The following is a 72,089-nucleotide window of genomic DNA, read 5'->3' on the forward strand; positions in this document are numbered from 1 at the left end:
TTTGGCAAGCACTGAACCTGGAGGGTAGGTTTTGTTGACTTACTTTGGCCTGTGTTAGCTATATTTGGTTGGAGAGCAGATTTTTCAGAAGGAGACGACCAAGGTCTGAAATAGTTATGAGCTTGGCAAACACTATGGAACAAGCAACAGCAGAAACTTAAGCTGCTCATTGCTGGTGGTAGTGCTTCAAATATATCAGTTACAGACATACACATCTGCTATGGAGCTCCATATATTTGCACATTTTTTCCCCTTATTTAAAATTATTAAAATAATATTACATTTGCCATCTCAGATAGTGTTATCTACAAAGAAGATACCTTAGCAGACCAAACACCCCTAATGCATCTGGAATATCTTGTTTCTGTCTGTTTTAACAGTGGAAATCCTGTCTTGGCATAGCAACTATATGTTACCCCTACACCTCTTAAATCACACAAAGACCTCCAAGGCAGAAATAACTTCATGGTGACTATGGGAAGAGGACTCTGCAGCTGTGTGGCTGCACCTGCTTTTTGTGATGTGACCTGCAGAGGATGCACTAAATTTGCTAGTGCTAAGAACCACTCCTCCAGGTTTCTTCTATGCTGGTGTGCCTCTGTTCTGTAGCCCTTTCACCTGACTAATTCATGCCAGGCAGAATAAAACACAAACTCACTAAAATGCCTGTAAGCCTGTGTGCTTTGATTATGTCTTCAAGTATAATCTGTATTAGAGAGTCATCACAACCCAAATAGCTCTTTATTAAGAGCAGTATAAAATTTATCAGTAGTATTTACAAAGTTTTCCATTGCCAACCACATTAATGTCTAGAGACAGAGCATTAGTTTCCCAGCTGCTGCAAATGGGAGTAATTTCTCAGTGGTTTAGTAGAGAAGTATTGATTTACACTGATTGTGGATCTGGCTCAACACATCTACCTGTTACTGTGCTAACAATATTTCATGAATAAAAATGTTGGCTGGCAGCAGATGATGAAATCCACAGGATTTATATTGGACTCTTTTCCTTTGAAATGGATTGCAGAACCTAAATATCTTGTGATTCGCATCCTAATCCTCAGCATTCTCTATATCATCACAAGGCTCCCAATGTACATTTTGTGAGGCAAATGCTTTACAAAGGAAGAGTGTACCTTTTCTTTATAATTTTATCTTAAAATATTAAACTTTTCCATTGCTGCAGCACAAAGACAACATCGAGGATGTTAAGCAGCCTTTGTTGTGCCAGTGTTTAAGTTGTGTCTAAGTTTGTCTGGATTTGAAACGATGTCTCGGAACAAAACCCTTCATGTTGGCTTTAGTAACACTCTTGTACAAGCAGTGTGCTTTGGACACATGTCAGAAAGTGAAACCCTATAGCAGCAACTTTAACACTGAATGTGGCTGCTCTTTTAGGAGCTGTTGGGAAGAATTATGGTCTCTGAGGGTTTAATTTTTGCAATGTTCTGAGTATCTCTTCATGCGGCTGAGTGCCATCCCTTCACATAGCATACAGTGAGAACAGAGGGTGCTGGTACTTCCAAGAGATGTAAATACCTTGGAGGATTTGAATCTAATCCTCACTCAAGACAAATCACCAATGGAATTTAATGTGAGTTTGGCCTAAGCAAAGTCATGGGGTGGGGTAGAGATGTATTAATCTAGCTGTGACTTAATAAATAGAGGGCATCAAGCCAGACATTTTCCTCGTTTGTTCTTCTTTGTACTTCTCAGGCACAGAAGAGTAGATTTTGAAATCAAGGACAAATTTACAGCTCTCATAAGTTTCCCACTGCATAGTATTGTGCAAAGCGTCATATCTAAAAAACCCAAGAGCCTGTGCCACTTTGCTGAGAGCGCTGGACAACACATACTGGGCTTATCAGTGAAAACATGTTGGTGCAGAATAATATCTGAGTGACAAGAGTATATCACAAATATTTTGTGAGAATTAAAGGAGATGGGAGCATTGTTGAAAATTTGGAAGTGGATTAAAAGTCATCTACCTGACTTGAAGAAAAGACTAGGATATGGTCAAGTCACAAGCAGCATACTCTGGTAGTTACACTGTATTTCAAGGTTGAAGAATAGATTACATGACTTTTACTTACTTTGAAACACATGTAGAATAAAGTCTGAGAATGTTATTTTCTACTATTTTTTCACTCTGCTTTGTGGGCTGGCACTGCATTGCAGACTGAAACATCTGGTGTTTGCTCTGTGGCATGTATGGGAGAAAAAGAGAAAGGAGGGACAGGGTATTAATATAATCCAAAGGTGTCATTCAGAGAGGTGGAAGAAGTTTCCCAGCCCTTTCTCTCCAGTAACTGCAGAATTTATCTGTTATCAGCAGCTTGGGATAGATCCTAACAGCCATGAGCAGCAATATCTAGCCCCAAAAGAAGGCCTTCATGGAGGTGTATCCAGTTTCTCAGTTTTGTATAATTCTCCATTGTAGATGAGATTTACAGACTGCAGTTTCACATAATTCTTCATTGTAGATAAGATTCAGCTCCTTAGCTTCCTAAGTAAAGGCGATGATGCATGAAAAGGTTTCTAAGTCATGACCTCAGAGTCGGTGGAGAGGTGTTCCATTGCCCAAGTGTAGGCATCAGGTTCCATTTGGGATTCCATAGAGTATCCTGCAGATATCCTAGGGTTATCAAGATATCTGCATTAGGCTAGTTGGTTTGATACATTTCTAACAACAATGACCAATGTCTTTCTGAAAAGCCATCTGAAAACCTGGCAGGGTGCTTTGAGGTTCTTAAAGTGACTTTTGATGATGTATTTATTCACCTGTATCCAGATATCAAACCTGGCTTCCAGCTGCTTCTTCAGAAAGCCAGATAGCCTTCAGAAAGTCTTCCCTGTCATGTCTGCCAGCCTTGTGAGCAAGTGCATGTCTGCAATGTGCAGCTGACTCCTGCTCCGTCGGTTCAGTGAGTTGCCCATGCATGGATGTATTTAGGAAATCTTAAGTTATATAAGACTCAGCACAAAATCAGTAGGCAGGACACAGGACCCATAGAAGAGCCACCTCCTTTTGCAGTGGCACTTTTGGGACCAGAAGAACACTAAGGAGTCAACTGCTATATTTGGTTGAGTTCAGCTCTGAAAACACTCTCCACAAGTAAATAAGAGGTAAGCTACTGTTATATTGAACAACTGGCATTTTGCTCTTTCTAGATCATCTAGGAAAGGCATTGCAACTGTTAACGCGCCTGAATCACTTCAAAAAGCTAAAAAGGCAGAGTAAAGAGAAGTCCTGGCTTTCCCCAAAGAAGTCTGCTGAAGTGCTAGAAAAGAGAGAGTCTGCAGGCCCAGATTTGTTAATGTCTGAAGCGCATCAGATTTTGTGGATATGTCTTTTTATCATAGCTGTCCATTTGTCCCATTTGGTCATATCAAGTCTTATATTGGGTAAAAAGTATGTTTATTAGGAGAGGAGTTAAAACATGGCTACGCAGCTTTTTCTCATACGCAGAGAATCAGAGCCAATAGTTAAGAGCATGTTATTCAGAACTGCACCAGTAACTGACTGAAGCCGTTTTGTTTTGTGGGGAAAATAGTGAAAGTGTCAGAGAATCAGGGTACTGCATAAAGGAAGGTGCAATGTTGCAATACTTTGGTTCATGAGAGAGAATAGTGACAAGTCTACACATATGTATTAAGTGAGAAATATGGGGTTACTTTTTGTTTCCTGTCCTGGATTTGACATTAAAGTCAGAAAACATAAAATCACTAGGTTTTGAGCAATCGGCATGTTGACTTGGCTGGAATGTTCATCATACAGAAACTGGTTGCCTTGAAGAAGCTGTAGGCACAGTGCTGATTGGGAAGCATGATAGTCGTGGACAGATAAATCTCACCTACAGAGTTCTGTGCATGCTTATTGAGTCTTGCTTTGTATGTGGGGCACTAAATCAGTCTATGTAGGCACAGGAGCCAGGGCATTTCAGGATTAGTGGCCACGGCAGATCAATGGCATTGCACAAGTACCATAAACATGACATCCTGCAGTGCTCCAATTGCATATCTGCAATTTATCAGCACTTGTTTAGGTGCTACTTCTTTCCCATTAGTACAGGGATCCTGGGGAAACAGCTGGCAGCTGAAAAATTATGGAAAAGCAAGAGTTCCACATATTTTTCTTCTTGATTTCCATAAAGAAGTCAGTTATGAATGGCAAATGAATGATTTTGGGGCATAACCTCAACAATCTTACCTACTTATGAACAAAGAGTATTTTATCTATTTACCTACTACATGCATGTTAGAATCAGTGTAGCATATAACAAAGAAAGTGAAAGCCATGCTCCCTGTATTATGAGATCTTCCTCAAAGTTAGGCTTGCTGGACATAGATTAATTAATAGCAAGTCATAAACACATAGAGATAACTCTCTTCAAAAGATACAAAGCCTTTTGTATCCAAATAGCGTCATTTTTCAATATAAGAGAACAGAAAATCTACTTTGATTTACTAAAACTAATTGCCAGTTCAGCTTCCTTGTGGTACAAGTCAACATGATCCCTAGCATAGTCCACTGTAATACACCTGCCATTTTTATTTAGGATTGACAAAAATTTTGGTCTTGCATTAGTTTGTAATGGTTTCTACTCTTCCATGTCCATGTAAAACCTTGTATTTTCGTATTTTTTAAACCCTACTCAATAATATTTGAGCACTGTGCATGTTTTTTGCCTTGGTTATTGTAACAAAATCTTTCCCACTCAGCAGTGTTTTGCATCTATTACAGTTACACCTGACTGAAGTGTTCCAAACCCATTAGACTGACAGGGGCCTGAGGCAGAGACAAACAGCCCTGGACACACCGAGTAGGCAGCAACAGGAAATGACAAACAGGATGGCTTTTCCCTATGTTTCTAGTTTTTGTAACAGCTGTGTACAGTATGGTAAATTTGAATAAGACAGGATGTATGAGAAATGAGAAAATAGGTCTAATAAAAGTGCTGGTCTTGCTGCTTGAAATCAAATCTAAGGTTATAGGCTATGCAACTTAACTTGAAATAAACTTGAATAAACTTGAATCCAAACATTAGGCTTCAAGTGAAAGAACCCTGCTAAAAGAAGGGTGATGTTACATCTAAACATTACCTAGTGCAGGCTAACCTTCAGATTCCTACTATATTTCAAAAATGTGAAGGGATGTGGTTAGAAAAACCAAAACCTATCTGACCTGAGTCTGCTGAGGGACCTCAGTGTCAGAAAATGTCAGAAGGAGGAAGTGCAGGGAAAATGTGGAGCTGATGCTGAATGGGACAGGGAATCTAGTGTCAAAGGATATTGAAAAGGCCAAAACCTTCTTTGCCTCAGTTTTTACTGTCAGCACTGACCTTCAGGAATCCCAAGCCCATGAGACAAGAGATAAAGTCTAGAGCAAGGAAGCCTTTCCCTCATTGTCTCCATTGATCAGGGATGGGAACACAGAAATTAATTAGGCATACACAAGTGATTTCATGGGAGGCATGTACTGACCAATGTCCCCATGAGGCCAGCCTCTACTGTATTGGAAAGGTCATGGTGACCATGGGCTTCTTGAGAAGTGGAAGAAAAAAAGCAGTTCTATTTGTTGCCCTAGAGGGCAAAAAGAAGAATCTGGAGAACTACAGGTTCTGAATTGGTGTTGAAACAACAATTCCAGGAAACTATTTCCAGGTACATGTAGGACAGGAAAGGCATAAGGAATAGTCAGCATGAATTTATGAAGGGAAAATCATGTTTGACCAATCCAGTTGCCTCCTATGATGAGATGACTGGCTTGGAGGACAAGGGGTGAGCAGTAAGCATTGTTTGTCTTGCACTTAGTAAGGCTTTCAAGACCACCACCCATCCTTACAGATAACACTGATGAAGTACATGCTGGGTAAGGGATGTTGAGTGAAAACTGCAGCAGCTGCACTGCTGGGCAAAAAGGGGTGTAATCAGCAGCACAAATTCCAGCTGGAGCTTGGTCAATATGAATAAACATCTTACTTAATGACCTAGGTGACAGGATAGAGTGGACCCTCAGGAATCAAAAGGACTAACTGATATGCCATGTGGTTGTGCTGCCATTCAGAGGAGCTTTTACAGGCTGGAGAAAGGGGCTGACAGAAGCCTCATGCAATCCAAGGATGAGGCTAAATGCAATCCAAGGAAGGAAAGTGTGAAGTCCTACATCTGGGTGGGAATAACCCCATGAGCTTGTATGTGCTGGGGGATTAACCATCTGGAAAGCAGCTTTGCAGTAAAAGCTCCAGGATTCTGGTGCCAGATTGCACACAAAGCAGAAATGGCCCTTCCTGGCAGAGAAAAACAGTAACTTGTCTATTTGCCCGAATCAAGCCTTACATCTCCATTGGTTACTGTAGAGCGTGGACACCTACATCACGTGAAGGGAGGGTTATTGTCACTGATGCCTGGAATGACTACCTAGAACAGAGGCTAGACAGAGTTAAAAGATAAAGAATAGGTATTTATTGAAAGGTCTTCACAGGGCACACCTTGGGCAGGAGTGTCTCAGAGTCTCAGAGACTACACTCAAGATGGGCTGTCACGTGTCTTTTAGACAGATACAAGCTTGGTCTGTTTGCATATCAGAGGTTAATTGTCCAATTATTCAGGTAGTGGACTCCCATTTCTCAGTTTGCCCCCTACTTCATTGTAGTTTACATTTTTCTGGGTCTGTGAAAATAAGGTGACACTGGGTTTCAGGCCTAGAGAGAAGTTGTTTTGTCTGAATAAAAAGAGAGAACAGTAGCTGACAAGCTATGGAGTTTTAGAATTACACACTAAAGCAGTACTGATCTGGAAAATATAAAAGCTAAAACTTAAGGCATCAACACAATGATCTAGCTCCATTTGAAATAGCACAGGATCTGTCAGTGGCCTGGTCAGCTGATGTTCCAAGAGGGTGCAAGCTTCCCACAGGTCATGTGTCTCATCTGCCATGCCCATGCAGCTGTACTGGTTATTCTAAGTGTTCTCAAATAGCAGTAGCTATTGAGAACTGAATCAACTGAACTCTGCAGTTGATTCCAAATATTAAAGTTTTGTAAATGGTTACAGTCTTTAGACAGTTAAACCTAGGACAGGTAAATCCAGATCTAAGTGCACACATTCACTGATTATTTCATAGAAACTGAAAAATAACTAGAAGCTTCTATGGACTAAGTATTTTCTGCCTACGAGCCAGTTTCTTACAACATCCTTGTGAGATGAAGTGGAGGGGTAGGCACTGAACTCCTCTCTCTGGTGCCCTCTGGCAAGAGAATGGCCTGAAGTTGTGTCAGGGAAGGTTTAGGTTAGCCATTAGAAAAAGGCTGTTGGGCACTGGAAGAGGCTCCCCAGGGAAGTGGTTGCAGCACCAAGCCTAACAAAGTTCAAGAAGCATTTGGACAACACTCTCAGGCGCATGGTGTGACTCTTGGGGATGTCTTGTGCAGGGCTAAGAGCTGGGCTTGATGATAGCTGTGGATCCTTTCCAGCTCAGAATATTCTGTGATTCTAATTCTGTAATTCTCTTCAGTGAATGCATACTGTGAATGTAGGCATCACTTTTAGACAGAGGCTTAAATTAAATGACTGCCTGAAAGTTCACTGCATTCTCCTTTCAGTTATGCACATACAGGCATGTAGAAGCAATTGAGATGCTCTAGGGTATGCCATCTGGCATCCAGGTCTCATTCCAGAACAGCACTTCGGTATTTCTCTATCCGATGATGTAGCTGCCAGCCCCATCTGAATGCCCCAGGTATCCTTGAGCATTTCAAATGGCACTAAATAGCATTTAGGCAAAGAAATTAGTCCCTACTGTTCTTCTAGTGCTTAATCACAGAGAGATTTAAAAACTACCAGTTTGATCAGAGTCGTACAAATAAAATACAAGGCAGTTTAATGTATATAAGTGAATGCAACAAAATATTACCTTGCAGACATACAGCAATTGAAATCATAATGTGGTTGTTGAAACTGTCTAATGTGATGCTGATGTCCTCTTGTCACTAAATATTTGGCATGCACATATGAGAATGCCATAGAAGCATACAAATCTCTAAGTATAGATAATGTTGGCATAAACCTCTCCCTTTTTTATCATTCAAAAAACAACAGTGAAGTCTCATTTCAACATGAAGGCTGAGAAAGCAGGCAGGCAAATGACTCCCACTGTTGTAATGAGCTGTAATTGTGTGCACGCTTACAAGTATTTGCCAGTATGGCGTACTGAAAACATTCCTCCAGGGGGTTTATCTCTGAACAGAAATATGCTGAGAAATTAAAAGCCAAAGGTAAAACAGCTTTTAGTCCTGCCTGGCTATTACAAGAACCTCTAAGTATTATAACAATTTATGTAACTTGCTGCAAATGAGGCAATATCTTAATGTAGCAAAGGTAGAAAGGTGGAAAGAGGATATAATTGTAGCTCTGAAGATGGTTTTTTTGGCTTTTGTTAGATCTTCTAGAATACTGCTGCTGAAAGAGGAGAATAAGACTAGTAGGTTGAGATGTCAGATGCTATAAAGCAGTGCCATTTTGAAATTAACTTGTAGAACACCTAGATATTTCAAAAGCTGCACATTTTAATGAGGCTATCAATGAATGTTTGTGACTTAGGAATGAAAGGCATTCTAATTTTACAAATTTCAAAAGTTGTCTGACAGTTACATACTTCACACAAATGTGGGAACAGTAATTTACGGTAGTTAGACGGGTTGCAAATCATCTGAAATGTAACTAAAATCTAAAAAAAAGCATAACCAAACCTACGAGCAACTATATAAGCCCTGTTCCCCCATTTCAGACCTCTCCAGTAGGTAGCTGAAGAGAAGTTCTAAACAAACTCATACAAACTAATCTATTTGTTGCATCCCAATGCTCTTTGCTGAGCCCAGGTCTCTTAGGGCAACATAGCCTGTGTAAAGGGCTACTGCTGAGCAAAGGAATAATCCCATATGATTCAATATGGAAGAGAAAAAAAAATACATATAACCCTCAGACAACACTGTTCTTTAGTTTCTGGATTAGAGGCAAAAGACTTTTGCAATCCTCAGTGACCAGAAAAGTTTGAAATATCAATCAACTTCCCTTTGCTCACTGTCTCACTGTCATATTTTCCTGCTCTCTTTGGATGATCCCTATTTCATTGCTGTACATCACAGCAGTTTCCAGCTGCTGGCTCTTACCCAGCTGACTAGCACTCAGGAAACAACCTGTTCACTTTCTTACAGTTTTGGGACATCTCTGAGGAGTAAGACACAGACATTTTTCCTGCTAGTTTGATTACCCATCTCGAGGGAAGAAAGTCAGCCTCATTATCAAAGGTAATTCCACAAAGAAAACCTACATCTTTCCAGAGTTTAAGTGGCTCCCAGAATCCTTGTGGAACCTCTGCAGGCTAGAAATTAAGTGCCTGGCTCCACTGATACATCTGAAACTGTTTAATGGAGACTTAAAGCAGGAGGTTTTAGAACCCCCTCCATCAGTTTGAAGAGAAACCAATCCAATTAATTCTCAGCTGCTCTTCTACTAGCAAAAATACAGGGAATAATCTTTGTTCCACTTAATTTATAATTTAAATGATTATTTGACTGTTTAAATAAAGCTTTATTTTATTTTTGATAGGGCTTTATTGCCAAGTTAATTGACATTTCAGTATCTGTGGCAAATCCTGGGGAAAATGCTATAAAAGAAATGGTTTATTAAAATTTAAATAAATCTTTTTTCATGGAAAATTCAACCAGACCATGTATGTCAGGGGAAAAATTCAAATCTGAGTAGTTTCAGACATGAAATAGGGATGGAGATCCTTAGCCCAGCCGCACGATCTCATAGGTCTAGAAAGACCATTTACAAAATCCAGGAACCTGCAGAACTCTGTTCCTGAAATACACCTATCTGCAGATGTTCCAGGACCTGGACAGCTTGTGAGGTTTATGTCAGAAGGCAGTCTCAGACACAGGCACACTGAGTGTAGGGCACAGCTTAGGTCAACAGGCAGCAAGTGACAGCAAACTGTAGTTTTCCTCTGTTTTGGTCTGAAAAGCTCATCCAAGCTCCTGCCTGCCCAGCCCTTGCCTCTTGCTATTTCTCTTACAGACCCATAACAGTGCATAAACACCTAGGGATGCAGGAGGGGACATTCTTTTGGAAGTGTTAGCAATGAGCTTTGCTGACTGCGTTATTTTCCTGTCTTTTCTTACCTGTTAGCTCAAGCAAGATCTGAAATGCACAGACTAGGAAGAGGGAGCAGAAAGGGAGGTAGGAGAATCTGTAGCACCTAGGGTAATGATTTCAGGGAGGTTTCAGGGAGAGGCAGAGAAATGACCCTAGGAAAGGGGAGAAAAGGGAAGTAGACTAGGAGAAAAAGAAAGTGAAAAGAGTGCTGCTACAGCAAATGCAAGTCAGAAATTATATTGAGATGTCTATGACTACCATTAGTATGGTTTCCTAGCAAAATCCACTTGATGCTCTCACAACAACTACTATATACTTATACAATCTAAGAAAAAGCTGTACTCCCCATTTTGTTCACACAGAAGGTGAAACGCACCAAGATGTTCACACTGATGCTGCTGATCGTGCTTGCAATGTTGCCGTATCTCACACACTCTTGCAGAGAAAGCTGCAAAAAAACCAAGTCTTGCACCTCTAAGGAACATGGATTTCCTCCTTACATGTCATAAAAGGGAAAAGGAAAATTCCTACCAAGTCAAGGAAGTTGTGCATCATGAAATCTTGTGAGAGTTCTTATTTCTAGGGAGCCCCCACTGTGGGAGCAGAGAATGTAAGAGAATACAGAGAGTACAGAAAGCAATCTCACCCCTGATAAGTTGCAGCTGTACTAATTACCAAAGAGTGGGAACAGCCTTGCCCCTAATAGGTCACAGCTGTATCCAACAAGGATGGGTGTTATAAAAGAGTGGGTAGCTGGCTGTGGGTTTGTTGGCTGTGCTGAGCTGATGGAGGCTTAGGTGGGTGTGTGAGGGAGAGGAATAAGTTGGTTGGTCCTGCAGAAGGAAGAAGTCAGTGCTGTGTGGAGCTGCCCATAGGAAACTCAGAGAGAGAAGGTATGGAATTTTTTTAAGATAATAAGCACTGCTTGTGTCAGTCTTAAGTCCACTGTCAACTGGTGCCCTGTGTGAGGACCAGGTGACAGTACCCCATCTCTTATAAATTCAATTTAAACCACATATCCTAGCCTGTTCTGTTCCCTGGTTGGAAGATATCATTACTTCTTGTTTTTTCTGCTAGCCAGTCACCAAAGCCACCCTTCTTTAAACCTTTTCAGCACTTAAATGTAATGTGAAGTGCAGGGTAAAGGAACTGCTAGTGCTGATTAAGTGTCTGATGCATCTGAGGAGCAGGAAAGTCACAAAGAAAACTTGACAACCTTTATTACCCTATGATTCTTGGTGGAGGCAATGGTCAGAAGTGTGTGCTTTCCTAGATACTGAAAGGAAACTGTAGTCTGTGTTTCTCTAGATTAAAGTATGGCTCTGCTGTCTCATTGAGGAAGTAAAGACTTTCTGTGACAGTTGAAAGCAGTTCACTTGATATTTTCTTAAAAAGATCAAGATACAAAAATATTAGGATCATGTGGCTAAATGGTTTCTGGGTGTTATCACATTGCAATAAGTAACTTTTCTTTCCTATGTGTAGGCATGATCTGAGAATAAAAGCATCTGTTTTCAGAAATGGAGACTGTTTTGTTTTATTAAGCTGTGGTAATTATCCTGTATAAGTCCACTGGTTCAAAGCTCCTGATGTAACCTCTGAGAGATAATAAAGGTAAGGTGTTAATTTTTCTTGTAATGAATTACATCATCTTATGTCTAAAAATATTGACAAAACCAGGATGTAATTTTTGCCTACCTGTTTCAGACTGCCTCAGTTTCACATACTTCAGCATATATATCTTGTATTCAGCACATAAAAAAATAAAAAGTAGACTTCAGGAACAACCTTGTGACACATACATTCAAAGAGGTACAGAACTCATTTTGTAAAGTTAGGGAAAAGGAGTACTCAGCCGATCTCTGAGAATACATGACTGCATCCAGCATTTTGTAAAGTGTCTGCTGGTTTGGAGAAAGATCAATTATCAAGCAGCAAACCAACAAATTTTAAAAGATAATTTTCAATACAGCATTGAGCATCCATCTTATTTATAGAAGGTCTTTTTAGGGAATTTGAAGTGAGATGTACAAGAACTTTTTTTTTGTAGACAATAAGTAGAGCTTTTGAAAGCAACAAATGATGACTTGAATGAGACCTATATGTGGCTCACTGAAATTGTTTGGCTACTGAATGCAAACTGTATTCCCAGATGCTTCATGGGACTAAAACTTGCTTTTTATACTTCACAATTACTTATGTTTCATACAAATAGCATGACAAAAGGTAAATGTCAGGTTACCAGGCATGCCCTGCCAGGCATATTGTGGATGTGACTCTGCATAGTCCGTCACCTCCATGTGCATGTTTGCTGCAGCTGATGAGGGGACCACAGGACAGCCTCTGGCAGCAAAGATATATTGCATGGTTTCTATTTCATTCAGCTGGCTAGGATGTGCATTTGTGCTTAATTCATTAAGGGCTGAAGTAAAATTACAGCACCTTGTGCAGAGGGTTTATTGCTTAAGACAGCTTTGAGCTGTGGGACAATGCGGGAAATATACACTTAGATTAGTCAGAAAAGTTGACAATTAAAGCACTGGTTTATTCATATGGAATAGATGGTTTTCTTGCTTTCCTTTACAGTAAGATGAAAGGCCCTGTCCCCTATTTTAGTCCATCCAAGACTCTGTTCCACTTATTTCCCAGTCCTTCAACATGCATTGTTTAAGAAACCAAGCCACTTCCTTGGCATCCATCTGTTTAACACATCTGTCTCACTTTGTCTGGCTAAATTCCTTGAGGCAGTGTTGTGGTGCTCTGCAGAGAAAATAACTTTTTCTGTTAGACAATACTTTACAAATAAATGAAATTGAAGGGGAGAAAAGGTAAAAAAAATCTTTGAGACATGAAATCACTGGAATTTAAATCTTTACCTAAAAGAACTCTTCTTGATGTTTTATTTTATACTCGGTGTTTGCACTAGTAATCAAAAATTTTGTAACCTTTCCAGCTCTTTAAATCAAATGGTTATTTTCAGGGCTATGAAAATGAGAACCACTTTCACAGCCTATAGAGTTATACTGTGCTGTATATTCCTTTTTTTTAAGTCACACACATAATCACATTTCTACTACTTCCAAAAAGAATCTCTTTTGGACTGTTTTAGATTTGCATGTTACATCACTTTTCTTTTTTTGCTTTTCTCTACCTTTATATGATTGCACCAACTTGTATTATTTCTCTGAATTATTTCTTTCACTTTATTTATTTTAAATTTATAGCAATAATTTAGCCAGTGTAGATATGTAAAAAGCCAAACCCACAGCTGAGGTGGGGCCACAGCTGTCTGTATATTTAAAGTATATGTCATTGCAGTTGGATACATTCTGCCATGGAGAAGCACAATGGGGTTATCAGAGAGCAAGAAGTTGCCCAACTGTGGCTCAGTGACTTAAGAGCTGGGATAAAAAGTTCCAGACCAGGTAAGGTGGGGAGACTGCCAGAGTGGTTAGGAGCCTCTTTAGCTGCAAGTAAAGTGCTTTGGGAATTTTCTGAGAAAAGCCTTAGGTGTGCTGGCTGGGAAAAGGCTGAAGAATAGAGTTTTTTTTAAGGCTGCTACTGTTTGTCACTGAAGGATATTTGATGTGGGCAGCAGGCCAGGAAGTTAGAGCTTTTGAAGGCTGAATACCCTTCCTTATTTCTGGAATAGGTTCAGGGTTTCAAACCATTTGGGTACTGCCTGTATTATTTTGTGGCTTAAAAAGGAAAGTACCAGACAGAGTAAAAATTTCAAGTAACTAGCAAACTACTAGGATATGTATCACTAGCAAGTAAAGGGGCTGCATTCAAGGAAAGTGAACTGATCTGAACTAAATAGGAAGGAAGAATCAACATCTAAGCAACCAGAATAATGCTAATTATATCAAATCAGGTTCACAGAAGGTAGATGTGGCAAATTGAGCTGACTTGGAAGAAAAGAGATTTTTATGGATGGAATGCAGAGCTTCTACATGACTGCAGCGAAGCAGGTGATGTGGAGATTGATGGATCCACTGAAAGATGGATAAAGTATGATTCAAGGAGAAACCTGTACTGATAGGAACCTATTGGTGTTCTGCGATGTTCATGTTATTTACTTTTGTCATTCAACAGGCTTGGCACACTGAAGTATGTTACAAGGTTAGGAGGCAAGACTAACATGCCAGACGTGCAAGTTATTGTTACAAGGGTTGTGCTGGAGTATCTGAAATAGATTCATTTTCTATACATTCCCAGTGCAAGGCTATAGCTAAGGGGATCTGTTCTGCTGAGGGTATTGGAAGAGAAACCAGGGGGAGCTGATCACCAGGAAATGAGCATGGAGAGAATTGATTATATAATATCTGAGTGTTGTCACAGGACACCTGACATACACTTGTGGAACATGTGTATGGTTCTGGTGAAGTTTTCCCAGCAAAAGACGTAGAAATATTTCTGCTGTTTAAAGGATGTGAATTACACCTTGTCTTGAATGCCACTTATAGTTCTGATTGTCCATCTTCAAAAGAAATTAAACCAGTAAAAGGATTGCAGTACACTGCCAGTACCTAAACGGGCCTGCAAGAGAGCTGGAGGACTTCATAGAAGGACCTGTAATGGCAGGACAAAGTAATAGTTGAAAGAGGGTAGATTTAGATTAGATATAAGGAAGGAATTCTTCTCTGTGAGGGTGGTGAGACACTGGCACAGGATGCCCAAAAAAGTTGTGGATGCCCCATTACTGGAAGTGTTCAAGGCCAGGTTGGATGGGTTTTTGAGCAACCTCGTCTAGAGAAAGGTGTCCCTGCCTGCGGCAGAAGGGTTGAAACTAGATGATCTTTCAGGTGTCTTCCAACCCAAACTACTCTGATTTTGTTATTGCTGGGATGACTGCGGAAATGGAAAGCATTCTTATCAGAAAATACTTAGAAAACTGTGTTTATTCCAGCAAAGTCAGTCTAATTTGAGGAGGGCTATAATTGCTCTTATAAATACATCAGGGAGATTCAAGAGCTGTTTCAGATGAAGTACAGTGCTGGTGCAAGAGGAAAGGGATATGAAATAGCCTTGAATAAATTCAGATTAGAATTAAACAGAGGCTTAAATTGTCTGAGAAAACAGCTTCTGAAACAGAATTTCTAAAGGAGTACTGGGAGTTAAATTTAATTGATTTAAAACAGAAACTAGTTTATTTTAAGAAGAGCTTATACTACATAATGCTTGTGATTGCTCAGGATTGGATTCCCTTTGATAATTAAGAAGATGCCTTGCTTGTGATACCTTGCCTTTCACAAGCTCCCTCCTGGTGTATGACTACATTCCCACATTGTGATTCTGCCATATCAGTAATTCTGATGGGGAGGAAGGAAGGAAAAGAGTGATTAGTAGCAAAACTTTCTATTAGTACCAGCCTCCAAACCTGAGTGTCAATAAGTAGTAACAGATTCTGGTTTTGGGGGAAGTCTTGAAATATGCCTTTGCCAGCATGTCCCAGAAATCTAATTTTAATGATTGACATACCTATAGCATTAGCACTTTATAACATGTTTCAATTATCTTGAATTACACTCAATTCCAAATTAAATGCTAATAAAAATAATATAAAAACCTTGTAAAACCTCAAATAGCTGACAAGGTCACAAAAGTTTCTGCATATGTGCTTTACAGTAGAAGTATCAAATAATTGGCTACCAGAATTTTCCTGCTTTCTACAGTGAGAACTACCCAGCTGATACAACTTTAGAATTTCTGGATCAAAGTTCCAGCACACCCATAGGCGATGAGTGCAAATTCCACACTTTCTCTCTGTTGCACTCTATCTTTCCAGCCATGTTTCTTAGGGTCTCCAGCCAAAGCAGACTTTTCCTTTGACGTTACTGTAAATGTCATGTTCATGGTCTTTACTCCTTTGGTTCTAAAAAAACTAAATGTCCTTTAGAACAGCTAAGCACAGTCTTCTACCTGCTTGGGAAACCCCAGGTTTCCCAATCTCCTCCTGTGTTGGATATTGCTAAATTAGGAGTGACTTGTTAATGTACAATAGCATACAAATCTGTTTGCTACCACAGGAGCTTATGTTCGTGCTTTGGCCCCAAAATACACAGAACACTGGTTTTTGCATAAATATCTTCACTGCCAACCATTTCGTGAACATGCAGCTGAATAAGATTTGAACACTGCTGTTTTGATGAAGACAACATAACACCTTTGAGCTAGTGATGTATTTGGGGGGGACTCCTGCCCCGAGAGTCTTAATGAAAAATAAAGTGGTATAACTTTTTATATTTAAGTTATTTATACATGTTAAAGATGTATTTGAACATTAAAGTCTCTGTCAGATAGATATGAATGGATATTTGTTATTTGTTTAAGGAAAACTTTGCAATAACTCTCAGACTCTGTAGGCACAAAGAAAATCAATGTCACTGTAAAAAATGTAAACCTCCTTTGGATTGAGTACTGGTTTAATACTACTTTTTCTATCTAATATGTTGCTTATCTATTCAAAACTGTGAAGAACTGGAGGTCTATCTACTACAAATACTACTGCGTATAGAAACTTTGAGAAATCAGTATTTTCACAGTACTGAAAACTAGAACATTGAGAGAGCTTGATTTTGTGCTGTTTGCTTTCTACCTTATGCTCTGAAGAGTCCAGCTGGAGTTACACGGTGTATCCATCCATCTGTCCATCAGGTACTTTCAAACTGCTTTGCTCCAGAGAAGCCTGGTTTCATTTGGCGTTTGTTTTACTTTCAAATTTGACTTCTTTGATGGTTGATAAAGCAGCAGGAATGCAATGATTTGCTGCTTTTTAAAAGCCTTTTAGAACAAATACAGCTACAGACTTTGTAAACCAAGAAAGTGTTTGGCCAGCCTCCCCATGGGGGTAGGTATGAATTTCTGATACACTGGTTGACAAACATCTGAATACATTATACCCTTTATTGCTGAGAGAAGAGTGTGATTTGTCCTGCTTCCCAGGCTCTCTGCCAAACTTACCAATGGCCAGAACTGTACAGAATATGGCATAGCTACAAAGGGGAAGATTCTGCCACTAGCACCTGGTCCCACAAATTTTGTGAAAAATAAGGATTCAAATTACACTATGGCACAGCCCTATCCTACCAGCAAAAGATGCTTCTGGTATTGAAAGTAGGGCAGGTGAGGCAGACTCTTCCTCAGGGCTGGTCCTCCTCCTCCAGTTTTCTCAAGGACTCAGAGCAAGGTCTTGTGAAATCACTCTGTATTTATGCTATCTGGAAAACCTTAAGCATGGTATATACTAAGATAAATGACACTGAATTACTGGGCAAAAAGTATCTCTGTAGTGTCTGGGGTTAGCATGATTACTTCAAGATTCATATTCCCCTTTGTGGTTTGTGTTTCTGGTGAATCAGACTAGGTATTTCCCTTAGCTATTTCTTCCTCGTCATAAAACACGTACTACTGATCTCCTTGGGATCATTAATAATGTAGATTGATGCAGACAGCCCATACTGCAAATGGAAAAGTCTTGATTAAGTTATCATATGATGCTTCTGTTAAGCAAGGATTATCCTCTTGAGCTATTCTAGAGCATTTTGTAATATCTCTTTAAATAGATATAGGACCAAGTGAAAAAAATTCACCTGAGGATCCAAAGCTTTTTTGCCTGAAGGTTGTAGCATTTAGATCCAGGTTTTCTTCAGGCTCACATTATTGCAGCCAAGGTCACTCATGACACCAGAGTATGAGGGCTTGATTAGGAGTCTTCTTATACAACTGTGCCCTTGTCTGACAAGGATCCTTCCTCTGCTACTAGGGAGAAAAATGTAGGACTGTAGTGATGGAAGGGGAAAAAAGAGCTCAGAAATATTGTGGCCACTTACCAGCAGCAGTGCCCATAGCAATTTCCACCACTTAATTTGGAAAGATATTACAAACATATATGAATTTTCCTTTTTTCACATTATGGACTGGGCATGGAACTTGCTGCTGTGGTTTAGTTTACATGGTGGTGTTCAGTCAAAGACTGGATAATCTTGGAATTCTTTAAGTTTAATGATTCTGTGGTTTTATATTCTGTATTATTTTTTCTGTATGTACTGTTTTATTTGGGGCAGTTTTCAGGCTGTTCTTGTGCATTAATTCTAACCCCTCCCAGCCTGAGCTTCTCAATCCAGTCTTATATACTGTAAAGGTACTTAAAAATGTAAGCATGTTGTCATAATAATGATTCTTATTAGTACAAGAAAAATTTATTCCTTACATAAATAAAATGGCTATGAAAGGAACAAATTGTAGAGTATTAACAGAATAAAGGACATGATAAACAGCATTGTTAATTAGTTTGCTTAGTCATACTTTTATATATGTGGTAATAGTTAATCATATTACATTATTATAAAACCATAACTGTTGTAATGTCATTACAGATTTTTATTTCAGATGAGAGCTTCATGTCTTCCAATTGCCTAATGCAAAATAATTTCTAATTAATAATTCCTTTGGTGTAATTATAACTAACAATGTGAATGTGGGGAAATTAATGAATTAGGAAGAAAGCTTACATTTTGTGTTTGGATCTGTATGCTAGAATGATTTACAGCTTTTCTGCTTCCTCTGGTAATGGCTGTAATTTAATTATGAAAACTTCAAGAAATGTCCCCTTTCCACCTCACTGATTCTACTTTTTCTGCAGCTGTCATTGCATTTACTCTCAGAGATTGAATTAAATAGAATAGCTGCAAGAGTTTATGAAAGAAAGGCAGCTAGTTGTTTCACCTTTTACAGTAGAGCCTGTACTGCAGAGCTAACTTTGCTGGTCTGGCCTCTGCAAGATAAACTGTGAGCTGCCACTGATGAAAGCTGCCTCTCTGCCACTTCATGCTATTTTGGTCTGATGACCTGTGCAGTGCTTCATTCATTGAACAACGTTTCCCAAAAGGACAAACAGAGGAGCTCATTGTCATTGCTCCAAGAGTCTAGTTCTCAGCACTGGGTATAGAGGACAAGCTCTTTTCCAAATCCACTATCCTGGGACATCTTTGCCCCACTCTGCCATTATTTTCAATGTCCTCAGGTGCACCTTAAAAATTCCTTCACTGGCATAGAATAGTCTGAACTATACTTTGCATCTTTCTTTTAACACATGCAAAAATTTGTTTTGACTCTTACTGAAATTGCTGTTGTGGGATGATGGTCATACCTATACAGTTACCTGGCTACAAATTGGATGTGTCTTAATTCAGGTACATTTGTATCTGAATTATAAACCTGAATATAAACAATTTAGTCAGTTGTGGAGATCTATTTCAGGGAATGCACAGTCACAGCTCAAAACTAGTACTCTCCAAACAAAATCAGAAAGAATAGGCAGGATGGGAATCCTGGGTACATCAACTTGTAAAGCTTTGTTTATGTGAAAGGCAGACAGAGTGATAGCTGCTACTATGCTGCTTTTAGAGCCAGCTCTTAAACACAGTAAAATGTCATAATACCTCAATGCATGTTCTGCTAAATACTGCTTTTTTTTTTAATTTTTGGTAAATGCTCTCTGACTTTTTAATAAAAATGGATGTTGGCACTGTAATATCTCCTCTCATCTGGAAAGACAAAATACTGAGTGAGATGAAAGTTTTGAATGCCAGTTTTGCTCTCCTAGGTCCTAGAGTTAGTATGCAATTGCTGAAAGGCAGAAATGGTTAATAGTATCAGTCAGGTGATGTGACCTGAATTAGGCACACAAAAAATCATTTGAACACATTATGGTCTTTAATGCCACCTATGAAATACACTGCACTACAAAGGCCCAGCAAACTAGAAACTCCACCATATCAAAGAACTCAATTGCCTCCTGTGTCACAGTGACCCCTCTCAGCTACCACATCAGCTGGTCTTTACTGACGTTTTTAATCTTAGCCAAGATGCTGTCTGACTGGTGCTTGGTGCAGGATGGCGGGAGATGTAGGGCAGGGCAAGGTGAAGCCAAGAGCACTCAGTGTGATTATGTTTGTCATCTTGCTCCTGGGGCTGCAAATGGATTTGGCCCCTTAGGCTGGCTCAGAGTTGCTCTGTGTGGCACCTAGATGCCCATGTCTGCAAGGAATCTTTCAACACACTGCTAGTTGCCAGGATCACTGAATGTGAAGTGACTTCAAAAATCATCATTATTTTTTGTATAAGCTGTATATTTGAGAATGCTAATGTATTTTATTTTCTGATTGTTGAAATATTATATGTTGGCATCAATGTATTTCAAAAAATTTCTCTTGTGTTCATTTCACTGTTTTTAAATCTGAATTTCCTTTCAGCATGGCTGTTCTCATATGTAAATATATTATTTCTGCTGAGACATCAGTTTTGATTAGAGTTGGCTTTCTAGCTGAAGGCTCTTGAAAAAGCTGTCTGGACTTCTGCCGAGGCTGTGATCAGATGTTGTTCTGTCCTACTAGCTACCTTACAGTGTGTCTCTTTGGATTCGTCAGAAGCTTCAAAATCCCAAAGAACACATTTTTCTCATGTATATCTCTTTTGTAAATGCAGAAATAACCTAAGCATAAAGTGCATTCACTGTGGTCATCCTATTGTGTTTCCAAACTGGAATTAGAAGAGAACACAGTAGTAGTATTTAACAGAGTATTATTCAATTGCCTTTCCTCCCCCATGGACCCTTACCTACCTACCCTGACTCTGAGAAAAGATGGACAATTAAACCTTTTTTAATCCCTGGGGACTCTGTATTCCCCTTCCTTTTTAAAATCAGAGTAGTGTCTGCTACTTCCTTGTAGATGTGGGAGGTTTCTTCTTGCATCCTTACTGTAGAACTGGAGACCTTCACCTGAGAACAGCAGGGAGGCAGCACTGGGCCTAGCTGGTATCTCTGGGGAGGCAGAACCTGCAAAGTATCCTGTTTGGCAGAGGGTTTGAGATATGCTGGGATGGTTACAGCCAGGTCCTGGCAGCTTCCCCACCCAGAGTGAGCACCTCCTCATGACAGCACAACCCCAATTTACAGCACCTCCCATCACCTCACTAAAGACTTTGGGGAGGGTGAGTGTATTAGACAGCAAAAGCAAGGGAAATTGAGGCTAGGAAGTGGGAAGAAGTATTTGATGGAAATAGGGAGTGTTTTGTTTTTGACAGAAGTAAGACTTTTCACCAGACTTATTTGAAATGGAAAAATAGAATTCTCTTTTCTTAGCCCTATTCTTGTTTTCATTTATTCCCCAATAAGAATCTTTCAAGAGCAAAAGACTAAAACAATCCCAAGCAGTCCCTCAGAAATATTGCCAAAGGTGACACATTCTAGTCAAGGAATCAAGCTCATGGAACAGAACAGGGGCACAAGGCACAAAAATCCTGTGTATTTTGGGAAAAGTATTATTTCATTGGCAAAAACTCAGGTGGGTTTTCTTCTATTCTGTGAAAACCAGATAAGTAATTCCAATCAAAAATTAAGTTTTCATAATTTATTAATTTCCAAGTGGGAAATAGTAGATCAGTCTTGGAATCTGCAGTTCTTTTTATGTAGAATATTAATTAGAGACTTTTGCCAAAGATAGCTCTATGGGAAACCTAGCAGAGACCTGTAAGAAATGAAGATGTGGTGCTAAGAAGTTGAAGGTAGACACCCTCTCTCTTCTCCAGATAGAAGGATGGAAGGCATAGAGGGAAGAGGAAATCACTTTCATAGATGGTCTGATTTTGTGTTTGCATTTGGAGCAAGGTGAGAAATTGGATAAAAGGCTAAGATAATGTATCTTAATGGATACAGTATTTGATACCAGTTTTGACAGAATAAAATGAGTCTTTCTTAAGCAAGTGAAATCACTCCAGATGCTTTTTGGGCTTCTTACTATTTGTATAGTTTTGGTGGGATACCCTGATAGATAATGTTTTGAAAAAAGAAAAATTAATATATGACATATTGCACATGCAAGAATAGTTTCTCACTACAGTGGCTTAATTTCTATCATTTATCTCAGAACCCTGAGTTTACAGGCATAGTAGTAACAAAACACATTTAAATTCAAGTCCAGATTCTCATAAAGACTTCTGTTTCAGGAAGGTGTCCAGATCTTGAAAACTACTTGAGATGCAGTAGTATGTGCCAAGATGCACTGGAACATCTAAAAGCTGAGTGTTTTCCACTTCAAAATTTACCCATGTAGGAGCTTTAGAAAATGTATTTGTTGTTCAAGAGAACAAACAGGGAAATGTGGTTGTTACACTTCCGAGAACCTGGCTTATGTGCTGTAACTTGTCCATCTCTCAAACTCCCCAATGTTTTGGTAGTGGTGTAGTCTGAAAACTACATGGAATGTCTAAGTAGACATTTCTTCAGAATCTTACCAATATATTATACCTCAAATACTTAATAATGCAGTGTGCCATATCCCATAGTGTTTCACAGTAATTCAATAAGTGCAAAATTAACTTCATGACTAAAGTACTGAAAGCCCCTCTGGTCTCATTCTAATGTACACAATTTTCAGAAGCTAAAATACTGTCACACATAAAGCTTACGTAGTTTGAGGTCTTCTTACTGAAATCTGGCTGTTATAAATAAATCTCTAATTGGAATTGTTTTTTCTTCTCCCAGAAGACTTGGTAATAGATCCAGGTATTTTTAGAAGCAAAGCATACTCAAATATATTTTAGTCTCCTGTTCCAAAGCACAAGTACTCCTCACATGATTATGCGCCTTCTGCAATGTCAACTTTCCTTTACTTGGCAGCTTCAACATATTGCTCTGAAGTAGAAATTTATAAATAGCTGTTTAAAAGAGACTCTCCACCCCCTCTGATTTCTAGGGTTTTCTCTCTCATTTCTTCTTGAAAAGACCAGTTTAAACTCAGATTTCAAGAGACCACTGGGACCAGATTTGTGCTGCCCAGACAGAATTTTAGGTATTTTGATAAGAAAGGGAACTCTATGAAGTCATATAAATGACAATTTAAAAGCAGCTGGTATCCAGTGCTGTGCTTTCCTATTGTCCTCAAGAGGTGACATACAAATTTCAGTGAAGTAGAATGTGTTTTAAAATGATTCTTAACTAAGCACAGAATCTTATTGCAATTGTATGTTATTAAAGAAAATAAAAATTCCCCAGTTCAGGCTGACAAGACGTCAGTATTTTGTTCTACCTGAACTCCTTAGCTCAGGTTGGGTTTCCCACTGCTGTAGAAGCTTAGTGGTTTAGAATATGAGTCCAAATTCAGCAAGAGTGGGGACATGATGATGCCAACTTGGCTTATTAAAATTCTCTTTCAAAGGTTTTGGCATAACTTTAAAATGGTAATAAGCCTAATGATCTAGTACAACAGCCTCTGATAAAAGTGCTGGAAGACTGTCTCAGGGATACAAGAAAATTTTACTTCAACATTGCAATATTTACTGTTCTTCTGTAACATGTATTTCCAATGAAGTGGTGAGTAATATCACTTAATCTAAGTCAATTAGCCAATTGGTCTGTATTCCCTATTTTTAAAATTTATTTCCCATCAGGGATACAATTTGCTTATCATCACTATTTTTCATCCTGTACTTTTGATTTCTACAGAATTTTAATTTTCTATTACCTTAGGGAGTGAGCTGAAGTCTGCATTGGGGGAAGCTTACAAAGAAGCAATTTTGCTTTCAGCAAGACCTGAAAAATTAACCTTCCACTCAAAAAACATGGGAAAATATGAGTTCTGCATTTGCAGTCTTTATGAAAGAAAATTACTAATCTGTTCCTCCAGACAGAGCCTATAAATGGAGCTAAAGAGAGGAAAAGGATACACTAAAGAACATAATGAAACCCCAACTTTTAATCCAGTTCAGGGACTGTAGCTAAATCTCTCATGCATTTGATTTTTGTGGAATTCAGGCTGAAATTAAGACTATTCTTATGTTAACATTTTCTTTAATCAAAGCCTAAGGAACAGGGCAGAAAAGTAAGACAGTGTCAGGGTGAGCTGGCATCTGTGTGTTTGCCACACAAAGGGTGGATTATCAGTCCAAAAGCTGTTTTGGAGAGTGAAGGGCCAAAATGAATGACAAAAGAGGGGCGGGCAAAGCTCTGAGAAGAAACTCCTTATGGAAAAGCAAGACAGATGAGAACAAAGTTTCTGTCTGCACACCAGCTAGTCCAGGTGTTTAAGAAAAGACTGGTTGTGGCACTTAGTGCTATAGTGGTGTAGTTGAAGAGGTGGTGTTAGGTCGTGGGTTAGAGTTTTCATGACCTCAAAGGTCTTTTCCAGCCCAACTGCTTGTGTCTTGCTGGAAAAGACCTCTTGAAAAGTCACAGAGAGCTATCATTTGCTCGGTGCTTTTTCAATTAATCCAGTGCTGAGCTCGTACTGCAGGCAGGCATTTTGTATTGGCACAGCCTGTTGCTTCAGCATGCTAATTTTCCAGTCACTATCTGTGAAACTTACTCTGGCAGGAAAAACAGGTGGAGCTGTGCCTTTACTCTTTGATACCTAATTTTAAAATGTCTCTTCACTTCAGCAGGTGTCCTATATTGTTGAGAAAAGTCACATATTCATATAATTTCTTAAATAACAAGTGTTTATTAGCAATTTACAGGCACAACACATGTCCTTTCTAAAACGTAAAAATAATTTGTTTAAATAAGCACTTGGCACTGTATTTCCTGAAAATTGAAAAATGGACATGGTTTGAACAAGAAACAGAAGAAAGGGGGAAGAATCTTTTTCTCCAGTATCTGCTCTTAATAGCATGTTTTTTTACAGAAAATAAATATGGAATGCTCTCACCAGGTCTCAGCTATGGTGGTACAGGATACAAACCTCCTTGGCAGAAGAGGGAACTCAGACTGGAGGGGATTTGGCTTAGTCTAGCTTCTGTGTGTCTGTTTGCAGGCAGTGTCCACATAGTCTTTATAGTGAGTAGATATCAAGAGCTTGATGCAGCAGCCTACTCCTTGGAATTGTTTGGGTATGAATTGCATTTCTACAGGTATTTCCTCTGGTTTCCAGAGTCTCCTCACAGGAATAAGACTGTCTATGGGTCTTGTGTCATATCTGTTAGACTTTAGGTGCCAGCCACATTATGGCATCTTAAATGGCATTAAGGTGTCTGTGTGTAGAGAACAAAACTGGGGCCCTACTCCATAGGGTCTAAAGGTGTCCTAAAGATGTCTACTTAAAGATAGCAGAGTGAACTTCTCACTACACTAACTATAATGAGACCTTAGCAATTATTTAATATTAATGTCTGCAATATAACTAGCTAAAATCAGAGGAGCTGTATTCCCAGCCTGGGCACCTAGTGTGTTATTGGGAGGGTCTCATCCTCTCTGGCTACCACTTGAAGATAAGCCTTTAGTACTCTATCACATGTTGGGGCTGACTGATAATGTTCCCTGACTATGCTTCAGGATTCAGCTGTCACGTGCAAAGGGAAAGAACAACGCTTTACTTGCAGAGCTTTATGAGTGGGCTATGGCAGCCTCTGCCCAACTGTCACTGCAGCTTTTGGAATTCCAGGGAAAAATTTAAATTCTTGAAGGGATTGTTATCAACAACTTGAGTACTTGCAAATTTTGTGTATCACTAGACTTAAAACATACTTTTTTGATCAGTTATTTGCACTCACTTGCCAAAATTACATTTACATTGTGCTTCAGGTGAACATTGAACATTGTCTCTTGCAAATCTGTAACTTCGGTGGAGAAAATTTAGTGTCACTGATGCAGAGTGGTAACACTGATTCACTGTTCAGGAGGGATGGCCAGAGCAGGAAAGGTAGAAAAGTTGCACCTTATATATGGGGAAAGTTCAGCTTTACAGCCCTTTCAGGTAATGTTAATGTGGTTGAGAGTCTGTGGGTAAGGGTTGGGGGATGGAAAACAAAGAAGATGTCATTATGGCTGTCTGTTCTTAATTACCCAGCCAGGATGATTGCACTGATGAGTTATTCTACAGGCAATTAAGAGAAGTCTCTGGATTGATAGCATTTGCCCTTATGGGAGACTTCAATTTCCCACACGTCAGCCTGCAATACTGTACTGTCACTGTTGGGATGAGTAAGGCTGGGAAATTCCTTAAATTTCTTCAAGATGATTTCTTTACACAAAGATTCAGTGCAACAGGAAAGGTGCCCTCCTTGACTTGCTATTTGTGAATAAAGCAGGATTTGTGGGAGATGTGATAGTAGAAGGCTCTCTTGGCCACCATGATAACAAAGGCCGAGTTTCAAATGTTTGGTGTCAAAGGAAACAAGGCCCACCTCTGCCTGCAGGCTAGGCAGCAGTGGGTGCTCAGGCTGTTTTTCCTCTCCTTCTGCAGCTCCCAGCAGGAGAAGGAGCTCTGGATCAGCACACTTCTGCTCAGGCCCTTGGTGTCCTTGCTGCTAAACTTCAGCAGAAATATGTCCCCAGCAGGGTGACCGCCACCAGCTTGCCTATTTGCATGGGGCCAAATCTTTTGAGCCCACCTGAGGAGGACAGGATTCCTGTGGTGCAGGTGATGGGGAAGATGATATTTACCAGCTGACTACAGCCTTCCAAGCAAGCTGAGCTGTGCTGTTCAGAGGTGCCTGGCTCATTCTTACTCATTTCATTCTGTAGTGTAATAGATGCTGTGGGGTCTTCAGAAGATTTTTGAGAATTTGGATCATCAGGGTTATTTTGATTGTAGTAGACAGACATTGTGCTGTCAGTTGGAGAGTGAACAAAAGCTGCATTTCTCCAAGAGGCTTTATTTTTCCTTTTAGACAGTACATAAATACAAAGACTGTAGGAAGCTTAGATACCTTTCCCCAAAAGCTTAGAATCAATTTAATGTTAACAAGTTCCTGTTACTGACAAGTATTGGTTGAGATGACCTAAACCGCATTGTGTAAAGCGTTTCAAACACAGTTGTATATTCTGCGTATCTTTGAATACTCCTGCCTCATTTGACATGAAAAATACTTTAGAGCTCATATCACTTTTGAGCTGCAGATCAAGGGACTTGTGATCCAGCTGGAAGAAACAGTGCTGCTGTACTTACATTCTCTCTCATTGGCAAGAATTATGCCAACTGCATTGTGTGACACTCTGCAAAAACACCTTTTCCCAAGCTGTCATCGAGCTGCAGTTGCTTCATTCCAAACCCCGTTGTGTTGTCACTACCAAAAGCACAACATTCATTAAAAAGGCTCCTGTCACTGCATTTTTAGTATTGCCCAGTAACACAGTATTTATTTGCAAGAATTTCCTGTAAGAATGTAGGTAGTCAAATGGACTGCATTAACTTGAAGTAATTTTCTTCCGGTCAGAGAAAACAGGTAGCAAATACTGAAATTATTTCCATACTGCATTAAACATAAAAACATATGAATGGGGGCATATACCACTATTGAAATGCTGGTCCTTTGTGTGTCTCCCACTGTATTAGAGAGAATGTGTCTATGTAGCTACATCATGCAGGCAAGCTGTGTGCTTTTCCCTGTTTGACTGGACAGATATTCTGGAATGATAAGCCTATTAGGTGTATTAACTATATTGTGATATCACTCTGTATCCTGACAGTGCTCAAAAGCAGTTTGCTTTGAGCCCTATAAAAACCAAAACCAATAACACAATAAAAATCATAAAAGCTGAAGTCCTGAAGAGCCTCCAAGGTAAACTTACACAGGTTTTAGTGGAAGATAAGAATAAGTGAAATGGAGGAAGTGAACGTTCTGTAATGCAGTTTACATAAATATGACAGCTACATAGAAAAACCTTGTATTACATTGGCAGGTTTTCTGTAAAAATATGCACGAAAAACAGAGATAGATGCGTTATTATAAAATGAATATATGTAATATAAAAGATTGTTTATGTGCAAGAGTGAGATTCTTCATATTAAACTGTTGGTTTCTATTTTCAATGTGTCAGAATAACTGGAGGAAATTTGTGGTTTGCCTTTTAATAACCCAGAGCACAGCAATCCAGCCTTCTATGGGGAAAGTTATGGAATACATAGTGGGGCCATCTGATACAAAATAAGGCAGCAGAGGACTACAAAGAGTTGTTTTCCTATTAGAAGTGCTGTCAGGAGTTTGTTGCAGACAACACTAACATTCTGAATGGAGACTCACACATCAGTGATACTCCATTGCTGCCTGAGTTAACTTGATCAAGAGAAAGTAAGAATTTCTTGTCTATCTGTCTGTCTCTCTTTTTTAAAATAATTATGTATGTACCAACAAAGGGAGTGCTCTATAAGGAAGGCTAAGCTTCTAGCTGATAAGTAATTCAACTAATTGTCCACGTGGTTCCCAACATGAGATAATCCAGTCCACTTTACTGCTGCATCACAGAATGGGGATCATATCACCTGGCTTACACTACCAAAATATAAATTGTTCCCCTCTCAGCCTGTCATCCAGACTCTTTACGATCCGTGGGGAGAGACAGTCACACTGAGGGCAGTCCAGCTGTCCCACACTGCTATTCTAGGATGAGATGAAACATCATTTGAAGGCACTGGTCTGTCTTTAGCATCTGAACACAGAGGATATTTTTGTCTCTGATTTACAAGATTTATTTACAATGAATTATTAACATTTACAATCGTTAAAGATAATTGATATAAAATTATACTTAGTCATTCTATTGCAGATCACACAAGTGAATAATAGCTCTCAAGAGTGTTTATGTGAGCTGTTTTTATTACAACATTTTAAGCAAAGCCATCTGATATGAATGAAACAATCCCAGCATTAGAACAATGCAAATGCCTTTCATTCAGTGTCCAAAGTCTTCCTTTTTCTCCTAGGATTCAATCTGCTAAAAATGAGACATTTAGTCGTATTTTCAACTGGAATGGAGAAGAGCATAACCTAAAATGTCAGAAGAGTAGAAGTTAATATTTGGAGGGAGATATACTCCGTGTTACATTATTGGTGTGTATTCCTCAAGATATCCAGCTGCAAGGTATAGCAAAGCAGTGGTGCATGCTGTGGGAGATTTTGAGTACATTTATTTTTTTATGCCTTTATGATACATAAGAGTTATATTATTTATACACTTTGAGGGGGTATTTTCAGCTCTTTATGTCTCAGAAAGGCCAATATTGGTATAAAGAAAGTAAGTGGGCAGACTAGTAACTGGGCTTCCCAGCTGAGCCAGGCTCTCAGCCTGTCTTGTCCCTCTAACCTGGTGCTCTTAGGAGGTCTGGAGGACACAACTCTTACACATGGAAGCTGCAGAGATCCCACGTGAGTTCTATGAAAAAACTGTCTGCTTCTTCAGATAGTTGGTCCCTGTTTTGACTTATCCTCTGGAGGAACAAAAGGATTTAACTGACTGCAGAGACAACCTGGTGCCCCTAAACTGAACTTATCTCCTATTGATGCCTTTTCCTGGTCTTAAAAAATTGGGAGCCAAACACGGTTAATGGGTAAGGCGTTTTTACCTCAATATTTTAATAAGGATCCCTTAACTGTGTCTGGCTCTCAGTTTTCTAAGACCAAGAAAAGGCATCGCTGTGAAATAATTTATAAGTTCTCGTGTCATGCAAGGACAGCGCTTAACCAGAGGAAGCTGTTTTAGAGCAGATGTGTGCCACCAGAAGAGACAAACAGATGTAATTAAAGTTAAAATTCAGCATCTTATGGCCAGTGCTGTGGAGTAATTCCATTTCTAGAAGTCAGATGCTTTAATCTGTGTTAGTGTTTGTCTTCAGAATAATATATACTGTATGGACTGGGAAGCATAATTGCCAAAACTATGAGTGGCATAGACCAATTTTAAATTACTAAGAATCTATTTTTATATTGAAGTGTCAAATGCACAAGCAATCAGAGTGAAACCCAAAAGAATGAAGGGAAAAGGAAAGCATTTTTGTCTCAAACTGGGAATTTATTTTTTGATATAAACATTTATGTTTTAAACATTTCCTTCTACTGGTCAATGATGCAACCTGTTCAGAGGTAGCCAATGAAAAGCAGAAGCATGTAAAGGATAGAATGACCTTTGCACTATTTGTCCCAAGCTATTTGCACATCTGCAGAGTAACTCAAAGGAGGCTGGTCACAGAGAATGTCATTTGGACCTTTAGTATCCTGAGTACATTATCCCATGGGTCCTCCAATGCATGAAAGAAAAATTGAGAACAAAAAGGATCAGAGGTAGGGCTCACTGAGGTCTTGCTGGAGATCAGGATCAATAAATCTTTAGTACAAGCCTCAAGAACCTTGTTGAAACTTCAAAGTGCAGATGAGCATTGTTTTATTTATGTTCACAAACAGCCTTTTGCGAATATGATTCAGTCAATACACCAATTACTAACATAAACCTGGGTGGCCTTCACCTAGCACTAGCTGTTCTTGTGTTGCATTGGTACCTCATGCCATTCTAAGATAGCAAGTCTTCCTCCATTCTTCCTGGAGTGGATTTGCCATTGGTTTGTTCCAAGGGGCTGCCCATGTGCTTCTGATAACATGGATATGTTATGGGCAGTGTCACGAATCCAAGCTGTCTTTAACTGGCCTTCTTAGGCATTGTTTCACCAAAAGCAGCTGGTAGTTATTAGTTCTGTTCTCTATCTAGTGTTGTGGTAAGGTGGGAATCTTATTTCCTTGATTTTTGAAAATTTCAGTATATTATGTCAGTGGAGGGTTTAGATTTCCTTACAAATGCTTATGTGTTCTAATTAGCAAGATGCAACAGATCACATTTCATTATTCCTCTTTCCCTTTTCTTTCTCAATTTTTTTTGTTTGTCAGAAAACCAATAAAGTGAGAAGCAAGTTCAGAGGAAGAGGGTACAGAGCAGAAATCATACCACTCTCCTTCAGTCTCAGCTAGGCAGAGAGTAATATCAAGCTACTTGAAGAATCCAAGTCTTTTCATGACTCAAGTATAATTAAAAACCAAAAAAAACACCACCAAACCCCTTCTTGTTCTTGATTAACATTCCCAGCATTCAGATTCTGCTTTCCTCCCTAGCTTGTGTGGTGGAAGCACATGTCAGCAATGTCAGCAAGGGTGTCACTCATTACTGTAGCCTTCTGATGGTAAACACAGGATACTCATGGTCTTCAGCCTGAGCTTCTTGACAGGCCAGCAGCTGCAGGGAGGACTGGGATGTAGGAGGATCAGTACGATGGCTGTCAAGTTCAGCAATGGAGCTGGTGTGTGTCACTATGATATTTTATGAAAAATCCTCTGCTAGGATTTTTCCCTCCTGAGAGCTGAGGGCCTCAGGAAAAAAATGTAAACAATAACTATCTGCTGCTGTGGAATGCAACAGGTGCATCTTCCATTGGTCCATGTGGATTGTTTTCACTTGATGACCAATCAAAGCCATCTGTGCCAAGGCTGTGAGCAGTCACAGGATTTTGTTATGCATTCTATTCTTGTTCTTTGTAACCTTCTGATCATTCTTTTCTCTCTGTTCTTTTAGTATAGTTTTTATGTAGTATTTTAATATAATATATATAATAAGATAATAAATCGTCCTTCTGAAAAAATGGAGTCAAGCCTCGCGTCTCCACACATGGAGTGTTCACCACAACAGGTGTGGACAATGGAAAGATGAGTACAAACTACTGCAAGAGGAGGATGCAGGGCACACATGTTGCTTCCTCAGTTTGACTGGAGCACAGGCTAAATTCTTGGCTCTGGAAGATGCAGGAGTACATCTGAATCTCAGTCTGGTTCATCAAAAGACCCCCATTGTGGCCACTGAGGAATGCTTCGAAAATGGGACTCAAGTTTGTTCAGTGTTAACATAGTCCACAAAAATCATAGTTATGACAGCTAGAATTACTTCTATTCATTTTAATTCTGCTTAATGTTCAACTAGAGAAGCTCAGGTTTGCCACCTCAGGCTGCAGTATGGTCTGTAACTCCCACGTCATTAAAGGTTCACTGAAGCTGTAGTGTTTAACACATGCTGCTCCTTTATTTTCTGGCCAGGTTTCTGAAGAGATTTTACTTTCCTTACAAGCTCCCACACAGAGACACTGAAAGGTAGAACTATTTCTTCCAAAAGGAAAAAAAGATCTTACCATCAGTGTAGCAGAAAGCTGGTACATATAATCCATGCTCACTTTCCTGTCACCTCATGGATGGAGAGACTCATAATATGCTGAGTGTCACAGACAAAATAATCCAAATAGAGTGCTTTTTTTTGCCAATTATTGAGATGTTTTGCTGTGGTAAGGTTTGTGAAGTTTTGAATTGTACCCACAGCCATAAACACTGCACTTAGACCTTTCAAAAATACCTATGAGTATTTTTTATCCATTTAATGAGTACCAAAAACCACACTTGTTGTTAATAGGACTTTATGAGTAGCACATTGACCTCAGTCTTTCTTGGTGGACCATTCAGCTTAATAGCACTTCTCAAGCTGACCTGCTTTGAAGATGAGCCCCCAGGGGTAAGACCCATTGGACTCAATTTTAGAAGTCTGCTAACTCAGTATCAAAGTCCAAACCAATCCCCCGAAGCTTCCTAGCAGAGAAATGGGTAATTCCAGAGGATGATTTACCTGGCCTGTTTCAGGATTAAGTGAATCACTACCTGGAGTTGCCTGTTTTTTCTTTTTTTTAGTATAAAGTGAGCCTGCAATGACAGGTTGTAGACATAAATGTTAGACTTTTATATGCCTGAAATAGGAACTTAAACTCTGTCTTGGATATCAGCATGATCATTGAAATATAGAAGCTTAGAGAATGTGGAAGTAATAAAGTAGAACTAACAGGATAATTATTTTTTTAAATTAATAAATAGTGGAAACACTGTGTTTAAAAACCCTTTAAGGTAAACTTCATCCCTTTTTTAAAAAGGCAGATTTTCAGTGGCTTTTCCTTGTTAATAAATTACTAATCTCTGCTCCAACTGGGCCATTAACAAATCACTTTTTACCAATTACTTTTTGCAGAAAGGTGATAAAGTTTCTTAAAAACTTTAAAAAATTTCTAATACTTACCTAAATTGTCCAGCCATAAATTTCTTCTCAGGGAATCTAAGTACTGATTTGACATTCTGCAAAACTGAGGTGGCAGAAACCTCCAGATAGGAGTAATCAAAACATTTTTGGGGAGATGTTAGAGGGAATAGATCTGCCACTGATACATGGAAAGGTTTTAACAATCAAAGGTGGTTTCAGATCCTTTGCTCTCTGCTGGATATTCCCATACCCTCACCTTCTCTAAAAGCTAATAAACCACTCATGTCACCAAGCTACGCAGGGTAAAATTTTCACGTGGGTAGAGGGAGAGAAGGATCATCAATTCTCTCCAGCTATCTTTTTCAGACTGATTTTTTGGCTGTACTAATGTGGCAAAGTCAACAACACAAGGCTTTGGATATCCAGCTGCACCCTATAAAGGTTAGAATATCTCCTTGCTTCCTGGGTTTAACAAATAGTTGCCAGGGACCAGACATCAAAAAGTAAGAAGGTGTATTGGTTCAGCTTTTAGTAATACTTGGACTGTAAATTAAAACTCACTGAAATCAAAGAAAGAACTAGTGTTTCCTAAATACTACCAGGATTTTCTTCTATTTATTTTGATCATTTGCTATTTCTTTCAAATAAAATTTTATATAAAAAGTAGCTGAGCATTTTTAAACCTCCTTATTTTTCCACTTAAAATAATTTGAGGTATCTCAGTTGTTTCGTGTTAATACCCTGTTTATAACTATTGAGAAAGAGGCACAGCTAACAGTTAGTAACCTTCTGCCCATAAACAGAAAAGCTAATGATTCACACACAGTGTTTTAGGATATTCTCTATTATGCAAACATAGTTCCTGAAGTTTTAGTTCAGATAGCAAGGATTTATATTTTGCTTAAGAATGCCAGTGGGTTTTTTGTGCTATTTCCTCTTATCCTTCTTACCTCTTACTCTAAATAAGACATTAAGAAACACAGAAAAGCAATAGCAAAAATTTTGCTATGGTGTTACAGGTACTCTTATTATTCTTTTAGTGCCTTACAGTACGTTATCAAAGCATCTTTGGTGCTTTCCAATACAATTGTAAAAAGAAGGAATAAAGGAGTAAAATATTTTTAATTACTTCTTCTGTATGTGTAGTCATTTTCTAGCCCTTTAGGACAGAACCAACTTATCGAAAAACAGATCAATTAATGCTTGTGCAGCATTTTGAAGAGTCAAAATACCTCACAAGATACAAGTTCTGTTAACAAGAGATTTGAAAACTTGCAATTGTACGGGGATCCTCTGAGTACAGCACTGAAAATTATATGACGTGACACAAAAACATCAAAACTCAAATGTGAAAACATTGTGGAAGGTCCACAGGTGGTGCAGGTATATTGCTATTCTCAGTGTTGCAGGCTGAGCACACATTCCACTTAAATTTTTCACAGGATGTAGTTACAAACAAGTAAGATTTTCCTCCAGACCCAGGGTGATATTTGGTATCATCATATCCATGATGGACAAACACAAATATTTTAATTTTTTTTCTCCCCTCACTCCCTAGAGAAATGTTTGTCATTGGGCTGCTTGATTACCTCTTACCTTATTTTGCACTTACATGGCTCTCTGTCTTGGTACTGCCTGCACTGTTGAACCTCAGCTTATAAAGAGTTACAAACACACCACCTCGACACAACCATTAAGTAACTACACATTCATGCTCTCAGAAAAGCAGAAATAGAGCTTAGTCATAGAATAAACTGTGCCAGAGGATTACGTTTCTACAAGACATCCAGTCCTGAAGAATGGGCTTGTTGCTCTTTCTCTGCACTGGAGACATCTGTTTATGAATTTTCAGAATTCATCCTGGCCATCATGAAACAATTGATTGTCTTTGTCCAAAGGTGGTTAGAATTCCTTTTTGTAATAAAACAAATAGGATTTTAACAAAATGTATTCAATTTACTTTTGGGTGAAAAGAATTTTTAAATTTTGTTTGTTTGGTTTTGAGATTTCTTCAGTGAAAATCCAGGCATAGCTGCATTGTTTGTTTGTGATGCAATCTGGGAAAAATAATTCAGTGGAATTTAAAGTATGAAGTATTCATCCACTACTCCCTTCCTTGACCAAGGTTTCCCATAAAATATAATAGATTATATCTTCCTAGTGATTGTATTTTTATTTAGTTTTTACTATCAAACTTTGAGACCTCAAGAGAATAAAGGGGAATAAAACACCCCATTGCATTTGTAGAAAATGAATGGTCATTCCTAGACACCTTTGCTGGGCATTTCTAGCTCCCCACAGTATCAGCTGTCAATGCACAGCTGGCTGAACTGTTCCATGGGGGCTGCCTCGTCAGTCCCAAAGATGACACAAAAAGGAGGGAGAAACAGTTTTCCAAGACAAGCCACAGGGATGACAAACTTACTGCAGAGAGTTCCCAAGGGACACAGCCATTCTCCAACATATCTTACAGCTTTTTTAAGCTCTTTGCTAGCTTACTGGTATGTTGACAGTATCTGAAATGTGATTGCACCTCTCTCCCACACAAAGTGCCTTCAGTGCCTACCAGCAGTCAGGTGACTACCAATATTTATTGCTTTGTGCTAGGTGTGCTGTAAGTGAATCCATAAAAAAGCTTCCTAAAGCAGCTGTGCTTCCCTTTGTCTAGGTCTGGCTACCCATAGAGTATATCTGTTTTTCCTCCCCTCCTGAGAGAGCAATGGTGGTGGTATGGTGACCATAGGGATGTGGAACAGGATAGTGGTTTCCTTGAGCAGCTTTGTAACTCTGGTGACTCTGGGGTGCTCCTTCACCTAAGTAGAGGAGGGAAAGGCCTGGTTGCACTGTCAGCTGTCACAGATTTCTAAGCAATGGTAGTGGTGACAGAGGGTATAAGTAGCTATTTTTGTCTTTGGGACTGATTCAGCTGCAGTAGCTGCACTATGACACACCGACTCTGCATCCAGCCATCTTTTCCTCCTTTAGGCACTGAAGGTTAGTTACAGTTGTCAGCCCTATCTTCCTCTTTTCCCCTTTCCCTTGCCACCTCCCTTTAACTCTGTAGGCAGCTCAGCCAGGCTTCAGCCTCCATAGTGTCACCTGCCGCACGGCGATAGTGACAGGAGCAGATACCACTGCAGGCAGTGGCATCCCTCTGTGTCAGCCAGAATCTCCTAATCACAGCACACAGCCCTGTGCAGTGCAGCCATCTAATTGTTTGCCTTCCAATTTTTTTCTGCCCTAAGGAGACAGTGCTCCAAAGACCAGAACATCAGTTGAAGCCCTCAAATCTGGAAACTTGCCATTATATCCAACCTGACTGCTGGTCCAGGGGCTGAAGCACAGCTGCTGAGAGAAGCAGGTTCTACATGTCTGAGCTCTTAATCTCCCTCCCCTTTGTTCTCTAGTTTGTTGTTACTCTCTGACATAGCCTTAAAGTGCAGTGCTTAGTCTGAAAGGCTGACATTAGGAACAGCAACAACAATACTTAGCAATAATCCATTGCATTTCTAGAGTGTTTTCTGCCTACAGACTTAAAACGCCTTGAGAAAAACTTGTATTGTCAGTATCCTTATTGTAGAGGTCAGATCACTGCAGAAGAGATTAGATAATAGTTTCTCATCTCCTTTCTGTTCCTTTAAACTATTCTAAAAGCAAGAAAAGTGTGTGTGTGAGAGGGGAGGGAGGGAGGGAGGGAGGGAGGGAAGGAAGGAAGGAAGGAAGGAAGGAAGGAAGGAAGGAAGGAAGGAAGGAAGGAAGGAAGGAAGGAAGGAAGGAAGGAAGGAAGGAAGGAAGGAAGGAAGGAAGGAAGGAAGGAAGGAAGGAAGGAAGGAAGGAAGGAAGGAAGGAAGGAAGGAAGGAAGGAAGGAAGGAAGGAAGGAAGGAAGGAAGGAAGGAAGGAAGGAAGGAAGGAAGGAAGGAAGGAAGGAAGGAAGGAAGGAAGGAAGGAAGCTCAGCCTTGTCCTTAGGACTTCAGTTACAGGCAAAAGAAATGGAATTATACTGAGCCAAATAAATCAAGATTTAATTTAAAGTAATGCAATTAATGTTGATTTACATAGATTGATGGTAAGGAACTCTTGTCAAATGAACCGAATACATACATTTTTTTGTGATGCTAGAACTTTGGCTGCTGGAGGTAATTATATTTGCATTGGCTCCTCTGAGGCATTTGATTTGATGGTATACAACCTTATAATTAAAAATGAAAACAAGAGAAAATCAGTACAATGGATGTTAAATGGAGTAAATGCTGGGTAATTATCATTTAAATATGTGAGTGAGAAGTCGTCACTAAGCAAGTGGCACACACAGGATCCTGAGTGGATCTGTTCCCAGGCTTTAAAGTGTTTTTTATCAGTGCAACATTTTAACTCTTGTGAGATGAACATTACCTCCTACTAATTACCCTGGTAGATGATCTGAAGATTACAGAGCAGCTAATAGTGAAAGATATGGATAGGTGAGATGGGGCTGTCTTAAATTACTGGCAAATTAGCTGGAAGAAAAACATTCTGTTTTTAATAGATGTGATTGTGATAACTTATATGTAAGAAAACAGAAAGCAGATTACAATTATCAGATGGTTCAAGGACAGTATGTAGCTATCAGTTGGGAGATGAAGACTAACCTGAATATTTAGAGCTGGACTGTTAAGTGGCCTGAAAGAATAAAAGTGGGGAAAGGTACCTAAATAAGAATATAATCCATGAGATTCCTAGAAAATCTGACAATTATCTGCGTTTATTTTACAAGTATATTTAACTCATACATACACATTCCCAAACACAGATGGATATGAGAAAATCAACAAAGTGAGGAAATTAGGAAAAAGGTCAAACACACATTTTAAAGCTTGTTTTACATTCTGTTTAAATTCTTAGTTAAACTCCTGAAATCATGAAGATTTCCCCTAGCCCCCCAGATGTCTTTGAAAATCACTGGTTTTAAAGGTGTTGGGATGCTCTAGTTAATATCTCTTTAGTTCTTTTATCACTATTAGAATATTCACACCAGTTCATTCACAAATTCCTTAAAAAGTGGGAAATCAAAAACAGACAGAAGAGAATAACACAAGGACTAGAAAATATAGTGAAAGACTCAAGGGCCTTAGTGAACTTAAGTTATTGAAGGAAAATTAAGTGTTGATTTGATCAGCCTATATGTTACCAATGGAAATGTTGATTAACCAGGGTTGTTATAACTGTCTGTAATACAGCAATGGAACACTTAGCTTATACCAATTCAAACTAGAAAAGAGAAAAAATTAGTTAATGGTGCAGGGCAAATGGTGGAACACATTACCAAGGGCTATGGGTCAATTTCCCAACTATGAGGATTTGTCAATCAGTATGGGATGGCTTTCTAAAACATGTGTTCTCTGGTGGATCTGTAAGACAGATCTGGAATGGCAGTTATTTTAATTGAAACTCTGTGAACGGAATATTAAAGGAATACCTTGTATAATGACCTTTGAATACCACAAAAGCTGCCTAGGCCTCTGTTGAGCAAGTGGTTCTAAACCTGAGTGAACAGAAGTGAATGTCAGTGTATTCAAGAGGCACAACCAGAACCACAACAGGACAGGCAGAGCTGGAACCTTGGCATCCATAACTGCAGTGTCCTTTATTTGGTCCAGTGTAACTCAGCTCTACTTTTACTGCCAGTGTTTACTAACCGAAGGACCTAAGGCAGCCCTATTTCAAATACCATTGCAAACTACTGCAGAGGGAACTGAGCTGGGTATTGAAGCAACAAAAGGCAACTCCCATTTATGCCACATTTCTTCTTTTCTAATAAATGTTATGTCTCTTTATTGCACCTAGAATTTCAAACACCTGTCTCTCTCAGCTTTCCTAAGACTCTACCAAACTATGTATAAAAATAATAACCTCATAAAGCAAACACAAGATGAAGAAGTAGTAAAGAATTACAAAAATGAATGTCATAAAAAGTTAAACTAATCCCCTGAGCAGAAGAGGACTTCATTTTTCAAAAGTATGTCTGACTATGCTAAAGTATTTGCAGTCTTAAATCCCTTCATGGCAGTCACTTTGCCAACAGACAATAAAGCTGCAATTTAAAACTGCATTAATCTTCTGCAAAAGGCAGCAGAGAGCTTTCAGTGTGCTTTTAAAATCATCTTTTTTCTAGTTGTACCAGCTACTCTGTGAGGGGGGGGGGAGGGAAGAAACCTGCAATTAAATCTTTCAATTATCGGGATGAGGCCAATAAACCTTTTCTTTTCCTCCTACCCCATCACATCTTCCCTTATACCCTGGTGTCTAAAGGCATACCTGCATGCTTGTTCATCCTTCCCGTTGCTTGAGCTGTGTAATGCATCTGACTGTCTTCCAGACCCAACATTGCTCTCCCCAGTCATGTCCCAACTCAAGATGAGGAATAGATGCAATTGATGCATCTATGATCAGTTTGTTTACACCTTATCTTCTGTATTCCTATGTTCTGAATAATCTGGTCCAGTGAAAGGTGTCCCTGCCCAGGGCATGGAGGTTGGACCTGGATGACCTTTGAGGTCCCCTCCAACCTAAGCCATTCTCTGATTCTGTGATTCTATCTTTCTACATGCTGAAGTCTCTGAAAAAGGGGCTTATGTTGCTTTTGCATGTGAGCAAAAAACTCCTTGTATCTCTCCCCATATATTCTATCAGAAACTTGTAAATGTCCTGCAATTACTTGAATACAACAGTAGGGAGGTGTTTAAAAAAGGATGGGGGAAGGAAAAGAAACAAAACGAATAAAGGAGTAAAATACCAGGGGAAATATTCAAGATAGGAAAGAACATTTTTGACTGGCTGGTATTAAGGTTAAGGAGCCTTTATGTTCCCCTCTGTGGTCCTGCATGTGACTGAGGTGTAGGACTGTCACACTTGCAGTTTTAGGATTCAGAATCCTATCTAGAAGCCTATATTGTCTGCTTGTCGTTATCACAGCTGCTGAGTGCCTTACAGGCTGTAATGTGCCTATCGCTCTGAATAGCTCTGTGAGTTAGATAGGACTCCTGCCACTCTTTTTTTCCCCTCCTCAGAGCCAAAATCATCTCATAGAGTTAAAAAAGTTTGAAGATTAAGAGAAGCTCATACCACCTTACAGTAATTACATTTTTGGTACCTTCTCCCTATTACTTGCTCTACTCTCCATCATTTTCAACAGCCCCTGGATCTGAAACACAAGGAAGAGGCCATCTTGCCTGGGGTCAGGAAAAATCCTGCTTCACTAAGCTGAATATTTGGATTACATTAAAAAACCCCAAGATCATTAATCAAGATGTCCAATTCTCTTAAGCCTCCTGGAGGTGGTGTACTGTCAAGGCAGCATTAATACATCCTTGAAAAGCCTCTCTCAAGTATGATTTCTAAGTTTTCTGGGAAAAAAGCAAGAGCAACAAACCCAGTGTTTTTCTAATGTAATTATTATCTGATGATACTTAACCCTGTTTTCTTCCATGCATCACTGGTTTCCCCTTATGTATGCACTGAGGACATGTAAAGTAACACTCAGATGGAAAAATACAGAACAACAACAAAAAAAAATTATCTAAAATTTTTCCCTGAAATTCAAAGAACAGTTGCCTTGTAATGTGCCATAGTAGGTGTGACCAAAATGCATGAACACTTGATAAATATTCAGTATCATGATAAAGTTCTTGGAAAATCACCAGCTTAGATTCCTAACTTTCAGTGTGAGTGTCCAGCCACTTCAGCATAGCAATGTGTTTGCAAAAGTCTCCCTCTGTTGCCACTAAAATATGCCAAGTCATTAGTTTGTTGTGAAAATTCAGGCAACAATGACGACTGTTTCCTTTGGGTGTTTATAGTGAATCAGACAAGTAATGGCAGCATATGGAGCCTTAGAGCTGGCAAAGAAAAGAGGCAAAGACAATTCCTATTATTTGGTTTATCAGGCCATGAAGGAGATATGTCTGTGCCTGTTGCTTGGCAGGAAGGGAGGAAGACATGCTGATTCTTTAGAAAAAATAGACTTTTGTATTTTTGTATGTTAGGACATTTGCTCCTTTAAAGGTAATTCACTGAAATAATTTTAAGATCTTTTCCATGCATGAGGAAAAAAACAGAGGGTTTACAGATTTTCTTCTTTAGCATGATCTTTTACTACAACATTTTTACTGTTATGCTTTATTAGTAGATTGGAGGCTAGGGGAGCTCATTTATACAGCTTATACAGGCAGATCTGGACTTCCATCTGTGCTGATTGAAAAAGCAGAAATGTGGTACAGTTATGTGCTTTGGTATGAATTCCCTTGACTGTATTCATGGATCAATGAGCCCTGCAGAGACACAGAGCTAAGCACTGAGATGATCTGGGCCAGGCTATCAAACTAAATTTCATCCAGAGGTGAGCTGAAAGGTGATGCTATGTGGATGTGTCACTCTCTAGGCAGGCATCTTCACTATGTACATTATTTTCCATTAGAAACATCTATTTCCAGTCTGGTCTCAAAAGCCTAGAAATCTGAAAAATGGAACTGGGCTTAACAGAATGTACGGCCTCCTTTCAGTCAGATTGTTTAAATCCCTGGTATGTATATTCAATTTAATAAAAATTTCCTTGAAATATAAAACAGGCATTCAGAAAGAAATAAACAATTTACACATTGCCATTTTGAGGGAGAGAGAGGGGGGATTGCTGTACTTTTGGAAGAGGACATAACACATTAATATATCAATAGGTGTCTAAAGTCAAAAGGAGGTAGAATACAAAAAGAGGGCAGTAGTGCAACTTATTTTTTCATATGTAATAATTACTTCTGTGCTAAATGCACTTGTTAGACATAGTCAGATAAAGTATGTTTTGCAATAACATTTGGGAAATCAAAATAAAGCTGTGAAGTTTTGCCTGGTTGCAAACAGCAAATCCCTGAATATTCCTTCACCCCTTAGGTTAGCTTGACAGAGAAGGCTTAGGAATTAGAGCCTATATCTCCAGCTTGCAAACTAGCCAGAGAGGAAAAACAAGTAGTGTCTGATAAGGCTTTTCATTAAAGCTGTTTAACATGCTTGTAGTTATGTTGTGCTAGAAAACTGGTGAGAGAAGTTGAACACACAGCAGTGGTGGATGAACATCCCAGCTTCTACATATGCAATACTTTCCAAGAAAATCAAGTCTGATAAATAAAGTGCATGTTTTAGTGCAATCCTATAAAGCAGATGTATCTTATTTTTCAATGGGTAGAAACATTCTGGAGAATAACCAAGATGCTTGCTTAATGGTCAATAATTTACTATTAGAAGATTGTGGTTGTGATTTCTGAGGCTGAAAAAGCATTTTGGTTTAAACAGGCAAGCTGGTCACTGCAGGGGAATACTGCTTTTTTTTCCCAGAACATCCTCTGGGCAAGGCTCTAAACAACCCAATAACATGTTTATCTTTGCTTTAGTATTTGTATAGCTTCAGTATTGTCTCATCTGAACAGCTGATTTGTCTTTACAACTCTCTCTGAGGTGGTGAAATAATATTTTTCAGATATACACGTGGAGATGAGATGCAAATGCACCAGAGATCCAAAAAAAACCCCAAAACTTTACTGATACAGTCCCACAGACTACACTGCTTACAATATTGGTACCTGGAAGAGTCAAATGTCTAATTTTACACTGGGAACCTGAGAAGTACAGACATCAGATGGAATAACTAAAACATTCAGAATGCAACCATCAGATGAGAGGATATGAGACAATAAAGCTGGCCCCTAGAAAAATGCTGAACAGAAACGAGTACTATAAATCACACATCTACACAGAATTTAAAAAACTATTTCCTGTGGGGATATCACTTGTATTTTCTTAAAATGGTATAGTCTTGCTGTAATTCAAAACATCCAGATGTTGGATCTCAGTTTGTTTCATCTCACTGTGTAAATGTCCTGCTTACCATCCTTCAGACTGTGAAGAGAAGAACTTGAAATGTAGTAGGATAGTGACAGTAAAGATTGGAGAGTAATACCTAGCTAAGACTCTGGAGAAATCAGTTTGCCAGGGAGAAGTTCCAAGTCTTCTTCAAAGAGTACTTATTCTATCAAAAGAGCACTCCGTTAGGTGTGGGAAGCAAAATCTGACTCTGTGCAGATTTGTCTGAAAACTTAGGCTGAAAGAGAAATACAAGTATTGGTCTTGTAGAAGCTTGTTGAAATGCAATGTTGAATAAAAACACAGAAATCTTCATCCTAATGATGCCTGTATGGTCTTGGAAATCCAGATTAAGATAGGAACATAAAATATACCTGTGAATATTGGGGCTAGCACTACAGTGATGACTAAATATTACAGTTTTTCAGCTTATTCTCCATATGCTTAGGCATGTTTGGCCTTATACAGCATCTCAGCTACACGTCATCTTACTTACACGTCATTCCACTCTGCTGAGTTGATGATTCTGGAATAAGTTTAGGAACAAGGCTATTAATATATGTAAGTATTAACAGGATTGGGCTGAGAACTGTCCAAGTAAAAACCGAACTAAAACTCTAAATTGGACAGATGGATATGATATGCTTTTGGCAGACTTTTGCATTTCCTCCTCAAACAGGTCACAACTGCTTATAAAACAGGGGTTTATTGCAGTATTCATTTATATGATTTATTTTTCCTATGGTTAGAGTTTATAATTCATTTGCTTCATTTCCAGTCAGTATTTTCTTCCCTCTATTTATTCCCAAGTTGTTTATATATGTACATATATTCCTTTACATAAATAAATATAAATGTTCTATCCCAAATACTTATGTTTTCCCATGAACAGTTTATGCTCTTTCTCTTCTATCGAAATCTTTAGATAAAAATTAAAAGGATATTAAATCTTAGCTGACCTGACTGCATTCTGTCATAAGATTGCATTCTGTCATATTACACTATGATGAATAATGTGACCAAAGAATCATGAGGGCAGGTAAAGACAGAATGTGTAGTATTTACTACATACTTACATTATAAATCCGTGAAGAAATATTGGACAGAGTAAATAAAAACAGATCAAAGATAGAGTTGTTCTTCTCATTTTTCTTATTTTATTATTTCATATAAAGGAGGATTATGGCATGGGGGTGTTCTTGGTTATAATTACCATTTTCTGACTATAAACCTGGGGTGATACCACATGACTTAGGGTATCCTCTCCACTACTTCATACTATGCCAGTGTGGAGATGCAAATTTAGAAATTTTTTGATGTCATCTTCTCACTTGCTGGTCACTTGAATAAATCCTATAGAATTTGCAGCAAATTATCTTGATTTTGTTTGACTATGCAGCTGTAAGTTATTACTCATTTGCAGACAGCTCCACTGAATTTCTACAGGAAATAATAGTTTCACCATTTTGACTTTGGTCATACTCATCTACAAGTGGATGGAGATACCAGCCAGAATTTGTCTCTGGTGATCAGCAGTAGCAGAACAAGTCAAGGCCTTTAAGGAAGGATTTTTAAAACATGTTTTAGTAGATTTGGTTAGAGGAGACAACTGTGAGCCAGGTATCTTTATTGCTGTCCTCGGTCTCAGCTGAAGTCAATAAAAGGCTTCCCATTAATCTCCCAGGGAAATCTGACCCTACATGTGCACTTGGAAAAGCTGTTTCTTGCACAGTGATTTCTGCCTTTCAGACGAGATGAAACTAAGGGATGTCAAGGTACTTTCCCCCACACTGTAATCTGCAGTAAGCTGAGTGCTTGCAAGTTTTTCTTCAATATAAACACTTTTCTGTAAACCTAATGTATTGATGAAAACAGCCATGCAAGCAACTTCATGCCATTCTTATTGAATGTCAGCTTTAAAAAAACACCTGTAAAAATTCCTGCCATTTGCATCTGGTTCTGAAGTAAAGTAAAGAAAAGGAGACTGGCCCGTGGAAGCAGCTGTAGGTTTTGGCAGTAGTGTTTTTCATTAAAAAACAGTTCCACATTTCTTCCATATTTTAAAGCACCAGATGACTTAACTTCTTGCCTCTGCTCTTGAAGACACATCAATATATTTAAAATACCTGTGTATACTCAAAAATATCAATTTTTTCCAATGCATGAGAATTCAGCAATAATAGCCAACATTCTCCTTCCTCTTCAGAGAAGTCTGTGAGTATGGAGATGTGCTGGTGACCCCATTTCCTTTGCACTGGTGACCCCAGACAAAAACAGGATGCTCTGGAAAAACTTGAATTGCCATATTCTACCTCTTCTAAAGAGAACGAACAACAGCTTTCAAAACTGTCTTTATTGCACAGCAAAAGCAGAACAATAGATGAAGTACTAACCCCACAGTACTGCCATGTGAATAATCAATTTTTCAATTTTCTGGCAGTTCTGAATTTATTTTATGTTAACCTGTAAAGTAATTTGTCATACAGAGTACTCATCTAGCTAAAAGCAAAAGGAAAACCAATTCCAGTACTGAATAAAGCATTTCTTCAAAATAGATGGTATAGTTTAAATAAATATTTTAAAGAAATTATTATTTTTAAAAGTTAATTTTGGAAATTTTTAAAACAGAATGTTTTGGGGTTTTTTCAGGGTAGTTAAAATTTTGAACCAATTGGTTTATACCATGTTTGTCCATCAAAATATAGAATAAAATAATAAGATTTTACTGGGAAAAAATACCATTCTTATACCATCCACAGGGTAATCAAGCAATTTTAGTTACAGGACTGAATCTTCATCAGAGCTGATCACATAGGTGCCCCTCTCAAAACATCTGTGATTACAAAGCTCATAACATATCCAGTGTCCTTTTCAATATTCCATAATTTTGCCTTATAATATTCCCATAGCTACAAGAATTGCTAACATCAGAATAGACCAGTGCAGGCTGTCTTTATACATCTGGGATCTTCTTATATGTTTGAAAAAAGGAATTAAACGAAGAAGGAATCAGTGCCAAGAGATCTTCCAGCTTTGCATGATTCACTAAGAGAACTAGATATTCCCACTGCAAAGGGCTCAAAGGCTGTATATGGGGAATTGTGCTATTTCCAGCTTTGTGGCGTTAGACAGAGAAAAGTAGCTTTGTGATCCAGCTTATTTGGTAATCCTTTCTTAATTATGGGAATATATATGAATCTAAAATGAAAGGCTGTGCTCTTTTAACTTCCTGGCTTTCTGTCTACACATTCCTCTCCAGCCAAAGAAACATGACGAGTGGGACACATCTCACCTGATCTCACAAGAGTAAAAAAGAGGAACCTATTCAAAGCTAGTCTCTGTGGGCTTCCTTTATAATTAATAGAAAGACATAGGTGCCTTCACAGAAGGGTTCATTTCAGATGAATTGTTCTGATGCCTACATTAGGACGAGATGAATAGCCTTCTGAAGGGGCCTGTATTTTTCCATTGACTTAAAAGGGATCCCAGTGTGACTTAGATGCCTGAGGTAAGTGAGATTAATCCTGCTTTGAACCAAAAGGGACAATATGGTTTGGTTTCTATAAATGCACTTAAACAAGACTAAAGAAATTTCCATTACAGATCAATAATTTCTAATACTACATATTTTATGAAGAATGCATTTATAAACATGTGTTTAAAGTATTTCTTAGCAACTATTATAGATGAGAAAATAAGAGAACAGAACCTTTCCCACCCTGCCCTCAATAGAATGCTTTTGAACATCTACATTTACATTTTGCTTGACTGACTGAGCCAATTACTAGTATGCAGAAAAGCACTGCTGAACTCCAAGGGGGGGTAGGTTCATCCAAAAAGAATGTCCCTAACTTTTAGAAAAGGAAAGATTATGATTTTGTTAATACATTTTTGTAGTCAGACTAGGATGCCAGGGTGAACAAATGAATACCATTTTTGAAATGCTGTGCATGTATCCTGACCTGGGAAGTACCTAACAATGGAAGCAATTACCTTTTCTGTGATGCCATATCATTAGTTTTCCCTTAATTGTCACCTGAGTCACTTGACAAAGATTTATTTGATGTTAATACTACAAGCCAAGCTCTGAGATACTTGTGAATTAGAAAGAACTGTACCTTTCCAGAGACAAGAACTGCTGCATCTCAGTGCCAAAGTTTAATCACACATAGATTTGCAGTGTACTGCTATTTCTAAGAGATGGTGAAGTAGCTAAGTGTGTACTTCTGAGCAGAAATGGAAAACAAAGAATGAATCCCTGAGCTGTCTTTTCAGAGACAGTGGGAGAGGGAAACAGTGTATATATGCTGCCAGAAGAGCTAAAATAAATGCCAACTGATAGTTATACTGTATGCAGATTGACATTTTTTATATTCACTGTCCATATACTAGCAAAATATAAACGCACTGTTGTTGATGCAGTTGAGCTCTCCCTCATTGTTCCAGCCTCTCCCAGCAGCTGGGGTCAGCAGTAAGGACACAGAGCACATGAAGTATGGCTGGCCACAGCAAGACCCAGATGCTAAGCTAGGGATGATATCTTTTCAGTAGCTGCATCTGGCTCGTTGGCAGGCTCTACAGGCAGATCTGCTGGCAGGCCTGGATTTGCCTCTGGGTCTGTCATCTGTCATGTTGTTACGCTGTTGATGGGCTGTCTCTGCTGCCTTGCCCTCCCAGGCTGCATTTGCCTTTCAGCTGCTTTTGCTGCTGAGGATTATGTGCTGTTCCAACATTTGGGGACAAGGGGATGGCAGTACATGGCTAAGACGTGTAGTTCAGAGAGCAAGACCAGGACAGCAGCCTCGGAGTCAGAAATACGCTCGGCACATGCTCATTAATGCATGTTTTAAAAAACAGCCTTGCAGGTTCGGAATTCACTTGCAGCCTATTTGTTATGCTTTGCTGCTAGTTAGTAATTCAGGGCTCTGGTGACTCATGCACCTTTGTTTTTAATTATGACACTTTCATTTCAGCATATACCTGATGATGACATATACAATTGTTGATTAGCAAAGCAGTAGCCTTAATGAGCAGGGGGTAGCTTAGTGAGCTGGCTGTAAAAATAATATGAAATGTATCATTGATTTCTCCATTCTCTGCTGCATGGTGCATAATAACTTGGAGAAAACCAGTTAAAATAAAATATTAATGGGCTAGCAGTACTGGGAAAACAGCTCACTGTTAACATGCTCAGTAGTGAGAGAAAATTACAGGTTTCATTGTGTATGCTGCACCATCTGCCTACGCAGAGAGCTGAAGCCGTAGGCTCTCCCGGGGGAAATAGCTGTGGATAAGTTATTCAATTAGAACAGTATTATTGGCCAGCTACCTTGGAGAATTGGGTTGATGATGTTGTGATTATCCTGCTCCACATTCCTTCATGTCCCAGACAGGCTGCATCACTTTGCAACTTCCTTAAGTGCTCACTCAACTGTACAGTAGGTGAGCAATTGAAACAGGGAGTATCAGGAACGCCTGAAAGAAAATCAATTTTGAATGAACTTTCTCTGCCTAGCCACAGCCTACATATTCTGAGTCATATTGTATTTTTGCAGACTTCAGTGTAGTAAGTGACAGAACTGGCAGTGGGAGGAAAGAGAATTTCATTGTGTGCATTTAACCTGTGGCTGGGCACCAGATTTCATGCAGTAGATTACAAAATAGTACAATGCTCCTTCAAGTGTGACATTCTTATTAGCAACACTGAGGCTCTCAGAGAGTACTGCCAAGACATGTTTTAAGAAAGTGCTCTGACCCTTTGTCAACAAAGTTCTAAAATGTTTTTTTCTCTTCTTTGAATGTTGGGTTTTTTATTCTTGTGCAAAACAGATCAGACCATGACCTGATCTCTGTCTTGCAAATCCATTTTTTGCTGACCTCCTGTTCAAACTAATGACATCTGAGAAGCATCATATTGTCAAAACAGAACTCGCTCTCATTGTGCTACATGCATAGGAACATAAAGAGAGTGTCTTCTAATTTTTTTTTTAAATAAGCAACTCTGCACCTAAAGTTTAGGTCTTTAAAATATTTTTTACTATATATCTTCATCCTTTTTCATCACCTAGTCTCATTTTAGCTGTCCCTGGTCTACTTTCATCAACAATGGCATTTTGAGACAGCCAGGACTTGCTGTGTCATTTCTTGTGATGTCTTGTATCATGCAGACTGTATAAATCTTTAATATCATTAAATGAATTGGTGCCCCTTTTAACTAAGCAGTAGAGGTTTATGATCTTAACACTAAGACTCAAAAAATCATTCTTTTTAAGAATTGTTTCTTATGTTCAAAATTGTAGTCGTATTTCTTTCCTAGTCTGTCATGCGCTGATGTAATCTGGAAAATCTAACAGGGAATGCTACAAGGGGAATTACTGGGAGAGGCACATTTTTCAACTGTGCTTTAATCAGAGCTGAGCTCTCCTGGAAAGGTGACTTATGCCTGCTCTGAGTTCACATCACTATCAGTAATCTTTTCCTCGTTCTTCAAAGCTGTATGTCCTGTTAAACAAAGATGCACATCGTCCACAAGGCTCACAGGAGGGAGGCATTTGTGAGGTGACAAATGAGGTCATTGGCTTTGCAGCTGAAGAGTCCCCAGACAAGTTCAGAAAGGTGCAATCTCTGAAAACAGCAGTGATGCTGCATGACAGATAACACCAAGCTGGTTCATTTCCTTGCCATTTATTTTTCACTGAATACAGTGGGTGCAGGGTGGCAACAGGGAGATACCCTGCCAGATCACCTTGTCCTTATTGAAGTGCTTTGCTCAGGGACAGAGAAAATATAGTCAGCCATCCCAAATGCCCAGAGCAAGGCAGGCCTTGAAGGGAGAAAAGGGAGAACTCTGAAACTATGGAAGATCTTGTGCTTTAGGAAAATTTGGATCACAATATTGACTTCTTTGTAAAGTGCCTTGAAGAGACAGGACAAAAACCAACATCTAGGAATGAAGTAGTAATGCTTACACATATCTGCTTGCACCAACCGTTTTGAACCACTTTCTGCAAATCCTCTTCATGCTGCACCTTACATGACTTATCTCCCAGCTCCTATCCTCCCTTTTGTCTGAACATCTGGTACCTCCAGAGGGCATCTGAGACTAGGGTGACTTGCACCAGTACATCTGTGAGACTTGTAGACAGTGGGACAGTGGTTTTGAGCTTCATGCTTGCAGGGCACCAGCACATAAAGCATGAATATGGATGAAGTGCTGCTGTGCCGTGTGTGTTCACGCTGCTAATGATAAATATGATAATAACAGCAGTCCTACACTCAGAGAGAAAATGCAGCTCCCCCCATGTGTGGCCTCACTGATTGAGTCTGGAAAAGGCAGAATTCATCTATCAGCACCTTGTAGAGCCATAAAATACATTGACTTTTTAACTTCTTCCACTCCATGGAACCACATTTTTGCATGCAGACTATGACATGAAATTATTATGGGACTCCTGGGATATGCAAACCAATAACTGACTAGAGTGCCATTTCCTTTTATACTACCAGTGGAGAAAATTGTGCCATATGAACCGACATGCTCACCAGCTGATGAATGTGAGGCTAGTAGCTTGCTCTTCATTCAGAGCTTTCCTCTCCATTTTCACACCTGTGGTCTATTTAGCTGTAGCATATGAGAGCTACCTGAGCTCTTCCAGAGAAACCTGGAAGAACAGCCCTGGATCTGGCTAGAGACTGTGGCTGGAGCAAGATGGTGCACACCATACCTGTTCATGTAGTGCCTGTTCATGTGACACTGTCATTTGGACACAGCTGGAGCTTCCTGGACAAGCTGTCCTTCAGGAAGATGGTTCCTTTCTGCAGGATGCCCATGAAATCTGTGAGATGAGCAGACCCACAGGCACCCTGCTCTGCCTGCTCTGCCACCTGCTCCTGGGGCCATCCTTCCCTCACACCAAGGGGTTGTGCTGTCCAGTCACAAGCAGTGACCATGTAAGTGACACAAAACACAACCAGGCCCTGGGCAGTGGAGTTTGCATCTTCAGAGTTGATTGAAATGTTTCAGCTGACTTCAGTGGGTGCCTGATTATGCTGTCTCCTGGAGATGTCCTCCAAGATGTTTGGGACTTGGAGAAATGGGAAAGACAAGTTGGGTCTGCAAGATAAATAATTGAACGCTCATGTCTGAATTTTAGTTTGCTGAATACTTGTTTAAGTGTCAAGTACTGAATGTGACAATTGATTATCTCTACTGTCCAAAGAAGAACTTAGGGGTTCAGCAAGAGACCATGATGAGGGCACAAAAAATAAAGGAAGCATGTACTACAAATCTTGGGTTCAGTGAAGTGAAGAAAGATGAAAATGCTTGGTTACAGAAATGTTTAATTTTTTTTTTGCTCCGTCTGTTCTCATCCAGGCATGAAAAACTGAACTTCCCCATTAGCCTGGCTACACGGACTTCTTGAAGAGGCCTGATCCCAGGAGGACTTATAGAAGGAAAATCATGTTCCTAGTACCAACACCCTGCATAGCAGTGACAAACAGCTGGTTGTACTGAGTCCAGAGTTTTTCCGTGGCACAGTCAGGCAAAAAATGCCAATCTGCTGGCATGGTCCTGAACTTGCCAGCTTTGGAGTGAGCTGTGTCAAACAGCTGGGGCAGACTACCTGTGTCTAAGGAAAAGGTAAGGCTGGAATGTCCTGAATGGATCTGTGGCTGACCTCCTCTTCTCAAGTGACCCTGACTGTAAATGTGGGTACACGTGGTTAAAGCTCAGTCTGCTGCTTGTCACACTTCCACCTGTGTTCAAACTGACAGCTAAAATGACCAAGCTCCCAAAACTTAAACTGCTAAGCCTCAATTTGAACACATACTACATTTTTATCAGGTTCTTTACTGTTGTCATTTCCAGAGTAGGGAAAACTCCAAACTAAACATGAGAGATTTTGGGGTGGTTTTGTAGGTTCACTTCCTGAAAGATTGCTTTGCACCTGAGGTTCAGATAAAAAATAATGATATCAACTAGTTTAAGAGAACCAGTGTTCAACAAAGGACATATTATTACTTAGATCTCTGAAACCACTTATTTATGTTACAGTCAAAAAGACATCTTCAAAGTTACTGAAACATTCTTTACAGGCTCTGGGAAGAAGCTAGATGTCCCTACTGGACAATATCTTCAGCAGCCTGTCATCTGGGATGTGTATTTATTTTTCGAACAGAAGCAGGCAAGGGAGTATGAAGTGCAAAGCAAATGGTACCTCTCCAAAGTATGTCTTTTATTTAATTGTTTTAAAATCCTATTTTAAAATGTTCTATTCATCTAAATGTTGTGCTTGGACAGACTCCAGGGCTGTCTAATGTTAGTGGGGAACAAGGAGAGTTTTTTGTACACATCTGCCTTTGAGAATTTTACAATAGTGGATATTTGTGTTGTTTCATTTTTGTACATATTTCCCCCTCAGGGAGAATTCTGTATCTGGAAGCACATGTTAATTTAACCCTTGAGTAGAGCTGCAGCAAGAAATGGTTTGTGTTTGCCCCTTTGGGAAACCAGTGGTGATGGTGAAGAAACGAGCTGTCAAAGACAGAGGGTTTACTGTTGTTTCTGTCACCTGCTTATTTGAATTGTGAGCATTGGTGCATATACAATTTACCAACAGCAGCAGGTCCTAATATATAAGTTAAAAAATCCACTTGCTATTGTGTGAGTGAGATAAGCAGGATGTTGGAGATGGGTACCAACACTGCCACAGCAATGTAAATTTGTCTTGTCACAAATGTCAGAAGTGTTCTGTTTTTAAAGATCCTCCATTTTTAAAATAGACTCTAAGACTGACACAAAAGGAAGGAAAAGAGAGCATGCCAGAAGACTGTTGAGAAATTACATTGGTTTTCCAGGGAAAACTACTGAATAGGTTAGTTTCAAGGGAGAGAAAAGAAAAAATAAGAATCAGAACATGAGTTATTTTTAATTTCTAATGAAGACGCAGCATGGGAGAGAAAGGATAAGATTTAGCTGATGGAAAAACTATACTCTCATCACTTCCTACTGGCCAAATGTCTTCCTAATAGCTGTTGCAAACACAGCTAGTTGTGTCAGTAATGGGAACCTACATTTAAAATTAAACCTTGATCTTTAAATGCCAGCAAGATGAATAGGGAGAGGACTAATGGTAGATACACTTTTCTTGGTTGTTTTTGCTGCAACATGTTTGATGCAACAATCCACATGCAGCAGGAGGCAATGTCTTTGCACCCATTTCCAAGCCCACTTCAGCTGACACCTCCTCCCAAAGCCATTCTCTCTTCCTTTCTCAGCATGCTCAGGTTACCAACACTTACAGGTCTCTGCATCTTTGGTATCTTATCAGCATCTTCCTGGTCAAAGCTTTTCTCCTAAACAGTTCCACATTCCCAAGCAGCTTTCCATGCTAATTTCTTGGATAATGACATGAGCCAGTGCTCAGAGAATCACCTATTCCTTAGGCTTCCTGTAGTTTTGAATATTCAAAAAATTAACCTTTCTTAATGGAAAATATTGGTTACCAAAACGAACCAGCACCAGCTCTGAGTTTTGAGCTTTTTCTCAATCAGCCATTCTGTGGGTCAGCAACGTAAACAAAATGTTTTGCAAAGAAAATTATTCACTTAGAGCAGAAAGCAGGACTGTATCTGTACATGATAAAAATGTCTCACACCTGAGCAGAAAGCATGTATGACAGCAAATTAACTTCAGCTGTTTTTCACACAATAGGTCATTTAATCTGCTTGAAAATGAGAAATCATTATTGTCTGTATCAGACAAATGAGACGTTTCCCATTCTAAGTCACCTGAAAAGTTTATTCCTGCTGTTTCAAGAATTTAGTGTCAGCATGAGATATAGCATATCTACCTTAAATATTCAAGTAATATTGGCTTTTAGTATGCCAAAACGAGGAAAATAAGGTGATACTCAGCATCTGGATCTAAGTTGTAGCAGTGACAAGAAATACATTTTCATTTCCACAATAATCAGTTCATCTACAATAATTTAGGAGATTATAGGACCTGCAATTGCTAGGATCCTATTTTCTGAATCAACTTTTTTATGAGTTTTCTGTCATACAAGCTTTGTACTTTTCTTCATTAAACCTACCATCACAGTTCTTGTGGTGGTCACAAAAACTGCAAGGGAGGATTAGGGAGCAGGAAAATATATGTGCTTATCAGTTTTTAAAGCTGGCAAGCAGAAGTCAAGTTTGCACTTAGTGTCTGGATTTATTGTCTTGATATCAAATCTTACCTATGGAGCACAACCTGTGATTAATTACATACTAATAAAACACTTCCCTGAATATTTAGATGCTATTTCCATGCTATATGACGTTTGTTTTTAATTTTAGTGCCTACTGACTCAGTTTAAGGGCTAAAGCAGAGCTGAACAAATGATCTTCCAAAAGATAGATGTGAAAAATCCCACAAACAGTATAGAACCAGCACAGAGTTCCTCATCAATCTTGGTCTTGGCTGATTCCTGGTCCTTCCTAAGCAAAGGTGTGCACCCACTGCTGCATGTAGGACTTCTGCATGTGACTAAGGCCATACACACACAGAGAGAGAGAGAAAAAATTAAGCCCATTTGGGCGAATTGGTTCAAATAATGCCTACACATTGGGGATCTCTAAGGTCAAGAGTACAGAGTGTGCAGGCTGAGGTTGAAATTTCCAAAGAAACACGCACACACATATCATTATAAATTTAAAATCTTACATTTGACAGAAAATAAAATCAATTACTTGACCCTCAAGTGAACAAACATGCATATTTTGATAGAAGTTTCCTTAAAAATAGTTGCCAGTAAAACAGGATTTCTACCACAGTCAAATCCATCAAGTCTTTTGATAATTTAATTATAATTTGTTCCTTTGAATAGAAGTTCTGTCCCCATCAGTTCCTCTGACAAAGGACTTCCTGTGCATCTGGAAGATGATCCAATTACAGCTTAAAGAAATTTACAGAAGGACAACTGACTGAAGATAGAACTCTCTGAGACTGGGCAAGGGGAAGGGAGGGTGGGTACATTCTCATATGTAAAGTGAGGACAATTATACTTGTCCTGGAGTTTTGTAGGGAATGGAGTCAAGTCCTAGGGATCAGGTTTGGATCTGCTTTCTATTCTTCTACTTCTTCTACTTCTCCCCCTCTCTTTCACTGCATACAGATCCCATATTTATATGAAAATAAACCCTTGCACTGGTTCTTTTTACTCTTACACACATTAACCAAAAGGGTCCCTTAAATTAAAATCTCTGCTTGAGGCAGTACAGACAGTGAAAGACTGCTGTCAGATGCCTTCTTCTGAGAAATAAAAAGGAGACTGCAGGGAGCCTTTACCTTGGGAATCCCACCCAGGGCAAGATCACAAAGAGCTAACACCGCCTCCTAGTTCTCTCCAGGTACTGGGAGTTATCAACATAACCAGGGGACTTCATTATCAAGCTACAACAATGCCTGAAAGGAGAATTGTATGGTGATGCATTCCCATGCTATCCCGTGCTTGTCACAGGTGTTGACATCCCTGAGCTGTCGTGGGAATGTCCAACTAATGAGGAAGCATTTGAAGTCAACTAACTGCTGAAAAAGTCTATGTGCTCCTATTTATTGCAAATAGGTTCTGCCTGACTCCCTTTAGGCATGGCTGGGCAAATCTTAACCCTTGCACCTTCAGATCTTCAGACCTTCTGCTTCAGCCAGCAGGGCTGTGAGCCATTGGATTGCCTGGAAACAAGCAGGGGGCTTTACACTACAAGCCTCATGGCATAACAATTTTAAGGTCTGGGCAGCTGGCCAAAACTTGAAGTCTTGTAAAACTTGTTTCCATAAAAGAAAGAGATTGATTATGGAGTTAAGATTTCCTTGATGAAATTATAAATCTATAAGGGATATATACACAGTCTTGTTTCCTTGACTACAAGAGGAATCAAACAAGAAATTAATTCTTCAGTCCCAATTCCAAACCTATTTTGGCCAAACACCCAACTGAAAACTATTGTTTTTTGCTTTTCACTCTGCATTTCCTCTGTCACTCTACCATGATATCTGATGATTTCTGTCAGCTTTCTTAGTGTTTTTCTGTGTTGCTTGAGAATAGCTCTTCAAACAATGCCTTTCATACTCCTGAACAATTTTATCATTAAAAAAAAAAAAGCAGAAGCCTGGTAATACATCTATCTCCTCTCTCACTCTTTTTTTCCCCTTTTTTTTAATAATGGCATTTAAATTGCAAATATCACAGGTTTTAGTGAGTTCTTCTGTCCTGTGCATTGTTTTACAGAATTTAATCCAGGACTTCCCTATGATACTGTTTCCATACAGAGAGAATTTTCACTGCTAGGAGCAGTAGGACTGATCAGCTTTGCTATTCAGCAGTACTGAACATCAAACTATCAAAAAAGGGTTTCTTAACATCAACTTTTTTGCCAGGATTAGTATTTCACAGCTTCCCACAACCTCTAACAATATCACCCACCATGCTTCTCATACCATTGTGCATTTCCACTTCAGTACATCAACTAGCTTGGACAAAATTTCACCTTAGGTAGCTTTCTCACCACACAGCGGGAAAAGCAAATGGTTTTGCTGATAAAGGTGGCTTGTTTTTTTATGCTTTACAGCAGTACTTATTATTGGATACAGCTTAAAAACTAGCCACACCATTATGGGGAAGTTTCTCCCATTGCTCAAGGAACCTCCGCACCAGAGAAAATAAGAAAATAAGAATTTTTAAATGAACAAAAGGTGCGTTCCTCTTTCTCCAAAGTTTATTTGTGATGTTAATGCAAGTTTTACTAAATATGCAAATGCAGCACATTTAAACTGGTAAATCAATAAGAAAATGGGAAAGGAGGGACAGGAGCTGCATTGTTTTCCACTGAAAATGCTAAAAAGAAAATGTGTGCTTGTTGGTGAGGTAGGAAAACAATCTTAAGAATTAAAAATGCTTCATCTCTTCACTGATTTCTGCCCTTTTTCATTTTTTTCCCAAGTCTTTGGCAGAGGATCAGGGAACCCAGAGCTGTCTCTTGCTGATCTCACACAGCTATTTCATGTTGAAAATGCTGATCTAACAACCCTCAGGTGCATGGTTGGGAAAATTGTGATTATTGTTCTGAGGACTTGCCATGGGGCAGCTGACCATGGATTCCTAATGTGTACCAGATGGGACCATGACTCTTTACAGAGAAGTATTCAGATGCACTCTGAGAATAATTGTGATAGTCTGCAGATTAGTGGTAACATGAATTTTGTGTGAATTAAAACTCTGTATCGTTGCCAGGGAAAACACAAATGGAAAAGCCATGACTTTCTGGAACCACACCTAACAGTTTTTTTAGATGTTTGATAAAATGTGAATTTAACCTTTTGTGAGTTTTTCTTCCTTAGTATATTGCTTGTGTAAAGCCCCAGAATATTGGTTCAGACACTAAGTGGTAAAGGATTCATCTCAGCTGCCCTCATTCTCTGTCTGCAACCAAGATGCTCAATTTCAATCCCCTCATCTCACTCTACAGTCAGCGGAGAGAGGCACCCATGTATTTGATGCTTCTCTGAAGTACTCTGAGTGGTTTCTGTATCTGCCTAATTCTCTCCATTGCCCATGAGGGGAGTCCTGGGCAACTAGTCAGATGTAAGTGCCTTAATCCAGAGAAAGGCCTTATTCCAAATCCTCTGTTTGCTGTTGCAGGTGGAGATGAAGAATGAATGTGATGGTCATGCCTTCTCTGCTGAGCATGTGGATGGGTTTTGCAATAGTGGTGTTGGCCTCCAGATGAAAATTAAGAATTTTGTCAGATCAAGGCACTACCAATTAGCAATGATCATTCCTGATCAAAAGCTGTGGAGGTAGGCACCAAACCAAGGGACCCCTTAAGCATGTACTTAACTTTAAACATGCAATTAATAGTACTGACAAGTACTTGTTTAAGTGCTCTGCTGGATCTAAGCCCTCTTCTTTTAACCAATATTCATCTTCCTCTTGCCAGTAGAGCTCTGATAGGAATGAATTACACAGTTGGGATGTTCTACAAAATGTCTTCTGTGACATGCACAAAGATACCATTTGGGTTTTAATGAGAAACTGTGTTTTTAAAATAATAGAAAGGAAAGAAAGATCAGAGAAAATGTCCCTTTCAACCTTGTTCTGAAAAGCCATGACTCAATATTTTTATTAAAACAAGCTGTGTTTCCTTCATTCTTTCCCCTGTAACTTGTAAAATTGAAAGTAGTTTTACAAGGAAAATCTACAATTCTATTTGGCATGCAGAATGCTAGAGAAAATTCCTAAATTGGCAATGAAGGAAAATATTTTTACTTGTCAACTTTACTGATTGAAAAATAGAATTTAGAGCGAGAAGTCACAGAAATTGTTCCAATAAAGAAATCACCTCACAAAAATGTTTTGCCTCTAGGAAAGCTGATTTCTGATGGGTGCAACCCATTCAAATATTTTTAATATGTTTTTGAACTTTTTTGCTAGATATTTAGTAATGTTTTTACCTCTTCTTTATTTTTAGAGTTGTACACATTGCATTTGGTCTAAGATTGCACCACTCAGTGTTCAAATTTATGCTTACCATGAACAAATTCAGGAAATCTATATTTAATGTTTCTAGATTAACTGACTCTCCTATGGGAGATATATCTCCAAACTCTGAACTCAGTTTTTTAATTATTTACCTCAATCTATAGAAAGTTAAAAGATCAGTCGGTTGCTGAAGATGTTCTTGGCTTAACCTAAAATACCAATAATGTCAAAATGCTCCTGTTGTAATGCCAATATTTCTGCAATGCCCAGATAGGAAAGGACCCAGAAAATAACTGGAATGCTCTTATCTTACCTAAACATCTACCTGATCTTAAAATTGCTCCTATCTTTTATAAAATAACAAAAACTCTAGTGGAAACAAAATAGTTTTACAACAAGACTGAAGACTAACTCAGGCAATTCTAAGCAGGGAAGGACATCAAGGTGAATGTGTGAAATTCCTAAAATTAAAAAGATGATGTGGAAAACACTACAAAGTAGTAATTTTTCTGTTTGTCATATAAGAGTTCAGTTTCAACCCAATTGCTGACTAAAGCTGTGTCACAGCATAATACAATGCATATGAGTAACAAAATTACCGCTAATATGAGAATTTTGAGAGAATTTCCTGACTTGTTTAACAAAAAACCCTCATCCACTGTAGTGCAAAGTCAGTGTTTCACAGACAGGAGAAGTATGGAGTTTTGAAATTGCTAGCAGAATGCACATAAAGGAATTAATTGCCTGATAACCTAAGACAGCTGCAGCTTTAGTAGAAACAGCTTTCTGCATGGGTCTGGAGTCCATGGGTGTAGGGATGTGTAGGGGTCTTTCCCATGGCTGTATGGAATTCTGGCAACTTTGTAGGGAGTCCAGACATACACCTCAGTTTGAGATACCAAACAACTCTGTTCTTAGAGGTAAATGTATTGCATTCATTTTTACAGAGGACATTGTCCAATTCTTACCTCTCAGACCTATAGCTCTCTAGAGCATTCATCCATTTCAATGAGATTTTATACACATACACTGAAAGTAGCACATTCAAACTCCTCCTGCTGACCACTTCTGCTATGCAGTTGCTGACCCTTTCCTCCTGAGGAACTGGTGAAATAAGATCCAGATGTTAATGTCAAACACTTTTCTTACTTCTCTTTAAGACTCTGTTTCTTAGGACTCTTCATCTGTAAATACCTTCAGAGTACTGCTTGACTTGTAATTTCTTAGTTAATTGATGTCTGGATGCAACCCTGTGCTCTAGGATAACCCTGCTTGAGCAGGGAGGTTGGATCAAATGATCCATTCTGTGATTCTTCTCACTCAAATTCATCTTGTTCTCTGGATGAGCTCATCACATTAAAACACCATCTCTACTTCAGTGGCTCCAAATGTAACAACATTTTTCAGCAGACACCTAATCCTTCTCAAAGTAACTGGGCAAAGCAGGAACTGTTTGTTTTCTCTGCTCATTACTGCTCCCAAACACCATTTAAATATCAATTTACATGCTTTATAAAATAATAAGTAAATTTCTTTAAAATAAAAATTATTCAGCTTAATGCTTTAATACCTAATACTGAAGGACTCAATATTTTCAAGTTCAAATAGAGGTAGTTGTCAGAATCAACTGTTACATAAATTGCAGGTTTAAAATATAGATTTTAAAGGTGTTAATTATGGATCACATTTTGAAAAACTGCTACTTGGGTTTTTTTAGGTACTTCCCTTTTTGGGAAGCTAGCAGACTTGGTTTGGACCCTACCAAGTATTGTAGTGTCCATTTTTTTATGAGGAATTTGTTGCCCAGCTCCAACACCTGCTCTGACTGAGGAAGAGGAAGATGTTGAAGTGTCCAGGAAGTAGGACTCTTGGTCTGCTAAGAGAAGTCTTTAAATTGCAGAGATATACCACAACACTGGCACCACAAAGATATTCATTCCCTACAAGACACTGGATTTTGGAACAGGATGGTGGAGGAATAAGTTGAGCACTTAAAGCTTTTTGCAAATGCTTTTGGAAAAAATTAATATTTGAATTAAGTGTATTTTTGCCAAAAGTTATATTCATTGTTACTTAAAACTTAAGGGTGGTGATTCCATGTTTTTCGCTGATGAAACTCTTGGGGAAAAAATCTATCATTATCTGGTCCTGGAGGAAAAAAGGTTACCTTTCACCACTTTAAATGGTGTGGTTTATTTGGCGAAATTTATTCTTGATATCTCTAAGGTACTTCAATAAATCAGGACTGTGTAAATTAGTACCACAGATCTGCCTCAGAATCACTTCTGTTTCTATATAACTGTGTCCAGTCTTTTGATCTGTGCTCCTAACCTAGCAACACTTCGTTATATTTAAAGAAATACAATTCTTGAGCCTCTCTTCAAACTTGACAGAGTATTAACTTCCAATTTAGAAAATTATTGATCGAGATTCTACTGCCAGAGTCATTATTCCTACTCTTAAAAGGAACTATTGCGAATGCTAGAAGGAACACGCAGCATAGAGCAGTGTTGATAATTGCTGCAATATGGTTTTCCTAAATCTCAGTTATTCTTGTCCTACTCTTCATCTTGTTGCCTATCTGATGGTAAAGAGATTTTCCTCATACAAGTCCTTGCAAAAATTACAGGCCTCATACACCCTTAGCTTTCCCCATTGCAGAGATTCTGAAGTTTCAGTTTCACAGCGCTGTATTGAGATCTTTGGATCCCAGGGTTCCTGAATGGTGCAAGCATTTCTGCTCCCTTGGAAACCTCTATGAAGAACTGCCAAGACAATTATCAGGCTTATATGTCGGTCTCATGAAAACATTTTTTCTCAAAGGGTAGTGCAGCAGGATCCCCTAACAGGAGACCAAGGTAGGACACTGCAAAACCCAGTAAATGTTTATTATAGCATCTTGTATTGTTCAAATTCATGGAATCATAGAATTGTTAGGGTTGGAAGGGACCGTGTAATCTATTTCCAACTTCTCTGACACAGCCAAGGACACCCTTCACTAGACCAGGTTGCTCAAACCCCCCCACACAATGGCCTTGAACACTGCCAGGGATGGGACACCACAGCCTCTGTGGGCAGCCTGTTCCAGGACAAAATTTTTTATTGTGAATAGAAATGTGAATGAGCTACACAGACCATTGCTGATGCCAGTGGGTGTTACTGGCTTGTGGAGGCTCTTGGTGTCTTGAGCTCATCAGTTCTTGTGGATTCAACAGGACCATCTGTCTCTGGAACTCCAGTGACACTTTCACATTCGACCTCTCAGCACAAGTTTTTCCCTACCCTTTAGTCTGCTTTGTGGGAAATCTTTCTCTATCCACACCAGTAGTTAAGTACACAGTCCATTCACACAAATTCACACCAAAGGAGTATTTACCACTGGCCCACCTGCTAAGTGAAGGTAGCAATGTAAGGTGGATCATACAGTACACAAAATGGGAAATTAACAAGAAATTAATGTATTTTTCCCTGTTTTCTCTCAGGTATTAATAAAAATCTCATTATGAAATCTAGTAATCTTCATTATTTGACCTACAGAGTTTGCTATCTCTATTTTTCTTTTCAAACATACAATTAAATGTATGTATGTATTGTTTGTGATTTGATTCTGAAAGGCTTACTTGCAGATGTCAGGGGGGATACCTGCCTATGTGTTAGCTGTTCTGGGCAGAATTTACAGGACTGGGCACTATTTTTTGAAATGAATACTGTGAAATATATGGATACAAAACCTAGGCACATTAATATACAATTATGTTGTAAGTGTGAAACCTTAACACCCTGTTAATATTGCTGTCTTGCATCTACTGTGTGATACATTTGAGAAAACATATGGTACATAATCCTTTCCAAATGGTTTTAGAAATGAAAAGGTGTCCTCTATGAGCCTATGTCACTGAGGAAGAGAATGTTTCCTCATTTCTCTGGGTGCTGGAACCCCATGATGAACAGATTTGCATAACAATTAACCTCTAAAAATAATTTATAACCTCTCAGATGAGAAATCAGCTTCAGGGTAGTTAAAAGGGGACACATTCTTTATTAACATGACTGTTTGTATAAAGGAGACATCAAAGCAGTGTAGATAGTCCCTCATACTTCCTATGCACTATAGAGAGTGCTGCTTTGCTTCCATTATTTCCTGCAGAAATGTATGGGGAGGGGGAGAGAGAGAGAAAGAGAGAGAGAGAGAGAGAGAAAGAGAGAGAGATAGGCTTCCTTTATTAACAGAAATTCATCTAGCTTAATAAAGTAATTAAAAGATTAAACACTCCATTGTTTTTGTGCTCATACAAAAGTGCAAGAATCTTCTTGTGTCTTACAGCTGTCCTGCCAGGCAGGCAGTGGACATGTTCTGTTTTCACTTACTGTCTCCCTGGCTCTGGGGTGTGGACAAGGAAAACGCAAGGGCAAGGAGCAGCCATGAATAGGACAACTTGTAATTGAGAAGTGCTTGTGGTTTCACGGAGCCAGGGCTAGTCCTCGGATAACACACTGCATCTGAAGTTAAATCCTCTCTCCCACAGAAGGAAACCAGTTTATTGCGACCATTTGCTCTGTCTTGTACTCTACTGTAGGGCTTTCTCTCAAACATTTCTCTGTGTTACTCACAAGTCAACATTTGGTGTCCCTTGAAGCCTAAAGCCTTTCAGCTTTATTGGAGTGTGTGCTTGCTTCTTTTGATAGGTATCAATAGACTGTACTTTGCAAAGCCTGTCCCAAACAACTCACACACTAATGAAACTATTCTGTCCAGAGATACTCCCACTGCTGTTTCCCTCTGCTGTGACCATCTCAGCTTGGTGTGAGAAGGCATAGCTCTGTTTTCAGTGGCTTGGTGCTTGCCTCCTGCACAACTTCCCACAGAGTGCTCCAAGTAGAAACAGCAAATGGAGCTGCTTCTGAGGCACAAATGCACACCACAAACTGACAGATGTTGGTCTTATCTTCTGTTTCCTGAACATTGCAAAATTTTTGGCATTGGCAGTAGAGACATTAAATCTTAACAGTAAATTACAAGAATAAAAACCACCAGCAAATCAGTTGCCCATTATTTTCAGCCTCAATTTTACACTGGAAATCTCACAAGAGAACCTGCTATGGGATTTCATTCCCCAGTTTTGCAAACCCAAGTGGCTAGAAAAGCTTTGACCAATGAGACAATATGTGACTTACTTAGCTAGGCTAAAACATTCATGATGCCAGTTTTTTTCTATTGGCCAGGATGTGAGTAATGGAACAGAGTTCATCCAGCACTCGGTCTGTTCAGCCAGTCTGTGTGCTGCTCTCAGGAAAGGGATTACCACAGTCCCCATACTTACTGAAGTATTTTCTACTATTTTGAGAACATATTCAGTTTGGTGTTTATGATTTTACCTATCCGTGCTAGTTTTTTATATAGTGTATATATATTATATACATAAATACCCATACATTGAACCTTCTTTTTGGAAGTATGGCCTTTTGAGCACCACTTAATGTCTTTGGTGATAGCTCAAAACATAGAAAATATAGAAAACATAGAAAATGTAGAATCATACGGTTTTGTTTGCAAGGGATCTTTAAATATTGCCTGGTCCTTTTCTGTTCCATGTGTAGGGACCCTTTCCACTAAATGAGGTTACTCAGTGCTCCATCTGACCTGGCCTTGAACACTTCCAGGGCTGAGGCATCCACAGCTTCTGTCTCACCACTCTTACAATGAAAAAACATCCTTATATCCAATCTAAATCTACCCTCTCTCAGTTTAACTAGTTTTTAATTAGAAAAAACTTTGTTATAAGCCAGATGAAAACCAAATCTCTTATTCATGGCATCCTTGTCTTGGTCTTATACTATAGATATGTTCATCCTTCTCAGTATTTCAGCTGCTGTAGAACAAGAAAACACACAGGTATTTTGTGTTTTTTATCATGTTTCATTTTTATCTTGTAAGTCAACCTTGTAAATTAGACTAAGTTGTATTTCATTTAGGTGAATAACATCACAGTCCCAATACTGCTCATTCCTTTCATGTGACATGAAAAGTCCTTTCCATTGCATTCTAATTCAGCACTCTAATTTCTGCTGATTTTGAATTATTTCTTGAAATTACCAGAATTCTGGTTTGGCTGAGGAAAAAAGGAATCCCTCTGTGTTCTCTGACTGTTTCAATCATCACCATAAATCTATTTATGCTGTTATGAAGGTTTATCACCAAAAGATAGTGCACAAACCAAGGCCTTTACCTTTCTTCTGTCAAGGAAACAGAAACAAACCTTTTTCGTCCATTATTTCCATCTTCAATTTTTCGTTATCTACTGCAGAAATTTAGCTGAACAGTGCTAAGTTTATCAGTTTTGCTGTTTGGGAGAGATTTGTCTGGGTAGCAAAGGCCTTGAGAAAGGCCATTTCTGCTCTGTGCCAGAACTACACATAGAAACAGACTGCTCAGGGAAATGGTGGAGTCACATCCTTGGAATTCTTCAAAAAAAATGTGGATGTGGCACTTGAGGGAATGGGTGTATGCTGAACATGCTGATGGAGCTGGGATCACAGTTGAACGTGATGATTTTCAAAGTCTTTTCCAACATTTATGATTTTATGAAAACAAATCACCACAGACTCACGTAGATGGGTTTTGCATCTCCCTTTGCTTACACTCCCTGGGTGCTACAGGATTTCAGGGATGACTGCCCCAAACCCTAGGCCAGACTAAGCTAATTGCTCAGGTTTTATGTGGGAGATGGGAGTTGTTATTTCCAGAGAATATAGGGCAATATATAGGAACTTGAAGCATTTGAAATATCCTTAGAGACCCTGACAAATAGTTTCTCATCTCCGAGACAACTGTATAAAGGCGGCAGCCTGAGAACAAGACAGTGGGAGGCCAGGCTTCTTCTGACCACGTAGCCAGATCTCCTACCAAATGACCTAGCACTTCCAAGAGTAAATATCCCATTCAAAGCCACAGAATGCAGTTTTGGCTTTGAATCATCCAGAGCTCATAGAATTTTTGTTTGGATCAAATTTTTTTTTTGTCAGAAATGCTATTTTGGATTACACTGTTTTAAACTTGGAGAAGACAGAGATAAATGTACATTGATATTAATTAGACCAGTGTCAAACTGTTATTTCTGATTTCCTATTAGGTGTATATTATAATGCTGTTCTCTGTCTCAGTGACTCAGTCTTTTTTGCCACTGATTGAATCCTGATTGATAGTGACTCTGAAATCTCAGCCCCACTGCAGCGATGAGGAGTTGTGCAGTGACACTGCTGAGTGTCTTCTTCATCAGAATTCCTTAATATCTGTCTAGCACTTAGACTATTAGATTTCTGTTTCTTGCTATGAAATATTATTCTTTCTAATTGCACAAATAAGTACTTCAATATGAAAAGAATTGAGAAATTGAAGAGAGTGCACTGAAATTTTGAATAGTTACTAATACAGTTGTGGTGAAGGGACATATGACTGGGAGACCAGAACGCGAGATTGCAGAGCACCCTGTTCACCCTCTATTTTTCAGATTCAAAACACACTCTAATATACTGTATTTAAGTGAAGACAATGAAAATAATTAAATCTCATTCTTATGTTTCAAATCTTAACCATTTGTCAGCAGAGATAAAAAATGTATCTGCAATCACCATCACTAACTCAGTTTGGGGGGTTTGGTCTCCTCTGTAGCACTGAGGCTTGGATCAGGATCAAGGCAAAAGTATTGGACCAGAGCTAAAATGCTCCTAAGCACCTGGAAAGTGTCTTGGTCAATGTGGCCTAAGACTGATCATTGTTTCTGGATAAGGAATGGACCTTTGCTGTCCTTTCATTTCTTTCACCAATTTTTCTGAAGTAATGACGATTAAATCTTAAAAACATAATCTCTGCCCCACATTCTGAGAGTCTGTTTAAAATGTTAAAATGTGTTTCATATTGGAGAGATTGAATAATGCTGGGTATAAATTGGAAGATTCATAAAGTTTGGGCTGGACACAAAAGGGCACTCACTCTCCAGTCCTTTTAATCTTTTTTCTTAATGTGTGTAATTAATTTTAAAGACAAATTCCATTCTTCCTAACAACCCTGGTTATTTGAGAAAATTGTTGCTGCTACAGCCCTATGTTCCATTTATTCTCCCCTCTTCCCCCTTTCTTGGGGACCATTAGGTCTTACTGGACTCTGAGTGAAAGAAAGGAAAGAGAGAAAAACAATTAATTAAAAGAGAGAAAGATAATGAAAATTAATTCAAATCTGGTAACACAATTAGACCTCTCATCACACTATCTATTAAAATCTAGATTAGGACACCAGCTCTATAATTTTTAATCACAACATACTGGAGTTGCAGATGACTTCAAATTTGGCATCCAGACTGCTGTTTTTTCTTAATCCAGGATGCATGAAATATATAAAAAGAAAAAAGCTAAGGACAAGTTGTAGAGTGTTCTTGTGGGAAGAAAGCACTTCTTTAGAGAATGCCTTATAAAACTTAACCAAAAAAAAAAAGAGTTGTAACATCCTGATGGCTTCTTAGCATTGAAAAATTGACTGTCATTCTCTATTTGGAGCATTGTATGGATTTATGCTTAATGAACATGACCAATACTTTAAAAAATTATTATACCATCCTGGCCACAGGATTGGACTTATCTGCCACCAACTAATATGAGAAAAGAGGGATCAGAGAGTTTTAAAGTTTTGCTTATGGTCTTACTAACTGGAATACAAATTTAGATTCTGAGGAGCCGTGATTTTAGCACCTCTCTTACCAGCAAGAGCATCCATAGAGTGCAGAACAATTGTGAACTCAATCTTTTGTTCTACAAACAAGGTAACAGTGCTCTACCTTGTGACCCAGTAAAACACAGATCTGAATTTGATCTCTAATTTTTAGGTCAGCAGAGGCTGTGAGCAGTGCCGAGGTTAATACCTCCCTGTGTACTATTTGCTATTGTAATACCACTGTCAAAAGAAATTTCAATTCTAAGCCATCTATACCGTATTACATTACACACAGAGAGCCCTAGAAAGTGTTATTAGTGAGGTCTGTATCTTGGTTTCTATTGCCATATGGATTGTGATTGTTAATAGCTATCTGAAATTGATTTTATTAAGAACATTTCTATGCTCTTCCTCAAGAGTGTTGTTACAGAGGTTTCAGGTCAGCCTCCCTGGAAGAGAAATCATAAACTTTGCTCAAAAGCACTCAAAATGAAATGTTTGTGTTAACTCAGCTAATAAACAGCTGAAATGAGAGTCTTTAAACCACTCTTCCTTTTTAGCGTGGGCAGAAGGAAGAATAATGACACACACTTGAAGAAATGTAGCACAGGAGACTTGAAATCATGTCCATTTAGTGCTGATGATCTCGCTTGAGTCACTGGGCAGCCATTTCACTGGCTGGATGCTGCCAGTCCAGGGCTTCTTGAAGTGACAGGCAGGTTGTAACTAAACAGAGATTCAAAAGCCCAAGAACTTTGTAGGAAATCCTCCCTAGGCAGTGGTGATTGAAGAGTATTTTGGGAGGCATTTAATCTGTCCTGTGTGTGAGCATGGCTTTCTCAGCAGCAGGAAAGGTGAGAATGCTCAGGTGTGCTTTATCTTGAAATTTGGATGGTTGGTTATCACTCTGCAAGCTATATAGATCTCCCAGACTCTTCTTTTCCCAAATGTCTACCCAAACCACACACTATTTACTGTTATTTAGTAGAAGATATTAGCTATCTGCTATTGTAAAGAAGAAATCCCAGTTTTCTGTGGGGTTTTTTTTGCAGGGATCTTTAAATCTTTGAGAGGTTTTCAGGGCTTTACTCCTCATACCCTTTCACAAAGGGAAGAGCAAGAGCAAGTTAATTCTTCTGAACTCAGCCAGTCAGATATTGTAAAGAAAATTTTCAAGCACCTGGATGCAGCAGGAACAGGCTTTTCTGAACACAAAGCTCAGCTAAATCAGACCATTCCTGCAAAAGTTGTCCTGCCAGTGGAACAAAAAGTCCCATGTTTAACATCGGGGATATGTTGAAGAAAATCGCACATTTTACACTGAAAACTTTGCATTTTTGGAGCATCCGTAAATCATAAAGATTAATGAGATTGCATTATATTTTACAAAGATCTAGTCTGTGGAAATTTCTGGACTTCTAAGTGGGATTTGTCTTATTAACCTCCTTTTTCTATGGCATGGCATACAAATCACAGGATAGCATACAGATCATCACATTCTCCTGATGCAGAGGTTTTCATACTGTCCCACAGAGCAATATGGAAATGAAAATCCCTTAACATCAAATGTACTGTCCTTTGTATTCAGGGTTTCGTAATCCTCTACTGCTTGAAGATTCTACTGTTGGGGAATAAGTTGGGAGCTGGATATCTGTGAGAGTGCAGAAGACATTTTTCTGTTACCACACTAAACTGATAGACCATGATTCCTGCTGGTGATGATGTAAGGAAATTCTGATTGCTTAGGTCCCAAGTTGTTGTAGCTCCCTTACAGAAAAGACAAGATAAGATCTCTGCACTGAGAAATCAACAGTAATCTAAATTCTTATCAGGCAAAACCCTCTGACTTTAGAATCATCAAGTCCATTCACAATATGAATAATTTTGATCTCTTATGGTGTAATGAGTAGCAAGCCCACCTTCATGTGGGAAAGCTACCTAGGTTTTGGTTGGGTGCAAGTACCTGCTGACCATGGTAAAATCAGAATTTAAGTCCTATAGCTTCAGAAGCAATGCAATCTGTACTGAGTGTGGGGAGGAAGCAAGTCTGAACTATTAGGACACTGGAGGAATGCTTTCTCAAATTTGGGATTCCGGAAGCACTGAAGCAAAGCAGCCATAAATACAACACAAAGTAATTTTAAGCTGACATTAACTAATTTTCTTTTGGAACTTGCACTTGAAAATGATGGGTTTTTAATGTTTCATTGATTGATTGATTGATTGTATCACAAAAAAAAAAATCTGATGCAACAACTCAACCCTAAATTGTTGCAACAGCCCTGTAATAGGGAAGTAGGTTTAAAACAGTGACAGAGCAATAGCTGAATTCTGTATGGACCATTGAGTTACATGCAGCATCCTTATTTTCAGCCTTTTTTGAATGATTTTGACCTCTCTGTTTCCTGCCTGTATTATACTGTCTTCCAGAGCACAGTTTAAAATTTAATGCATTAATAAACGCCATCAAGAAAAATATCCAGATAATTCACATTAGGTGCCATGAATAATTATAAAATCAATCATCAAAATGATCTTCCCCAAAATTATGCATTTTTCCTTTTCATTGCATCATTAATTTTGAGGTCTAATCCTATGTACTCTGGCTTTCCAACACTCCTGCTGATGTCAAGCAAACCCTCATTAAACTCAGATATTCTTCCCTGCTGGTTCAAAATCCAGCTTCAGAGCCTATTTTTACAGTTCCCCAGACTTTCTTTCTGTTTCTTAAGAAGGTCTGAGGAAACCTAGTGTGCCACATCTAACCCAAAAAAAACCCTCCAAAAATCTTGCAGACATTTTATATACAGAAAAAAAAACTCAGCTGTGTTGATTTCAGAAAATGCCTCTTCACAGTAGTTCTGGGACGGCAGGGAGTGGATGTGGTGATTTTTCACAAGTATTGTGAAAAATACTCCTTCTGCTATTAGTAGAGGTACATGGTGAAGTGATGGCCTTCTCTGCAGAAGCAGAATCTTACAAATAGGTGAATATTTTGCAGACCATTATTCACCTTGTTATTGCAGACAAATGTGTGTCTGTTCACGGATCTTCACATTCAGCAAGGATCAACACAGCACGTATCATGTGCAAATTGGAATTCCCAATAACCTCCTCATTTAAAATTACTACTCTGGGGCCTTTTCCTCAGGGTGAAAGGGAGGGGAACAGATAATGAAACTCTTTCATTTTCTGCAGTGCACTTTCCCTCCCTGACAGAATGGGAAGCTGGTGCCATTCCAGCTTTCTCCTGGCAGTAAATAGACCTGTAGGACCCATTGTCCACTCGATTAAAGGATCTTCTTCAGTTTGTGTGATTGACTATTCTTCCTGCCCCTTAGTAGCCTCTGCACAGCATCAAACCATACACTGCTTTAAAGATGAAAGAAGAGGCTCTTCAAACACATGCCATGTAAGTTCAATTTTTTAGGTAGATGGGCATTTCATTTATTTTTGTCAACAAGAACTTCCTAAGAATTCTTCTTAATTACTGTATAGGCAGACCAGAAGGTTCTAACCCTATCATGATTTAGTGCCTATGGTACCCTCACCATCCTGTCTCTGAAGCCTTATTAGCAGTGTTACCCTTCCTTACAAATAACTCTTGTTTTGTTTACCACTCCAGAGGGAAACACCAGCAGGTGTTTGGACTTTCTTTATGTTCCAGATTATTTCAACTAACTCGAGAGCTACACTGAAACCTTCACACATGAGCATCCATGCCAGAAAACCAGAGGAGTATCTCAAGGAAATTTTTTAAAAAAGGCTACAACTCCCTGTAGTGCCATATTGAATGCCTGTGTGACTTTATGTGACATTTGCATTATCATAGAAGTTCTCACTCCTATCAATAAAAATTGTTCTTACCAAGAGTGGTGAATTAAAATGTAAGCCTATGCAAGAATAAGTGTTGCTTTTTGTACAGAAAGAGTCCAACAAGAGTCCATTCTTCATTTGCTTATGGGTGGGACTTGTAAGCAATGTGAGTTTAGTCATTGATTTAAGAGAGAAGTATTTCTCCCTATTAATATAAAAAAATGTAATTTTCCAGGTTTTGATATATGACATTATATTCCAGCAAGAAAGACTGAGGCCATATTTCTTCAGTGATTTTCTAGATATGATTTCCATGATTGAACTGACAACTCAGTTACTGTATGCCCATTTTGGGCATAAATGCAAGTGGTTTTGACTTCCACCTCTAAGTCTCAAGAATAGGACTGTTTAATAAAATTCACATATTTTAAAATGCAGGAAACCCACATTTTATTATGTTATCATCATAAAAATAGTTTCTCATCACACTTTTTCTGTGTTACACAAGTATTAATTCTTCAATACTGATGTTGACTTTACCAGCTTACTACACCACATTAAGTGTTTAGTTCCTGCTTGCTCTGCCTGACTTGTAGCTGGACAGATTCACTGCTCTTACCTGCCCTTCCATCTGTCTGGACATTTATAAAAGTTAATCACAACAGTCCTGTGCTCTGCATCCACTGTGAATAAATGGAGGAATGTACCTGAAAGAGCTGTCAGACTGCTACACTCACACATATATTCTGTGAAAATTTCCACCATAAAATACACTTTCATGTTTTTTTAGTGCTTCTAGAGCACCACACAGGTAGTCAGAGATCTTCATGACTGGCCAATGTAAGATCCTTTATGGATATATTCCTTACATTAGCTCTCTTCTCTAAATTTTCTTCAGCTGCTCCTCTTGTAATTACAATAAGATGAACACCAGTATGTTTTCCTTCTTTATTTGTCTTTAGCAATAGCTGGATTTATTTTATTAAACAGTTCTGTTGACATCTTAAAAAGATATTCTGCAAAACCCAAGGCTGCCCTCCCCACATGCATATCATCAACATGATACATATTGTCTAGAAATTATGTTTACCCGAGATCCTTTTACAACTGAAACATGTTTTCTCCTATATTTAGAGGATAATAAAAATGGTAATTAAAAATCATTCTGTCTTG

General features: G+C 38.9%; 2 long non-coding RNA genes across 6 annotated transcripts; one reads left to right on the plus strand and one right to left on the minus strand.

Moving 5' to 3' along the window:
• Positions 1 to 2,125: 2,125 nt before the first annotated feature.
• LOC135293907 (uncharacterized) lies at positions 2,126 to 10,807 on the minus strand. Its single transcript, XR_010356023.1, has 3 exons — positions 10,692 to 10,807; positions 10,537 to 10,608; positions 2,126 to 2,634 (listed from the first exon to the last, which is right to left on the minus strand). It is a non-coding gene; the product is annotated as an uncharacterized LOC135293907 (long non-coding RNA).
• Positions 10,808 to 10,912: 105 nt separating this feature from the next.
• LOC135293906 (uncharacterized) lies at positions 10,913 to 27,794 on the plus strand. Of its 5 annotated transcripts, none has more exons than XR_010356021.1 (5): positions 10,913 to 11,053; positions 11,646 to 11,774; positions 13,479 to 13,585; positions 14,035 to 14,131; positions 26,402 to 27,794. It is a non-coding gene; the product is annotated as an uncharacterized LOC135293906 (long non-coding RNA). The 5 variants fall into 5 exon arrangements; XR_010356019.1 differs by lacking the exon at positions 26,402 to 27,794 and adding an exon at positions 14,256 to 16,762; XR_010356020.1 differs by lacking the exon at positions 26,402 to 27,794 and adding an exon at positions 16,190 to 16,762.
• Positions 27,795 to 72,089: the final 44,295 nt, after the last annotated feature.

Source organism: Passer domesticus, chromosome 2, assembly GCF_036417665.1.
Source record: "Passer domesticus isolate bPasDom1 chromosome 2, bPasDom1.hap1, whole genome shotgun sequence".
Classification (NCBI taxonomy): domain Eukaryota; kingdom Metazoa; phylum Chordata; class Aves; order Passeriformes; family Passeridae; genus Passer; species Passer domesticus.